Below are 72089 nucleotides of genomic sequence, written 5' to 3' on the forward strand. Positions count from 1 at the left end.
GGTTTAAGTAGTTCTAAGTTCTAGGGGACTGATGACTTCAGAAATTAAGTCCCATAGTGCTCAGAGCCATTTTGAAGGGAAGCAGCACCAAGAAGTAAAGCAATTTATTACAGATATCCATACAGTAATTAGCAATATATGACATACGTAAACATAAAAGCGTAAATTTTTGTGCAATGACAGAGTCGGCATGTGCAGTGCGTATTTGGCATCCTAAACTAAAAACCTATAAATTTGTGAGTGTGATAATTTGAACCTAAATCGAACAAGAAGTTTTCATATCAAAGACATAATAAATAAACTAATTTCTTGTGTACTTGTTAATGCTTGAAAGTAATACTTTGTACGCTAATAAAACGTTGATATATCAAGGCACTGTATCAGATTTAAATAATGAGAGCCTGTACTTCAAATGAGCTGATTAAACGATATAAATGAGTTTACAAAAAGAAAGTTTCTCTGGGAATATGTTCCCCTTTCTTTCAGTCTGATGTGCACAATTTTCACTTCACACTAACTCAACGTAGCACTTGTGCTGTGACGAGCTGGTTGCTGTGTTACCCACCTACACAGCCCTTTTCTTTTTTGTTTTAAATAAAACGAAAATAAATTACGCACCACGGAGGAGTTATGAAAATTGATCATAAATTTATATTGATACAGGTATCGACGGAAAATGCAAAATTGTGAATTTCGGCGGTCGGCTGATGAATATATGACGCTGCAGTGCAATTTCACTGCGCAGATGGCAAGGATAGTAAACAGGGAGCATGTCGATACGAGCGCATAAAGTCCTTGCGAATTTCATTCCGTGTACTCATTTTGGCAGTAGTTATACCTCACAGACAGGCGCGTCAACAATACATGCAAATGTGAATATTTGAGAGGGGCTGATTGGAGTAAACGGCGAATCGCTTGACGTCTGAGTAGGAGCGATGCCACAATTAGACGATGTTGGCAGGAAGTGGTGAAACATGAACGAACACAGCGTCAAGAAGAAAGCGGTCGACCTACAGAGACGACAGAACGTGAGGACGGAGCAATCGTCAGAGAGTTACTGGCCGGCCGGGGTGGCCGAACGGTTCTAGGCGCTTCAGTCTGGAACCGCGCGACCGCTACTGTCGCAGGTTCGAATCCTGCCTCGGGCATGGATGTTTGTGATGTCCTTAGGTTAGTTAGGTTTAAGTAGTTCTAAGTTCTAGGGGACAGATGACCTCCGAAGTTAAGTCCCATAGTGCTCAGAGCCATTTGAACCATTAGAGAGTTACTAACAGTCCTGGAGTCACCATTCTACGATGTGCAACTGGTGTAGTGACCACAAGGAGCATTAATAGGCAGCTCACAGAAAGGTGGCTGAGCTCACGACTGATATTGACCTCTGTACACCATCTAGCACATTTGCAGTGTCGGTGGTGGGATAACAACGTTATTGTCGCCTGCCATACTGTCCGACAACCGGGAGTGATGGTTTGGGGTGGCATTTAATTTCACAGCACCACCACTCTGGTTATCGTCCGTGGCACCCTTACAGCAGTGCGAAACGTCGACGATATTCTACGCACCATTTTGTTTCCCTTCATGGCAAGCCATCCAGGGCATACATTTCAGCACCTATAATGCCCGCCCACACACGGCGGGAGTTTCTACTGGTGGTGTTTGTCCTTGACAAACCCCACCTTGGCTAGAAACGTCACCGGATCTCTTCAGAAATGAGCTCATTCGGAGCATTATGGGCAGGACCCTCCAACCAACCTGGAAGTTCGATGATCTAACTTGCCAGTTGGACGGAATTTGGCACGATATCCCTCAGGAAGACATCTATCAGCTCTATCACTCAATGCCAAGCCGAGTAACTGCTAGCAAAAGGGCCAGAGCTGGACCACCGCGTTATGGACTTGTTCAATTTGTGAAGCTCTTTCTCTTGAATAAATCATCCAATTTTTCTGACATTGTAATCAAAATTTTTGGTAATTTGTGGTAAGGTCTTATGGGACCAAACTGTTGAGGCCATCGGTCCCTAAGCCTACACACTACTTAACCTAACTTAAACTAACTTACGCTGAGGACGACACACACCCATGCCCGAGAAAGGACTCGAACCACCGACGGAGGGAGCCGCGCGAACCGTGACAAGACGCCTGAGACTGCGCGGCTACCCCGCGCGGCACATTGCAATCATTTGTTTGTCTGCACGGGTACATCAAATCTACCGAACTCCGTTCCCATTCGGATAATTCTTTCGTGGTGTGCCGTTCTTTTTTTTTATGAAGTGCATAGTCTCTCCCTGATTCATAGCAAAGTTACCTGGTATGGCCTTAACTGACGTAGTCTACACATCTCTTATTTCTACCTCCTTAATCACAGCAGTGTTCAGACTGATCGTCTCTGAATTCATTGAGTCCAGCTCTGCTTTAATTTCCGTCTGGTATTTAACCACAAAGCCTACACTGGTGGGTCATTGATTTTAGTGCATACACTCTCTCTTTTGTCCTATTATTGCACCCCGTCTGACAGCGTCCATCATGTCTCCCAACTCCTTCTCCACGACAGTAATTCGGTTCGCCAAATTCTTCTTACATAGCCAACTTGTGAGCAAATCCCTTCTAAAGTATTATAGGATTTTACCTTCTGATCATAGTGAACCTTTCTAAACTCCACATAATTATTGTTAATTCCCTCATTTTAACATTTAATTTCATCTAACCCTTTAATTGGACTGTGCATTTACACAAAGTTACCTTCCAGACCTTTATTCTGACCTTGTATTCCCTCTATTTTTTGCATAATACGTAACAAATGTAAAACCGAGAGTGCTTGGCCTCCTCAGTTGATAGAGCACTTACCCGAGTCCTGAGTTCGTTTCTCGGTCCGGTACACAGTTTTAATTTGGTAGGAAGCTTCATATGAGCGCACACTCCGCTACTGAGTGAAATTCTCATCCTGGTATAACAAATGTACCCACAAACATACTGTTCCCAAAATTTCATCTCCTCTCCCCCCGAATTTACTTTCTTCTCCTATAGATCTACTAGGACTCTCCATATCACTACTTACTTGATCGGACCCACACTCAAAAGGCAATTATTTGATTCCATCAGCCATGGCAACAAGTTGCAACGATGAAAATAGTACAATAGCGAACGCTATTGGTCTGCAACGGCCGTGCTGCTGCTGGTGGTGTGGAGACGATTGCTGCGTAAATCGCGTGGTCGGTGTGGTGGCGCGATGGAAGCCAGGTCATCGTCACATGGACTGCTGCTGTGTGTCGGCGCCGCCCACTGCAGAGGGACTCTCATGATGTGGACTGCTCTGCACTCGGCCACTGAGAAGGCGGCGACCGCGTGGCTGCTACTGCGGCGCACTTGGGCACGCGTGTACTGCGATGCTTTGCCGTGAAGACCTCTCTGCTGGTTACCGGCAATGGACGTGCGTTCTCAACGAAACCAACTAATTCGTACCCCAAATTCCTCAGTAGCGGTTTACTTCTAGTCAAATTTAGCCTTCTGGGCTAGCTGGCTAGCAAACTAAATCCCAGAACCAAATCCAAAAATGCGTCGAGAACTGCTTCCACTGTCTGTGCTGGGAATAATGAGAAGTCTTCGCCTAGTTACTATACGCTTTTAAAATAATAAAATAGCTAATTTATTAATTAGACAGGCAAATAAATACTGCGTTAAACATGGTTGTAATCAATAATAAATAACGTACCCGAACTGCTATGCTTTATAGTTAAATTACTACAAGTTTATTGGCTACAAAATTCAATCAGTTCGTAGGCTGGTGAAAGCAACTACCCATTTTAATGATTTGAAAATAGCTCTAGTCCCAAAAAGTGTCGTCAGAAAACGTATTATACACTGAAAAGCCAAAGAAACTGGTACACCTGCCTAATATCGTATAGGGCCCCCGCGAGTACGCACAAGTGGCGCAATACGACGTGGCATCGACTCGACTAATGTCTGAAATAGAGCTGGAGGGAACTGTTACCATTAATCCTGTAGGGCTGTTCATAAATACGTAAGAGTACGAGGGGATGGCGATTCCTTCTCAACTCGTTGCAAGATACCCCATATATGTTCAACAATGTTCATGTCTGGCGAGTTTGGTGGCCAGCGGAAGTGTTTAAACTTAGAATGTTCCTGGAGCCGCTCTGTAGCAATTCCGAACGTGTGGGTTGTCGCATTATCCTGCTGGAATTACCCAAGTCAGTCAGGAAACGAGACTCGTCCGACCAGGCAACATGTTTCCAGGACAATGTCGGTGTTGACGGGACCAGGTGAGGCGTAAAGCTTTGTATCCGACTGTCATAAGGGGTACACGAGTGGACCTTCGGCTCCTAAAACCCATATCGATGATGTTTCGTTGAATGGTTCGCACGCTGACACTTGTTGATGGCCCAGCACTGAAAACTGCAGTTTGCAGAAGGGCTGCAAATCTGTCACGTTGAACGATTCTTTTCAGTCGACATTGGCCCCTTTCATGCAGGATATTTTTTGGGCAGCAGCGATATCGGAGATTTGATGTTTTACCGGATTCCTGATATTCACCGTACACTCTCGAAATAGTCGTACGGGAGAATCCCTACTTCACCGCTACCTCGGAGATGCTGTGTCCCATCGCTCGTGAGTCGACTGTAACACCACGTTCAAACTCACTTAAATCTTGATAACCTGTTATTGTAGCAGCAGTAACCGATCTAACAACTGCGCTAGACACTTGTTGTCTTATATGGACGTTGCCGACCGCAGCGCCGTGTTCTACCTGTTTACATATCTCTGTACTTGAAAAAATGGTTCAAATGGCTCTGAACACTATGGGACTTAACTTCTGAGGTCATCAATCCCCTAGAACTTAGAACTATTTAAACCTACCCAACCTAAGGACATCACACACATCCATGCCCGAGGGAGGATTCGAACCTGCAACCGTAGCGGTCGCAGACTGTAGCACCTAGAACCGCTCGGCCACCCTGGCCGGCTCTGTATTTGAATGCGCGTGCCTATACCAGTTATGTTGGCGCTTCAGTGTATAAAACAGCAAATAAAATAGCTGTAAAACACAGACAGCGTTCATAGCTAATTTTAGCAAACGCTTAACTCAACACACAGTTGATGAAGTGAAGTGTCGGTTAGTAGCAGAAAATTTCAAAGTCTCTCACTGGGAAACTGATTTAAAGTCCAGACTCAGTACACGAATTCAGCGTAGAAATCAGTTTCACACGCAGAAAAACAAGTTCTGAACTACTGGTAGAAATAAATCAGAGTCTTAGCTCACGAAGAAAAATTTGAAGTTCTAACGAACCTGTTTGAAATATTTTTAAGTGGCGGAACTGACAAAGCGATAAGACTTCTGTCACCGAAAACGTGTGCGCTGGATCACCTCTCAGACCACTGGCTATTCAAACTCGTACCACACTGCTTGAACCTGCAAGATGGCCGCCGCCTTTATAAAGCCTCGGACATTTCCCCTACGGAAAGACCCTGCATCTACGAAACTTAATGACTTTGCACTTTCACCAGACTCATTCAGAACTTTTTATGCATAAATGATATCCAAAATCAGATTGAGCCATTACCTGGGCGCTAAAGTTCAAGTCAAAACTGATACCTTACGTTTAATTTTATGGGCCGACCGTTGTGACCGTGCTGTTCTAGGCGCTTCAGTCTGGAACCGCGTGACCGCTACGGTCGCAGGCTCGAATCCTGCCTCGGGCATGGATGTGTGTGATGTCCTTAGGTTAGTTAGGTTTAATTAGCTCTAAGTTCTAGGCGACTGATGACCTCAGAAGTTAAGTCGCATAGTGCTCAGAGCCATTTAATTTTATGTCCAGTAGCTCACCCAAATTTTTGGTTAAGCAAATAAAAAACAGTTGCATGCTAAAATTCAGTTCATAGTCTCAGTGCCCTTAGTTATTAAAATAAATATGGGTGTGTCACCAGTCTATTATTAGATTTTCCTTCCTCTTTGCATTGAAGTAATCAGAATGATTACAGCTATAATAGTTTTTATGTTACGGACGAAATCATGCAAATTTATAAACAAGTAATTCAAAAACAAAATACAAAATATGAATCTTACGAACCAAATGGTAGATGTGGTGTGTTATAACGTCCACCAATTCATACTGCCCTGCTGATTGTGTAAATGTCTTGCATCAGGTTTTATATTGATATTTTGTTAAAGTTCAGTTAAAAAGTGCCTCGCAGCTCAATTAATTATGTTGCAAAACATGTGAGTTGTTCAGCCGATTTGCATCTCTGAGTCTTACAATTTGAGTGCTCTTGTGTGTCAAATACATTACAAAAGTGAGTAAACATTTTCTGAATTTGAGTTAAAAAAATAATTTGGGTGCTTTATATTCTTATTCATATTACTTATAAATTATATCTGAGTACTGGCAGAATCGTGTTGCTCACCTCTAATGTGACATATCGTCCTTCACTTATATAACAGTTTGCCCTCTAGGTGCGTAAACGCGACCAATATAAAATACACAATTGGATACTCTAGCGGTGGATCTAACTTCACTTGGGCTATTTTGAATCCGACAGGTACACGTGTCACGGCTGCTCAGCCGCCGATGGTCATCCAAGAGGCACATCGATCCGTCGCGCCGGCAGCCGACAGCGTGGGCGGCCTCTGTGTCGCAGAGTGCGCGAATACTGAGTGCCGCTTACGAACTGTTATAGCCGTGAGCGACCGGTGAGCCATGCACGGCAGAGAATGGAGACACGAAGCCACCAGGCGGGGGAGCCGCTGGTGGCATCGCTAACAACGAACAAACCGGACAGACAAACAAGTAGGGGACAACTTACACTACCGACCAGGACACAACACGAGGCAAGCAAGCAAGAACTGAGGTGATAAACACAGCGAGACGCCAACACCGCAGAAACGCTTCAAACGACGACAGTGTGTGTCTCAACACACGGAACTGGAACACAGTACGGTCGAGATGCACACTCAAGTGACGGGGAGTACCAGACTGCTGGGGTAGCGCCGTGCAGCGGCCTAAATACATGACCGCGGGAAACGCGATTGCCCACGGACTTCACGCGGTACGGAAAGTGGCGCACTCGCACTGCGCGGCTCGCGGCCCAGGCGCGCACCGGAGCACAGAGACCCCTTGTGGGTATCCAGGTCCATACCCTCTGGCGCGCATTCAACTTCCCAAACTTCCGACACCAGACGAACTAAAACACATCGTCCATGCTCAAATATAGTCGATTACGTCACATCCAGTCACGAACGGTTTGCGGGAAGAACGATTGTCGGTAAGCCACTGTGTACCTTCACGGTCGTTTCGCGAGATACACATAGGAGGAACCAATATATTTGTTAATTCGTCTATGAACGTACGCTCTGGAATCTATACCAGACAACCACACTGCGATGTGCACAGCCGAAAACACATGCAACACCCTCAACACTTCGTTCAGTGTCACCAGCGTATAATACGAGTATGTGCAGGCTGAGGGTTTGATGTGTTACATTCGTACTTCATGGTCATCAGCGATCAAATGGCACTCAGAAGGCTTGTCTGTGTGCCTTATATGTTGACTCTGGAGGCAGTAAGTATGCTGAGTTTAGGGGTGAAAAGTGTTTGCAATATTCATTTTAGGGTACAGCCATGCTCTGCCGAAAGATACGTACTCCTACTGAACAGCTTCAACCATTCGAAGGCAGTCGAATTGTGGACCTGCGGAAAGCTGGATGGACGTATCGATGGACTGCTACCCCTATTGGGCACTATGTATCGGTGAAGTGTGGTTGCTTTCAGCTGTGGTCTGTGGAGTACGTACTCCAGGTTCTGGCCATCTCGCCGCGCGGGATTAGCCGAGCGGTCTGAGGCGCTGCAGTCATGGACTGTGCGGCTGATCCCGGCGGAGGTTCGAGTCCTCCCTCGGGCACGGGTGTGTGGGTTTGTTCTTAGTATAATTTAGGTTAAGTAGTGTGTAAGCTGAGGGACTGATGACCTTAGCAGTTAAGTCCCACGAGATTTCACACACAGTTATGGCCATCCGCATAGTCCAGAAGCACGTCAATATCGACACATCGTGTGAACAGCAGTGGCCGATGAAACATCATCCAGGGAAAAAATCCAGGCACATGTTGCACCTGCGTTTGGTCCCTTAGGAACTGACACACACTTGAACATTTTGTTGCACCTGCTGTGCCACCATGGACCATTGGGAACCGTCTGCTCATAGCAGGACTGAGATCAGGAGTGCTGCCACTGTCTAGGCTACGACTGATACCAAGCACGCTTACTCTGGTGACGTGAAAGAGTCGACTGGAGAGTGTAATGGCGCTCTGTTGTCCTCAGTGAGGAGAGTAAGTTCTGTCTGGATGGACGAACACACGTATGACGTGGACCCTGCTAGCAACCTGTTCCAGAGTGCATTCGTCCACTACAGACAGATCCTACCTCAGGCCTCATGGTGTGGGGGTCCATCAGGTACAGCTCGCGGTTACATTTGATATTTCTGCATGGTAAAGTAAGCAGTGCCCGCTACATTGTACAGGTTGTTATTCCCGTGCTACTGCGATTTCTTCTACACGAACGTGCTGCCCTTTCTCAGCAGGCCAACACACGTACACATGCGGCCACTGCTACACAACATGCCCTTCGTGGCGTACAACCATTGTCGTGGCGAGTAAAATCTCCGGATCTTTCACCAATTGAACACGTATGGGACATGGTGAAGCGGGAACTTATTCGTTCTCCAGAGCCTTCAAGAACCATCGCTGAATTGCAACAAAAGGTGCAAGACGCTTGGGAAAGTTTATTGCAGGCTGCCATTCGGCACGTTTGTGATCGTTTGCATGCGAGAATATCTGCCAGCATCGCCGCCATCCTTTACTGTGACATGTGTGTTTCATCACTCTGAGTTTCTTGTAAAATACTTCTGCAATGAGAGTGTTGCATTTTTTCTGGCAGTGTATACTCAAAAGTGAAGCTTCATTTACCTAGTGCCACTATGTTTTTAATAGGATCTTCCACCTTGTCAGTAAAGTACTGATGTAGCACCACAAAATTAATTAACGTACTAAATTTCAATTCGTGGCTTCCAGAGACTCTCATTAATACAGTTCGCAAAGTATAGTTTCATTCTGCAGTGTTTTAATAATTTATTTAATCTCGTGTTGTTGAACGTTTGCTGGTAAATTGTGGCATATTAATGTTTGTGTTCTTTCGCTTGATGTATCGTAACGGCAGTGGAGCAGCGTAGCTGTGTTACGTAACATCAAAAATGGTTCAAATGGCTCTGAGCACTGTGGGACTTAACATCTGAGGTCATCAGCCCCCTAGAACTTAGAACTACTTAAGCCTAACTAACCTAAGGACCTCACACACATCCATGCCCGAGACAGGATTCGAACCTGCGACTGTAGCGGTGGCGCGGTTCCAGACTGAAGCGCCTAGGACCACTCGGCCACTGCGGCCGGTGTAAAAACATCAGTTCTAATTTTATGATAAAGTGAAGGATAAATTTTTGTGTGATTCTGAGCTACAGTTACAATGTGAAATAATACACTGAGGTGACGAAAGCCATGGGATACCTCCTTATACCGTGTCGGATCTCCTTTTGCCCAGCGTACTGCAGCAACTCAATATGGCAAGCCGTTGGAAGTCCCGTGCAGAAATATGGTGCTATACTACCTCTATAACCGTCCGTAACTGCGAAAGTGTTGCTGGTGAAGGATTTTGGGCGCGAACTGACCTATCGATTATGTCCCATAATTGTGCGATGGGATTCATGTTGGGTGATCTGGGTGGCCAATTCATTCACTCGCATTGTCCAGAATCTTCTAACCAATCTCGAAAAACTGTGGCTCGCTCATATGGTGCATTGTCATTCACAAAAATGAAGTCCATGAATGGCTGCAAATGGTCTCCAAGTAGCCAAATACAATCATTTCCAGCCAATTATCGATTCAGTTGGATCACAGGGCCTAGTCCATTGTATTTACAGCTCACACCATTATGGAGTCACCACCAGCTTGCACAGAGCCTTGTTGACAGCTTGGGCCCACCGCTTCGTGGAGTCTGCTCCGCACTGTCGCGCCATTAGCAAAGGCACCCGCCTCTGTCATCTTCTGCTACGGTCCATTAACGTCAAATTTCGCCTCGCCCTCCTAACGGCTACGTTCGTAGCACGTCCCACATCGATTTCTGCCGTTATTTCATGCAATGTTGCTTGTCTGTTAGCACTGACAACTTACGCAGACGTCGCTGCTCTTGGTCGTTAATTGTAGGCTGTCGGCCACTGCGTTGTCCATGGTGAGAGGTAATGCCTGAAATTCGGTATTATCGACACTCTCTTGACACTGTGGATCTCGGAATATTGAATTCCGTAACGATATCCGAAATGGAATGTCCCTTGAGTCTAGCTCCAACTACTGTTCCGCGATCAGTCTGTTAGTTCCTGTCGTGCGTCCGTAATCATGTCGGACATCTTTTCACATGAATCACCTGAGTACAAATGACGGCTACGCTAAGGCACTGACCTGTCATATCTTGTGTACGCGATACTACAGCCATCTGTATATGTGTATATCGCTATCCGACGACTTTTGTCACCTCAATCTATATACAACAGCTACAGTAAGTATTTTGAGAAACATATTTTCTCCGCTAGGTTGTGTATCTTGTGCTTCCCTGCCTACCCAGGCCGTTTCTCTTCAATGTGCAGCGGCATTTGTCCATACAAACACATGCATTGGGACTCAGGGCATTGGCCGACACTGATAATGTTGTACTTCGTCCAAAAGTAGTTTAACATTGTGGTTTATTGTCAGAAAACTAAAAAAAAAATGAAATGATCGTATGGCATTGTTGGCCGGGAGGCCCCATGCGGGGAAGTTCGGCCGCCGTATTGCAAGTTCCTTATAGTTGACGCCACTTCGGCGACTTGCGAATCAATGAAGATGAAACGATGATGAACACACAACACCCAGTCATCACGAGGCAGAGAAAATCCCTGACCCCGCCAGGAATCGAACCCGGGACCCAGTGCGCAGGAAGCGAGAACGCTACCGCAAGACCACGGGCTGCGGACTGTCAGAAAACAATTTTCCTACGACAGTGTTACGTCGGATACCCTTGGTTTACATTACCTTTTTAGCGAGAGAAGTCTCAGGCAGATGTCGCTCGGGATTCTGGTTTGTCGAGACAAATTGTGAGTGTCTGGAATAAGAAGAAACGATTAACGGGGACCACAGATAATAAACAAAGAAAGGATAGGCCCGACAAAGTATGAGGATGTCAAAGGACGACCCGAAGAGGACTGAATATGACACAAACAGAGAGCTGCACGAATTCAACAATGCGGAAATATCGAACCGTACTGTAAAACGGATTTTCGGAGAGTCTAATCTTCATGGCCGGTGGCCAAGTAAAAAGCCATTAATACCAGCAAAATATAGGAAAACCCTACTCGAGTCTGCCAGAGCGCATAAAGACTGACCGCCTGAACAACGGTCGCATGTGCTCTGGAGCGATGAAAGTAAAGTTAATTCGTTTTCTTCCGATGGGATTCAATATGTTCGAAGACAGGTCAGTGCAAGAAATGATGTCCGTTACCAAGCACCCATTGTTAAGGATGGGGGGGGGGGAGACAACGTGGTGTGGGGATGCTTCTCTCGTTCAGGTGTCGGCTCTCTGTTGCCTATTGAAGGCATTGTGCATCGTTTCAAATATTGTGAAATCTTGAAAAGGCACATGTTGCCCCATACCAAAGATAAAATGGAATGAACTCGGAATCTCAGCACAACAGTTATCCTAAGCACACCTCTGCTCATATCACAGACTTTTTGAGAAGAATGCGAGTAAGGATGCTTAACTAGCCTAGCCAAAGCGCAGATCTCAGTCCGACTGAACGCCGTTTATTGCAGTCTATGGTTAAACAATGGCAGAAATCCCCCTGCATCGTTTGGGTGCCCTCATGGATTCCGTATCATCACGCTGTGCTGCTGTAATGAAGGTGAAAGGTTATGCAACAAAGTACAAATGGCTGTGAACACTGATTCGAGTTCCACAAATCTGTCAAGCCGTAACATGACTTTTGTCAAACTACAGTAATTAAAAAAAAGTGATATTTCCAGTTATGGAAAAAAATGTTCCTTGTTTTGTGTTATTAGCGCAATTAGGGCTGTTAATAAAGAGATTATAGGCGCTATAGTCTGGAACCGCGCAACCGCTACGGTCGCAGGTTCGAATCCTGCCTCGGGCATGGATGTGTGTGATGTCCTTAGGTTAGTTAGGTTTAAGTAGTTCTAAGTTCTAGGGGATTGATGACCTCAGAAATTAAGTTCCATCGTGCTCAGAGCCATTTGAACCATAATTAAGAGACGTAACAGTTATAAAGGTTTTTCACTGAATAATTTGTTTTTGTCATGAAAATGTGTTTGTCAAAGTACTTACTGTCGCTACTGTAGGAAAATATGAGGTAAACTAATCTAAGCCACCATATATGAATTTATTATGACTAATTTCTGTTCAGTAACTGGATACTTTTACTCCAAGGGAAGAATTGATCTGAGATCTCAGTGGCATTAAGCACATTACAGGAGTGAAAAAATACTGAAAATTCCGAACTGTTCGCATAGAGTAATGTACTGCAGGTCTCTATCCTTTCTTTTCAAGCTGATTAACTTATTAGTTCGAGACAGCGTGTGGCGACCGTTTTTATGCCATTTAATTTAAAATAATACAGTTTTGCCGATTTCCCATTTAATGCGCTGCTCTCTACCCATGTAAATGTAATAGCACCACAAGAACGTTACCCATTCCATTAAGGAAACAAAAGTAGTCGCTTACATTTGCAACTAAAATGAGAACGTTTGACGAAGCATAACAGTGTTAGTTACAGCGTGTCAAAAATAGGTAGGGATGTGGCACACTTTTGTAGAAAACCGTAAGCAGTGTTCAATTTGTTTTAGAGAAATAATCAAAATCTAGGAAAAATAGCTGAGATTTTCATTTTCGGATGGGATCGTCTTGAGCAAACAGAATTTTGTCTTCTTTTACAGAGAGATGTTTTACTGAAGCTACAGAGTCTTCAGTGTATTTTTTATTTTCTTCCTATCAAACAACAACATAAATGTTCTCTAGTGTTTGTACATTTTTATAAATTTGAGTTTTTACGAAATTGTCCACAAATATGGAAAGAGTCAAAATTTTTTTGTATATACATTGTTACCACATGGTGCGGTTTCATGGTTTTCTATGTTTTGAATTACAGTTGCTATTACTTGAAAGTTCGTCAGAAGTTTTGCACGTCGAAGTACTATGAACCTGTACCATCTAGAATGAACAGCGGCAGGTTTCGCAATCCAAAGCCTAATTTCCTCATATCTCTAAATAGGATGATGAGTATTTACGATATAGATTATTTCAATGCTGTTCAAATTAAAATTTGAGTACGTTATACGATTCCAAATATTATCGCGGTTTCCTAATATCTATTCCAATGATTACTAATAATAGTTCTATTGATAATGTCTGTATATACAGTGATTTCCAATTTTTAAATTCAATAATTCGTAACTCCTTTGAAGTAACAGTGAGCTGTGTCATACTGAACAGAATAGCCAAATTTTACTGGCTTTAGTATTTTGTTGCTCATAAATAAGAGTGATGGACAATTACACATTCGAGTCGCTATTAAATCACTGCACTGATCAATGAATCACCAAGCCCTTGTTACTTATTCACGTGCTAGGTATATGTATGTCAAATGTGTGACTGTTTATGTGAAGCTATAACATGAGTGTGAGTGATTTAATTAAGACCTGTTTCAACAGGTGTCGCATTCTCTGCACCTTTCCACGAGTTTCAAAAAATGGTTCAAATGCCTCTGAGCACTATGGGACTTAACATCTGAGGTCATCAGTCCACTAGTACTTAGAACTACTTAAACCTAACTAACCTAAGGACATCACACACATCCATGCCCGAGGCAGGATTCGAACCTGCGACCGTAGCGCGGTTCCGGACTGAAGCGCCTAGAACCGCTTGGTCACTCTGTCGAAATTTTAGCAACGACTTCATCTTTCTGGGACTCAGTAGTGAAGGAAGCAATTGAAATTCGGTTGGCGACGAATTTAATTGATAGAGATAGTGGCTTCAGCTTGGACAAACCACGGAATCCGGCAATTTCTGTAATTAAATCACAAAGACGTCGAGACGCTGCATCTCTCCGTGACACATCGATATCACCGCGTGGAACGACTGCTTAGCCATAGATTTAATTTCCATGCAGATATTACACCTCTTTGCCACCTACCAACGTCTCTGGCGCCTGTGTATCTTTGGCCGCATACGCAGTGGTTCAGTCCTCGGGTTTAAGAGGACGAAGCAAGTGCTGGAGCGTTACTCACCTCGGCTCACTCTGAAGATGGCTGGACGGTATCCAGCCGAAATATTAGAAGAAGAAGAAGCTGAATTTATGCGGCTGCTCGCCCGAAACTTTGCGGAACAAGATTTATATCGTTTTTCTAGAATGTGGCAATATTCAAGACCCCGGCCGGAGTGGCCGAGCGGTTCTAGGCGCTACAGTCTGAAACCGCGCGACCGCTACGTCGCAGGTTCGAATCCTGCATCGGGCGTGGATGTGTGTGATGTCCTTAGGTTAGTTAGGTTTAAATAGTTCTAAGTTCTAGGGGACTGATGACCTCAGAAGTTAAGTCCCATAGTGCTCATAGCCATTTGAACCATTTTTGAATATTGAAGACGAGGAATTTCCGTAGTTCAGTATCTCGTTTACAACAGCTCTGAAGTCACCAGACGGCAATATCTCTGTGCATATACCAGCAATGGATGCCTCTACCCGTACTAGTTCCTGCTAGTGCAATGCAGCCTTTCGCAGCATTGGCCGTGAAGCCCGTTGCCCTCTAGCAAATGGTTAAGAAACAAAAGCATAGCACTGCTGCGTAATCTGTGTGTGTTTCTATACTTTAGCTGCTGTGTACGGGCTCAACGCTCTAGAAACCAGCAACCCTTGTCACAGCAGTAGTGTACCAGCGGCCTAACTCGAAGGGGCTACATGAGCAAACCAGAGAGCTTCAAATGCATGCTGCCTATGCCAATAGGTGGCAGAGTAAGGGCAGCCAGAGGTCGGTGGCAACACGGACCTGTTTGCCTCTGTCGGCTAAATAATAGCAAATAGTTCCTCTAATGTTTCTACAGTGAAGAGCCAAAGAAACTGGTACACCTGCCTAATATCGTGTAGGGCCCCCGAGAGCACGCAGAAGTGCCGCAATAGGACGTGGCATGGAATCAATTAATGTCTGAAGTAGTTCTGGAGAGAACTGACACCATCAATTCTGCAGGGCTGTCCATAAATATGCAAGAGCTCGAGGGGGTGGAGATCTCTTCTGAACAGCACGTTGCAAGGCGTCCCAGATATTCTTTATAATGTTCATGTCTGGGGAGTTTGATGGCGAGCGGAAGTGTTTAAACTCAGAACGGTGTTCCTGGAGGCACTCTGTAGCAATTCTGAACGTGTAGGGTGTCGCATTGTCCTTCTGGAATTGTTCGCGTCCGTCGGAATGCAAAATGGGCGCGAACAGCTGCAGGTGATCGTTCAGGATGCTTACGTATGTGTCATCTGTCAGAGTCGTATCTAGACATATCAGGGGTCACGTATCACTCCCACTGCACAAGCCCCACATCATTACAGAGCGTCCACGAGCTTGAACAGTCCCCTGCTGACATGCAGGGTCCATGGATTCATGAGGCTGTCTCCATACTCGCACGGATCCATCCGCTCGGTACAATTTGGAACAGACTAGTTCGACCGGGAAACGTATTGACAGTCATCAACCGTCCAATGTCGGTGTTGACGGGCAAAGGCGAGGCGTAAAGCTTTGTGTAGTGCAGTCATGCCGGGTAGATGAGTGGGCCTTCGACTCCGAAAGCCCATGTCGATGATTTTTCATTGACTGGTTCGCACACTGACACTTTTTAATGGCCGAGCACTGAAATCTGCATCAATTTGTGGAAGGGTTCCACTTTCGTCACGTTAAACGATTGTCTTGAGTCGTCGTTGGTCCCATTCTTACAGGATATTTTTCCAGCCGCAGCGATGTCGGAGATTTGATGTTTTATGGGATTCCTGATATTCACCGCACACTCGTGAAACGATTGTATGGGAAAATCCCCACTTTATCGCTATCTCAGAGACACTGTGTCCAATCGCTCGTGCTCTGACTATGACACCACGTTCTATCTCACTTAAATCTTGATAACCTGCAATTGTAGCAGCAGTAGTCGATCTAACAACTGCGCCAGACGCTTGATGTCTCATAGGCGATGCCGACCGCAGCGCCGTATTCTGCCTGTTTACATAGCTTTTTATTTCAATATCTATGCCTATACCAGTTTCTTTGGAGCTTCAGTGTAGATGGCCTTGGTATTTAGGGTGGCGCAGTGCCGCTCCAAGACAACTTCCATAGAGCTCTGGGCCAGGCGTGGACTGCACCCACAGTTCTTTAGTCATGGTCTGAACTGGAGCTTTCGCTCCAACGGACGAGTATTTTGGTTTTGTACTTTTCAATAAAACTGTTTTGCGTTGTCCACCTGGGCTTCGTTCTCCTTGTGCTTCAACCACTGCAAGACTTAGCATTACCCGCCGTATCAAAATTATCAGAAACTTGAACAAGAGAAACATCAAACGGAAAGGAGACTGAAAACACCATCTGATCACTTACTTTTTTAAAAATTTAGATGATGAATATAGTATGTATTATGGTGATATCGTATGGTAGGACCACTTCTCCAAAGAAGATAGAAAAGGTGAAAGAAAACTGTTACCAATAAATGGCTGCTATACTACAGTGGAAGTTAAATGTATTCAGGGCTGATGTACAGAAGTTAAAAGTTCGAGCACAGGATAAACTTATGTCTGAGGCAGCTGTGCCTCTGTTGCTGAACAGTCACCGTGCTCAAGTTACTGATACTCCTGAAGCACTTGTTGTGCTTGTTCTCACTTCTTATACCGGGCTTTGGACGGGCTGTAGGACAATTCGATATGTTGTCTCGTGAGTCAGCCCTGCTGGCCCTCGTACTGGACGAGCGAGGCCGCGAGACGTGGGCTGAAACTTGCACCTTGCATGACTCAAACCACAACGACAGCGATATCTGGTCTTAACCACAAGACAAAAATCAACAATGATGTCTGCAAGACAGTTGTCCGCAGAGCTTGCAGGTGTCTCATATGCTGTAGCTAACACCTAACGGCGGTGCAGAGACCGTCTCGTGTATTTTGGGGTGAACCATATTAAGAGTGGCGCTTGTGTAAATTAGGTGAGCAACGATTTAGTTTTCAGAAACCTTCTTGCAGCAACTTCTTCTGGGTTAAGCATGGTGGGCATCAGTGACAGGATCATTGTGGAAAGGAAAAGGGCTGCTGCTGATTGGTTGCCGATTATGTGGGACGGGCTTACGGAGCTTCACATCTTCGTTAATGGTCAGAGGAATACTCTTAACACCACGAGGTACAGAGATGAAGTACTGAAACTACCTGTGCTACTTTTCAGACATGCAGTGATCTACGAGAGTTGGACCTTTAATAGTGGCAACTATTTATTTACAGCTCGTACAAAATAGGAACGTGTTTCAAAGTTTTACTGACCTTCAAAGTAGTCACCAGCATTGTGTATAACCCGTTGCCACCGATGTGGAAGTCGTAGGATACGCTTAGCAGTGCCAGTTGTGTTGACAGTTGGAATGGCGTTGTCTATTGCCCGACGAATTTGGAGCAGTTCTGAAGCGAAAGCCTTGAAGTGTTCCTTCAGTTAGAAATCTAGTTGAACTTGACGAGGGCTTAAGTCAGGGGAGTGCAGTAGGTGGTATAGCACCTAGCAGCCCCATCAATCAAACAAATCAGTAACAGCTTGCACTGTACGTGCTTGAGCATTGTCCTGCAAAAATGATGATCAAGTCCTGCAGAAAGTGTCATCACTTCTGTCTCTATGCTGTTCATTTTTGGAACACAACCTACGAAAAGCTTAGAAACAGAAGTGATGACACTTTCTGCAGGAGCTGACCATCATTTTGCATGACAGTGCTCAAGCAAGTACATTGTAAGCTGTTACTGATTTGTTTGACTGATGGGGCTGACTTAAGCTCTCGTGAGTTCAACTCGATTTCTAAAATGAAAGAAACACTTCACGGCATTCGCTTCTGAACTGTTGCAAATTCGTCGGGCAATAGACCGCGCCGCTCGAACTGTCAACAAAACTGGCGCTGCTAAGAGTATGCTACGACTTCCACGCCGGTGGCAACGGGTTATACACAATGCTGGTGACTACTTTGAAGGTCAGTAAACCTTTGAAACAGATATCTATTTTGTACGAGCTGTAAAGAGGTAGTTGCCACTATTAAAGTTCCAACCCTCGTAGATTTCTTCCTCACAGACGATAATGACATATGCATCGAAATACTCTGGTGACTGAATTTGCCGTAGGAGAAGATATCCACGGCACAGACTGTGCAGGGAGGTATCTGGATCCTAATTCCACAGAACATGTGTAGGATGCGTTGGTCAGTCTGCCACATGTCAGCCCTCTAGACCTTTGCACAGGTCTTTCTCGGGATCATAATATACTGTTAGTGGAGCTCTTGTGGTACCTCATAAAGGAAACATGGTACACTATGTGATCAAAAGTATCCGGACACCCCCAAAACATACGTTTTTCATATTAGGTGCATTGTGATGCCGCCTACTGCCAGGTACTCCATATCAGCGACCTCAGTAGTCTTTAGGCATCGTGAGAGAGCAGAATGGGGTGCTCCACAGAACTCACGGACTTCGAATGTGGTCAGGTGATTGGGTGGCACTCGTATCATATGTCTGTATGCGAGATTTTCACACTCCTAAACATCCCTAGGTCCACTGTTTCAGATGTGATAGCAAAGTGGAAACGTGAAGGGACACGTACAGCACAAAAGCGCACAGGCCGACCCCGTCTGTTGACTGACGGAGACCGCCGACAGTTGAAGAGGCTCGTAATGTTTAATAGGCAGACATCTATCCACACCATTACACAGGAATTCCAATCGGCATATGAACACACAGTGCACCGAATACTACCAACGGTGGGCCTCCGTAGCCGACGACCCATGTATGTGCCAACGGTAACACCACGATATCGATAACTACGACAGCAATAGGCACTTGACCGTCGGCACTGCATTTTGGCGTAATGGCAGAGCGTTGCATGTTCTGATGAATTCCAATACCTTTTTCATCATACCGATGGGAGAGCGCGAATCCGTCTTCTTCCAGGGGAACAGCTCCTTGACACCTGTACTGTGGGGACAGACAAGCTGGCGGCGGCTCCATGATGCTATGGGAAACATTCTAACGTGGTCATCAATGGGTGCAGTGGAGCTCGTGTATGGCATCATGACAGCCAAGGAGTATCGAACACCGGTTTCAAACCATGTACATCCCTTAATGACGATCAGGTTTCCTGACAGCAGTGGCATTTGTCAGCAAGATAAAGCTCCATGTCACAAAGCCAGGAGTGTGATAGAGTGGTTCGAGAAACAAAGTAGCGAATTGCAATAGATGTGTTTGCTCCCAACTCTAGAGATCTGAACCCGATAGAACATATCTGAGATGTGATTGAACGTGGCGTCAGAGCTCATCGCCCCCCTCCCCTCCTCCCGCGGAATTTATGGAAATTAGGTGACTTATGTGTGCAGATGTGGTGCCAGCTCCCTCCAGCGACCTACAAAAGCTTCATCGCTTCCATGCCACTACGCGTCGCCGCTGTTATCCATGCCAAAGGTAAGCTTGCTGGCTATTAAGAAGGTGGTCATAATATTCCGGGTGATCAGTGTGTGAACAGTGGCCAGGAACTCCACAGTCATATCTTTCACCGAAAGAAGACTGTACACATGATCCTCGTGACATGCAATTCGAATCTGGCAGCCTGCTACTAGAATGGACTACGGATTGCTGTACGGAGTACTTATTGCTGTGCTTCTGGCGACCTTTCGATAACTTACAGACTTCATGGTATTACTCTTCCACCATCAAGTTTTCTCGCTCACGCCAACGCTGATTGTTCGGGTTTTTATGTACTGTAGCTTGTTCCGTGGTCGTTTCAATAATAAAGGCTGTGCGCTTTGCTACTCAGGAATCATGCAAGCATGTACACAAGAAAAGCTCTTTTCGGTCTAAATACAGAACATCATATTTGTGATTGACAGTTGTTACGTCACTGAACTGGAATGCGAGACGACATTGCAAGTTGTATAGCGTAGTTTCTGTTTTATGTCGTTTGATAATAAAGAAGCGAGAGAGAGGGGGGGGGGGAGGAATATAGTAATCAGCCACTGCTGTTATCATTACTCCAAGTAATAATATGCTTATTTTAAATTAAAAAAGAAACAGCCTCACGCAGGAAAATAACTTATCTTTCAAGAGCGTCCTTAAAATGGTAACAAAAATAGCCATATTTTCACTATTCCCATCATCAGAGCAAAGTAACCAACATTTTGCCGTACTTCTCAGTTTGCACCAAGAGAACTAGTTCTGACTGAAAAAAACTACGCCATATCGCCCATATCTCACATCTGGTTCAAATGGCTCTGAGGACTATGGGACTCAACTTCTGAGGTCATCGGCCGGAGTGGCCGTGCGGTTCTAGGCGCTACAGTCTGGAGCCGAGCGACCGCTCCGGTTGCAGGTTCGAATCCTGCCTCGGGCATGGATGTGTGTGATGTCCTTAGGTTAGTTAGGTTTAATTAGTTCTAAGTTCTAGGCGACTGATGACCTCAGAAGTCAAGTCGCATAGTGCTCAGAGCCATTTTTCTGAGGTCATCAGTCCACTAGAACTTAGAACTACTTAAACGTAACTAACCCAAGGACATCACACACATCCATGCCCGAGGATGGATTCGAACCTGCGACCGTAGTGGTCTTGCGGTTCCAGACTGTAGCGCCAAGAACCGCTCGGCCACTCCAGCCGGCCTCACATCTGGCATATTTCATCAAAAAAATTATTGTAAGAGCTGGGAGCGTAAGTTAATTTTGCGTGTTATGGGTTAATTTGGTTTCCAGGAGTGATGATAAAATCGCAGCATTCAGTAACCGAGTAGTCGACGCATTTTGTCCAGTGCAAATCTGTTTAGTGTCGACTGTGTAAGCATAATTAGGAAATGTGAGAGTATTTACTTTACAGTCTATCTGAAAAAACTACGAAGTCTGCAAAGCATAAACACAAGTCATTTGGCACAGAACAGTGCTCAAAACCATGTAATCAGAATTTTTATGAAACCAAAGATATACTTTTAAAAAAGTAATAAAACCGGGAAATCCCTTCTATAACAGAAACAGTTAGTGGGTGATATGTTACCCTTAGTGTCCACACGTGATTTTTAGCAACATACTCTATGTGATCAAAAGTATCCGGACACCTGGCTCAAAATGACTTACAAGTTTTCGGCACCCTCTACCAATAATGCTGGAATTCAATATGGTGTAGGCCCACCCTTAGCCTTGATGACAGCTTCCACTCTCACCGCGCCACCGCTACGGTTGCAGGTTCGAATCCTGCCTCGGGCATGGATGTGTGTGATGTCCTTCGGTTGGTTAGGTTTAACTAGTTCTAAGTTCTAGGGGACTGATGACCTCAGATGTTAAATCCCATAGTGCTCAGAGCCATTTGAACCAATCGTCCAACATTTACGCTCCTTACTCCAAGCGAGCCGTCGTTTGGCATTTACCGGCGTGATGTGTGGCTTATGAACAGCCGTTCGACAATGAAATCCAAGTTTTCTCACCTCCCGCCTAACTGTCATAGTAGTTGCAGTGGATCCTGATGCAGTTTGGAATTCCTGTGTGATGGTCTGGTCAGTCAACAGACGAGGTCGGCCTGTACGCTTTTGTACTGTACGTGTCCCTTCACGTTTCCACTTCACTATCACATCGGAAACAGTGGACCTAGGGATGTTTAGGAGTGTGGAAATCTCTCGTACAGACGTATGACACAAGTGACACCCCGTCACCTGACCACGTTCGAAGTCCGTGAGTTCCGTGGAGCGCCCCATTCTGCTCTCTCACGATGTCTAGATACTACTGAGGTCGCTGATATGGAGTACCTGGCAGTTGGTAGCAGCACAATGCACTTGATATGAATAACGTATGCTTGTGGGGTGTTCGGATACTTTTGATCACATAGTGTATGTTGTCTTCAACGGGGAGTAAAATATAGATGTGTAAATGTTCATACAGATCTGTTACGTCCCGTTAAAGACAACATAGGTCATCGAGTTTCTAGTGCAAATGGTGTCCTCTGCGAATGTGGTAGCATTTAAACAGGATAAACTATTCGCTGGACGCCTTTCTTCTGGATAGGCAGAAAATGGAAAACGACATGCTATCGATGATTTGTGTCTCATCATAAGCACTAACAGTAATAATAATAATAATAATAGTAATAATAATAATAATAATAATAATAATAATAGTTATAATAATCATGATAATACAGTGTAGGCCTTACAGCAGTTACTGTTGTGTTGTTCTTTCGTTTAGTTCGTTTAATGTTGCTAAGTGAATAACGACGTGATTTATGGTCTACTGCGGGAATTCGGCACAACTCGTAGAACACATGCTCATGAGATAGTTAAGCATTATTATATTTATATCTCAGTTTTACTATCATTGACGTCTGGTACAAGGTATGCATATAGGGGCGGAATATGGATTTTTCTCGTACCTTCTTTTCACAAACTCTAGCCCCCACCTAATTATGTTAGGCATTAATGCAAGTAATTGAAAACCAAATTGAAATTATTGCTAACATATTGGCAATCGGTGTTATAATCTTACGAAACAGTGATAACAGTAATAATGTTTTGAACAGAACTTAGTTTCATAACCGATACAGTTGAATTCATTTGATTTTACCCACCAGAAGATTACATTTTACCCCCATAATTATCCCCAGGTTGGGAACCATGGACCTAGTTGGATGTGGGAAAGCACCTAAAATTCAGATACAGGCTGGGCTGTTCACCGGCTCTTGTGGTTAATCCGAGAGGCGGATTCAATCCGGGCCAGGCTCGTCTCCCTGAATCCCGAAATCGACGCATTAATGCGCTCGGCTTCCCAGTCTTTGAAAGAACATGTGTTGCTTTAGACTGTATGGTTAGGAAAGACCCTGATCAGGATGCGTCAAATAGGATCCATTTGTTTTTGGTGTGACCTCGTTTCTCTCGTGACAGGCGTTTCCCGCTGTTAGCTTCAATCGCTGCCGTTAACGGGAAGGCTGATTAATAGAAGTGGTTACTGCCTCCCAGTTTAGCATACAATGACTATGAGTTTATTCATAACGTGCACAGATGATATAAGCTGACTATTTTTTGACTACTGTGCTGATTCCATATTTTAATTCGTGTATCAGCGTTAGCACATGAACATTCTAATATGGCACGCTTCTGACGCTTACGAAAATGTTAATTTGATTACATGTCCGTGTTTGCTCTGATGTGTTTCCTCACTCGTTAAATGGAAAGAGAAGATACATGCGAACTCATACAAGTTACTGAATGAGAAATGATGCAGTGTAATCGGATGTGACAAAGGTGAAGTAGGAGAAACGTGTATGTAATTGTCGTCTTGCAGCTGTCTCGGTGTAAAAGGCTATCTGAGTGTCAGACGACTGTTTGCTTCGTATACAAATCTCTTCGTTATGAATACGTGGAAAATACGACCTGAGAGAGAAATGAAACTTTACATAAGTTTATCCTGCGCTGCACGAGAGATACCCTTCGGCTGTCAGAAATTAAAGATGAGTGACATTAGGGTGATTGTATCGTTTGACGTTCTTATACCATCTGTCTGATACAATATGCATGGGCCTCTGAGGTATGTATACAAAGCTTGCCGTTCCATATGCTAATTATCTGAACACCAATTTCCCGAAGCTGAATAAAGTTCTCAGATCAAATGGTAATCAGACCCAGTCCATGTGCACGAGATCGTAGCCATTCGCTCTTCGTTCCGAAAGTTCAGTATTTTTTCTTCTGTCATTACCGTTATCTCCAAAGTTGGATTTGTCTAGCTGTCTGAAACCACCCATCGTGTGGGCGTCAGAATTAGCAGAGCTAGACGCTTGTGATGTGTTTCACTGACTGTTGGCGCATATAAATTGCTCTTCGCTACAGTGAAGCCATCAACCACTCTGAAGCTGCGAGGGACAGCGGGAGGTATTAACGGCTGTAAGCTGTGCAAAGAGTTATGAAACTGTCCGAAACAAATACTCATGCGAAGCACAAAACATTGTAAGCAGCACGAACAGAGTTCTCCGTAGCTCATCCGTGCAGTCAAGTAGTTAAAATTGATGTAGAGCTATCCTAATGAGAAAACAGAGCGATTTTACGTCTACCGTAAACGTGTGATCAATAAATGGGTGCACTTGTTTTCTTCTCCAATATTGGCAGCGTATTAAGGCAATTAAGTATATTTCGCGGATCGCATTTTTGTTTACATAACACTGCGACATTTTACACAATACAAAGGGCACGTGCTGATTGCTTTATTACGAGAGGATAATTATAAACTTAGCAGTGCTGCATAGTCACTAAATTTAGCATACCGTAAAGGTTTGCAACTGTTTGAGATATTAATTTGTGACAACAGCGCCCTCCAGCTATTTATTCTTAAATATTGTAATTCAGGGCGAAATTCAACATATAGGTTTTTTGCAGTAGTGCCATTACTGAAGGTAGCTATAAATACGTGCATTACGCATTAGCTGGTCACAAAGCCATTTTGTTGTACGGTGGCAAAACGTACTTGTAGATTTCTAGGAAACGTTCTGCTATCGCCGATAACTCTGAAGAGATGAGTGACGGAAGGTAAGTTGATATAAATAAGTTACATGTGCAGAGCATTCCGTGGAAGAGTTAAATTTTACAAATCATTTCTCCAGCGATTGGAAAGCGAAAAATATTATTTCCGTAGACTGCAGGGACAGTAAACATACCTGCAGAAACAAATGTGACAAGTGAAGTGTAGAAAACAACCCTTATCAATGAAATCAGGGACATTTATCGATTGTTTGGTAAAAAAAGGCAGAGTTTCATTTGGCATTATAACTTTGTTTCTAAATATAACATACCATATTCACAATATTGCATGGAATTTGTCATGAATTTTTTTTTCTCGTACCACTGAATCTACAGGTAAGTGTCTAACAGTTTGAACTAATTACCTTTGTGATAGGATATTGTGTGAAATGTTAGTTTTGTGACCTATCTTCTTCTCATGCGGTTCCACTGAGCGGGTGCGTAAATGAGTGTGTAAAAATATTTTTACTTACTCTTATTTTGTTTCAAGGAGGATAAGCCTACCGTTATTTGGATTTTAAGAAACTTAGAAAGATAAAGCTCACCAAATTAGCAAACGTTGTCAGATGATTTTCTGTATATAGAGAAAACTAAACTTACAAAACATGGCAAATTTATAAAGAAGTTATAACTGTGTGACATACGAATTTCACTCTACTTTCTCTGTCTTAGGCTTCATGTCACAATACTGTCTTGACCTAGAGGTAACTTAGCGACAGTTAATATTCCGTATTTCGAATATCTCTTTGCACATAAAAGTTTTATTTCTGTTAAAATTAAGGGATAAAGGTTATAAAATTTCATACATGAGGAAATGAGGAGCCACACTACATATTTGTATAAGTTATGTCACATAAAGTTCTAAGTGCCAGTCCTGCTTTATGTTAACGCTGACAGTAAACTGCAGGTTCACTGAAGAGCGTATTGCACTCTTGCCTGCTCAGTGACTGAATTACAACGAGCACCAAACAAAATAATTAGGAAATCAGAAAAATTTATGTGTTTTTAAAATACACTGATCAGCCAGAACGGTATGCTATCGATATAAACCCGTCCCGGATATAGCAGTGTCACCTGGCGAGGAATGACTGCTAGTCAGACACACGCACGGTGCATATAGTATCAGTGAGCATGCTGTATAACTGTGTAGAATGGGGTATATGAGTTTGCCCAACGGCAGCCTCTGATGACCTGGAGGCTCGGCACGAGCATTTCGGAAAATGCACTTCTTCTCGGGTGTTCGAGGACTGCTGTGTCTTCAACACATGGCGAAACTAAGATGAAACCACGTCAGACGTCGTGAGGTTGGGGGGCCACCACTTTCTACGGATGTCGAAGGTCGTCATCTAACTTTAATGCTGTGCAGAGTTCAAGCGTGTCTGAACAGGGTGTAACGAACACTCCTGACGATGGGCCTCCACAGCCGATGACCCGTCATGAATCCCGATGCCATCTCTAGCATGCCGATGGAAGGGTACGAAACCGTCATCTTCCAGGGCAACAGCTCCCTGACACCTTTACTGAGGGACGGAGACAACCTGGAGGCGGCTCCATTATGCTCTGGGGAACATTCACGTGGGCATCCATAGGTCTAGTGGATATCGAGTAAGGCACCATGACCATGAGTGTCGTACACTGGTTACAGGCCATGTACAACCTTTCATGACGATTATATTTCCCGGCAGCAGTGGCATTTTTCAACAAGATTATGTTCTATGTCATAAGGCCAGGAGTGTGATGGAATAGCTCCAGAAAACTGTGGTCAGACCTGAACCCAATCGAACACATCTGGGAGGTGACTGAGCGTGGCGTCAGATCTCATCGCCTCCCTTCCCGCAATTTAGAGGATTAGATGACTTGTGTGTGCAGATGTGTTGCCGACTCCTCTAGCGACTTGCCAAGGCCGCATTGCTTCCATGCCACGACGCGTCGCCGCTGTTATCCGTGTCAGAGATGGACATACCGGCTATTAGGTAGCTCCTCATAGTGCTGAGGTCGATCAGTGGATAAGCTATCACTCAATCTGATAGCAAGCACAGCATTGTAATATTTTAAAAATATCGTATACTTTTCAGTTTGTTAATAGGAGTATTTGATCATCAAAATAAAATATGGTTCAAATGGCTCTGAACACTATGGGACTTAACTTCTGAGGTCATCAGTCTCCTAGAACTTAGAACTAGTTAAAACTAACTAACCTAAGGACATCACACACATCCATTCCCGAGGCAAGATTCGAACCTGCGACCGTAGCGGTCGCGCGGTTCCAGACTGTAGCGCCTAGAACCGCTCGGCCATCCCGGAAGGCAATAAAATATGACTATGTGAAACCTTGACTTGACTTCTGCAGGATCTGACGGAACTGAGGTGCTCGATCTCTTTGTAACACATCTATTTAAAGGGATTCAAGTCCGTGATATATGAGGGCCTCACTCTCGGTGTATCATTTATGCTGAAGATTATGTGAAAGTATAATATATGCCCAAATGAAAAGGAGACTATAGTTATGTGTAAAGTACTTCATGTAACAATATTGCAGTTCATGTGGAACAATACAATTAAACATAATTAGCACTGATATTGATACACCGATCTCTGCGCTTAGGAAGACAGTGAATGGCTTCAGTATAGAAAGTCCTGGGTTGCTGACGGATCCAGTTTTCCACGGTGTCCTGCGCTTTCTTGTCACAAGTAAACCTCTGACTTCTCAGAGATTGTTTTAAGGGGATGTAGATATGCGAGACAAATAGTGAGATATCCTGCCTGTAAGGAGGATGTTCCAGGACCTCCCATCGAAATTTCTGAATCAGCTCGAGGGTATCCTTGGCCACACATCCCGTCTCATAACGCTGACAACACCGGAATGTTATGCACTGTGTGAGACACTGCTCTCCGTACACCTCTTTCATCTTGTGATAAATTTGTGAAGTGCGCTCTCCTATTATGAGAAGAAATTGTATAACAGCATTTTCTACTGATGGGGGGGAGTCCATCATGCAACGAAATGTGGAAGCAACTGTACAAAAATGAGGTAATTGCTGTGAAGGCATTAACTCAGCTTGTGCAACTGGGAATACCAGCACACCATCTTTCGGTAAACACATGTACCTACTGGGCCTACATACGCCACTACAGCGAAGGTCTCCTTTTCCGTTGAGCATACCTTATAAGAAAAGAGGGAGAGTTAAATTTAAAATTCCGTTGACGACAACACCATTACAGACAGAACACAAGCTTGGACTGGGGAGAGAAAGGAAGGAAATCGGCCGTGTCCAGTAGTTTCCTTAAGCTGTTTAGGAATACCAAGGGCAGTTTATACTACATGGACTGCGGCGGCGAGGTGCGTTGCTCCTGCGAATAACGCTCCACTCACCTTGTGCTGGATCTCTTCTCACACGCACGCCTACTTGAAATTACGGAAATGCAGATCGTTGCAGGAAAAAGCTGTAGGAAATACAGCTGTACACCTCGTAACCACAAGTCGTACTCAAAATTATTTTCTCAGTCGAAGGTTAATAATAGTTAAATGAAAGTAGTTATGTGCGTAAAATGTCACTCTATTGCGGTAAGCTTGCATACAGCAGTTACTAATAAGCCTTACTCTAAGCTGTACAAAATCTCAAAAGTCCACACGCACACATCTTTAACCATAGCCAGTTTACGGTAATTATTAGTTATCTATCCCGGAAAGTTTACAAACGGTTTATTTCTTTTAGAATAGATACGTTGCTATAATTAGTCTTACGGTACGTAACAAAATGTTCACGTTCGCGAGTGAGCAAAACTCCAAGAGGAATTTAGCTATTTAAAACGTCGCCAAAAGTTCCGAATTTCACACCGTGCATGAAATCGAACTCTCTTCCACACTTAACGGCACTTCTCAAACATTTTGGTTTTGAAATATCACAAAAGTAATAATTTTCATAGCAGCATCTATCAATAGTTCTGCATACTGTGAGATTCAAGCCCTGACCCTACTCACCTCTCTACAAAACGCAGTTTCTGATTCCCAAAATATGTGCGAATATTCTAATTTCTGATTGGCAGAGAGTAATCACAGCCAATTGGAAAGTAGCATCAAACACTCTCAATCCGGCGCATATATACAGAACCAATCAAAATTTGTCACTGAATCAGAGCAGTAAATTAACAAAAATAAACTCTGAAAACTCACAAATGTAAAATTAACTTCCTCTTACGAAACTACTTTACCGAAATCATAATCTAATTTCTCCAATACAATAAACTGACGAAATAGCTTATAACAAATTTCCCAGTACGACACACACGTCATTCTCAAACGTTCCTCACGAGACCAGTTACTTCAACGTATGGTATAAGAGCTTTACATATAACACTGTTCCATATTCACACTTTGATTCACTCACATAACTAAGCACAGTTATAACAAAATTAATAAACAATTAGAAAATTAAACAAAAAGAACTCCTAAGAAAAATGACAGAATTTTGGCCGCAGCCCAAACAGTGTCCGCCAGCTAATGACCTCTACCAGATTGTTTAGAAACTACATACACTCAGAGGTCTGACGCCACCTGTCCTGCACGTGACTCAAACTGTACGCCTGTTCATCGCTCGTAAGCCGAATCTCAGTCTGCACGATATAAGGCGCTATGCCTCAGGATGGTCGGAAATCCCTTCAGATCCTCGAACGCCGTGCTCTCCACCTCCCATATCGCATCCGTCTCCAATCCCCCACGCTGATCCTATACGACCTAATTCCGTTCCCCCACCTCTTCCTTTTCCTCGAACGGGTACGGATCCTCTACACCTCCCATAAACTCGATACTCCTCACCTGCTTGTCTCCCCCATCCTCTCCCACCTGCGCCCACTACCGCGCCTGCATTCCCATGTCCCACCCGGTCTCCATCTCTCCACCCCCCTTACACTCTCGCAAGGTGGCTTCCGCCAGCTCCCCCTCCCTGATGGTGGCCTCCTAACCCTCCATCTACCCCTCCTATCAACTTTGATCCTCCCCTCCCACTTCCTGTGTTTTTTTCTTCGGGCACCCTCCCTCCCTTCTCTCTCCTTTTCCATTCCATCCCCCCCTCCTCCACCCCTCTTCCCACGGGATTCCCCTCCCCTTTCCTCCATTCCTTCCTCCCCCTATCTCCCCTGCCCTTGGCATCTCTGTTCTCCCCTCTCCCTCTCCCACCCCCCTCCTCCTCTCTTGGCAGGTCCCGGGACTCGTACACGCTCAGTGGACATTCGTGCGCTGGAGATCATCGCCATCAGTGTCTCGTGTGTGTGCCTTCGTTTTGTGTTTAGTGTTCTTTCGCCGTCACACCACCACTGTTCACCTGTGCCGTCACAGTCGTCCTTGTTATGTGCGCCATGTCAACAGGTTTTAGTGTTTTTTCTTGTCCAGCGTGAACGGCTTCGTGTATATTGTTTTCAGTGTCTACAGTTTTTTACCTGCCATTTGTCTTGTATCATCTGTACCTCCATTATGTTTTATATTGTATTACTCTCGGCTGAAGAGCAGCGTATTATGCTGCTGACAGCACACCTGTGTACAAGGTGTTGAAAATAACAATAAAGAAAAAAAAAGATGGTCGGATGAGATTTGAATCTTTGTTAGCCTAGATCCAAATTCAGTGTCTTAATCACTGCATCATCATAATACTCCGCAAGCCACCGTATAGTGAGTGGCGGAGGGTACCTTGCACCCAGAAGCATGGTAATTTTTTCTTTTGGTGGGAGGGAGGTGTTTGGGAGTTCTGTTGTGTTCAAGTATGACAGGGGCGGTCGAGTATTCGGCTCGCGAGCCATGCCCTGGCTCAAATGCCATAGCGCTCGGCCTGGAGCAGCACCTCCCCCCCCCCCCACCACCACCATCACACCATGATGTCTGAGTGGGAGGAGGGGGTAGAGGGGTAAACTGTGAACGGCATCGTATTTAGATGGCAATACTGCATATGACTTGGTTTCCTACTTCATATTTCTCTATAAAATTGATTACAAATGAACAAATTTTCAGAATTATTTAATTATTTTTGTATGTAAATTGAAGGTGGGGAGGTGATAACTGCTGTCAGGTGCATTGGGACATTATATAGAATTAATTAATTATTTTTGGCGCGCTGAAGACAATACATAATTTTTACCTGTTTCAAACTATCGGCATACAGACAGGTGCAGACAATTTTACAGATTTTCACACTCATGTTGCGACGTAATCGTGACTTATTTAGTTTCTTAATGGAAAAAAGTGTTTCACATACATATGTTGATCGACATATTGTAGAATTTTGGAACCTCATTATGGATTCATGGAAACTCTACCTGACAGAAACGATGTGAACGTACTAGACAATTTTAACATGAAAGGATTTGTCTTTAAAACAGGAACTATAGCGCAGATTGATGAGTTTCATCTGGACATGCACAGGGGTACTTTCAACTGAAACAGCAAACGGTCTTGAAAACAAGTGTAAAGTGATAGTGCACTCACAAAATTATGAAAACTTTTTTGGAAGGTGACTGTCAACAGCTGTTAAGTAACGAATAAAATGCATATTTGAACCATCAGCTGCTTTTATTTTAAACCCAAATACCTACCTGTTTTGGTCTTGGACCATCTTCACGGATAAGGGTTAAACTGGTTTAAGGCACTACATTACATCAGTCATTACTTAAATAATGTGTAATGTATGCCATAAATGTCAATACACGACACAGGATTTTTTGAACCAAACATACGAATACTAAACCCACACAGAGCAGTACTGAAGAATCCTGTGCCGTATACTGATATTTATGACGTGCATTACAAATTATTTACGTAATGACTAATTTCACGTGGTGGCTTAAACCGGTTTAATCCTTATCCGAGAAGATGGTCCAAGACTGAAACCGGTTGATATTCTGTTTAAAATAAAGGCAGCTGATGATTCAAATATGCACTTTATTCATTTTGAAAACTATTCTCATAATTCTTTCAAGGCCACACATCTCACATTTTCTTTGATGTCAGTGAGCTTCGGGATCTCAACTGTGTTTATCGGAATTTGTCCCTTCTACAGGTCTGCAATCCAGTCCGTGTGTTCTAATTTTCGTTCCTGCTATTGTTTCTCCTCCATAAATTCAACAATAGCAGGTTTTAAAATAGAAAATCCTGCCAGGCATGCCCCTTAACTACCATACTTTGCAGCAACATATAAATTCTCCATATTCTTCGTTCAGTTCCATCGAAAACTGTTGCAACAGCAATGGAATAATGATGCGACTTCAGAAATTTTACTGTTCGTACCATCAAGTTCTCCCCGTGCTCCGTGCCTGCAAATTTAGCTTGAAGTGCTTTTTGACGTACAGTACAGTGTATGCCGTACGTCGTTCATTGTATTTCTTTACTCTTTCATTGACAACTAAATCTTTAAATTCATTCTGCATAGTGTTGTAATGTCGTTTCATATCAAATTTGCCGTAGCCATCGATTATGCGTCTGCATAATAGATACTAAGAGTCCTTATTCCTCTATTATGTCATTTTCATTCATTTCTAAAGGCTTGTGACGGTAGTTCGCCTTACTGTCCGTTTTTGTGCTGACAGACACTTGACCTGTGAATGTCCTTCATGTCACGAACAAATAGCGAAGGGTAAACAGCGTTGACAACACGGTTCTGCTGAACTGCAGAGAGTTGTGCCAACCGAAAACTGCCACACCACAATATTAAATGACGTGTTGCGCAGTACCGGGCACTTCCAAGAAGGACCGAGCAAAGCCGAGACATGACCCATTCACCCGGCTCACTTGCATTTAGCCACACCGAGGCCAGTTCTGAAGCATTAGATGTTCATTCAGATCAGTACTGCAAAATATAAGCATCTGAAATATTATAAACTGTTTCAACGTTTATGACTGGAACACAGGTTTCATCTGTTGAAACTTCTGATGCTATGATGGTAGCTAAGAGTGGTGGTGCCGGGTTGAGAGGTACGCAACAACTGTCATGGAACATTTATATTAATCACACAAATTGAAAGTGACAAATCAAGATCAAGAGGCTTCCCTCTTCCCCTCCCTAAACAGGTAACCACACAAAAAAACAGGTAGCTTCTAGCTACTTCAAAACACAGCTACTCAAAGAATATATGGAACAGAATACCATATACAATAAACTATGAAATTTAATTCACACATTAGCCAGTTGCCAGTGCCACAATTGAAATGGCCTAAAAATGTCAGATCTATGGCGCTGTTTATATTTGCCTTTTTAAAACAATTACATAACTCCAATTATGATTTCCAATCCAGGTAAATCCTTCAAAAGAAAATCAACCTCAAACAGGAATCATCAGAGGTTTTAAGGGACGCAGTATAGTCAAAGTGGGGTAATTCAAAATGCCCATCACTCAAAACATTAGCAATTTTAACAGGCCTAGGAAAAAACGCAACTACTGCCATTCAAATGGCAGCGTAAGTAAACATTGAAGTTTTAAACATGGCTGAAGCAACTACTGTTGAAAATCTTCACGGTAAATGATAACAGCCAAATAGTTGCAGGATAAATATATACTGAAATACTTGACCACGGTTTCTGTTTATCTAAATACACCTGAACAGGAAAACACCTTCATTAGCAAAAAAACCTTAACACCATAACTAAAGAGGCGAAAACACTTATATCTTTAAGTAACCGTAAAATTACCAAAGTATTACAAGCACAAAACTTTTAGTTACTTACTAAAATCACATCCTGCAGTGAAGATACATAAAACAATCGTGCCAAAGGCGTCGTAAGTAGTTAAAATTAAAATATCATCTCCATTTGTACAACATAATTATGAAGAGAACGTCGATGCTAGCACGGCATATCATCAGTAGTTAGCCTGTGAACTGACGTGAAGAGGGTGTGGAAGCCCTAGGGCAGACAGTTTCACTGACAGAGGGCACTTGTGGTATGCGCGAGACACTCGCGCACATTGAAACCCAGGGATACATACTCATGTGCATCAGAATATCAAAAATTGTGCTAATTCAATCCCTCTGTCTTAATAAATAAAACATATCCGAACCGTTTAAGACACTTACATACAATAGAAAATATGAAACCAATTTGCCTGTGTCCTAGTGTCAAGCAGATGAAGCTTGCGCTAAGGAAAACATCTAACGAGAGAGGGCACTCGTGTTATGCGCGAGAATCTCGCGTAACTTAAAGAAACTACATACTAGCGAAAACGAACAAAATGTTGTAGTAAATTCAAAGCATCTGTCATCGTGAATAAAAAACATAACAGAATAATTTAAACCACACATACACATCGAAAACCGTTATGGTGCTAAGTTATTTGCTAATGAAGGTGTCTTCCTGTTCGGGTGTATTTTTGCTTCTGATGAAGGTATATTTAGATATACCGAAACCGTAGCCAAGGATTTCAATAAATCTTTATCCTGCAACTGTTTGGCTGTTATCATTTACCATGACTACTAGCCAGCAAAGAATAGAAAACATTCGTACAAATAAAGAACACAATCACTTTTAACTTGTCAATAGCGAAGTTTACAGGACGAGGGTAACCGAGTGCGCGTGTCTCCCATCAAGTTTGTAGCGAGCCAGAAACATAATACGCTGGGTCTCCGTTTCACATAAGCCAAACTGAGCCGACACCGAGCCAAGACAATATGCTGGCGACAGGTTTGGTTGGTAAGTGCATCTCGTCGGCAGGAGGTACGTTTTTTTCACGGGCCGCCGGTGTGGTGACAGACGATGTTTTCTTGCTAGTTACTCCATGTGGACCACACTCGGAGAGCCGTACCACTGATGCGGGCCCCGGGTCGCTCCATTAGTAGTTGCGGCATGCTTGTGTACCTCCCCGCGGCGAAAGCAGTACGCAACAAAGTCGGTTCGGCGGCATTCGGTAACGTGATGAAATTGAATCGTCACATCGTCACAGATACGACTGAATGCAGATGGAAGCGCTGTAGTGAAAAAAAATTGCGACGTATGTTGATGTTGACATAAATCGCAAGTACCTGTATTTAGCATATATAAAGTGCATGTTAGGTGACAGTTCACATCAAATGCTTTCTTTCTCAGCATAGTTGATCTGGAAAGAAAATGCTTAACAAAACAGTGTGGAACCGCGCGACCGCTACGGTCGCAGGTTCGAATCCTGCCTCGGGCATGGATGTGTGTGATGTCCTTAGGTTAGTTAGGTTTAAGTAGTTCTAAGTTCTAGTGGACTGATGACCTCCGATGTTTAGTCCCATTGTGCTCAGAGCCATTTGAACCATTAATCAACTTGAGCTGAAAGTTTTAGGACTAAATATAAGAAGCATTTTGGGAAGTATTAACGATATCCATTCCAAGTATATTGTTCTGTAGATGAATAAATAAATAAATCATGGTTCGAAGTAATTAAAAGTAAAAAAGGCACCAGCAGGCAATAAGCCTATTGATGAACAATACTCAAGAATTGGCAAACAAGTGCCGTTAATGGATGAATTACATTTCCTTAGGATTCTTCCCCTGAATCAGTCTGGCATCTGTTTTACTTATTATTCGTTTTATGTGGTCATTCCGCTTAGGGTCGCTCCGTATAGATTCTCCTAGATGTTTTACGGTGGTTGCTGTTTTCATCAACAGTGCAGTAATACAGTACTGGATTTCTTTTCTTATGTGTATGTAAATATGTCACAGTTATCTACCTTCAGGCAACACTTACATTCAGGATCAACTGCAAGTCCCTGGACCATTCATCAATCCTCTGTAGGTCATTCTGCAATTCGTTACTCTCTTGTGATGTTGCTACCTACTTATAGACAATCACATTATCTGCAAACAGGCTTGAAGAACTTCCAATTCATTCTGCTAGATCATTTATATACATTGTAAACAGTAAAGGTCCTGTCACACTTCCTTGGGGCACCCTCGAAATTACCTACATCTGTCGACTTTGTTCCGTTAAGAGCGACGTGTTGAGTTCCATTTCCAAGAAAGTATTGAAACCAGTCACAAATCTGGTCCAAGACTCGGTAAGGTCATACTTTTTTCACTAAACTGCTGTGCGGAACAGTGACAAAAGCCGTTCTGAAGTCGAGAAACACGGCTTCAGCCTGAACACTTATGTCTACAGCGCTATGAATCTTGTGAAGGAACTAAGCGAGCTGAGTTTCGCACGATTTCTGTTTTCGAAATACGTCTTGATTTTTATAGAGGAGTTTTTCGTTCTCCAAAAACGTCAGAATACACGAACCTAAGACATATCTCATAATTCCACAACAGATTGAGGTCAACAACAAGGGACTATAAGTACGTGCATCTGTCCTACGAACATTCCAGAAAACGGGAATGCCCTGCACTTTTTTCCAGTCGCTAGGTACGCTTCGTTGCACCAGCTACCAATGATAAACTTGTTCTAGAATTGGAGCATACTTTGTATTCTGTCGCATAATCGCTGTAGAATCTTACAGCTATCTCATCTGGTCACGGCGCCTTTCCACTAAAAAGCGTTTTTCTTTTCCGCAAAAATCCATCTCAGTATCTACAATATCGAAGTTCGAGCAATGATTGAAAGAAGGGACCGTATTACGATCTTCTGCGGTGAAACAATGTCGGCAGACCGAATTCATTATTTCGGACTTCCCTCTGTCATTTCCCTTTTCAATGCCATTACGGTCATTGAGTGGCTGAATAGACGATTTCTAAACGCTTACTGAGTTAATGTAACACCAGATCCTCTTAGGGCTGTTACTCAGATCGGTTGACAAAATTTTATTTTCGAAGTCATTGAAAGTTTCTCTCATTGTTCTCCTTACGCTGATTCTCCCTTCGTTTAGCTTTAGTTTATCAACTAGTTATTGACTTCTCTTGAATTCATGACAAAGCTCCCTTTGTTTTTGTAGTTTTTCAACATGGTCATTAAACCACGGCGGGTCTTTCACATACCTTAAGAGCGTGCTCTGATCATATTTGTCTAAGACGTAGCGAACGATGATTTTGATTTTTTTTTCATTTGTGCTTCACATCATCGTCCTCAGCACTCAATATTTGATCTCACTAATCAGATACTCTGCAGTTTGTGTCCTATCATACTTGCGAAGCAAAAATACTTTCCTACCTCTCTTCACATTCCTTGTAACACCCATATTCGTAGATGCTATCGCAGCCTGAAGATTGCTGAAAATCTCCTCTACGTTTACTGATTCGAGAAGTTCGGTTCTGTTTGTTGCTAGGGGATCTAAGACAGTACCTTCAAGAGTTCCTTCTCTAACTACCTGCTCGAAGTAATCATCGAACAAGACGTTTAGAATAATGTCAGATGAATCCCTGTCCTGACAGCAGCTACGGTAACATCACACATCACTCTCCCAATCTATATCTGGCAAGCTGAAGTCAACTTGTTTATAACGGCATTATCATATCCACGAAATTCTGCAAATTCTCCATGAAGCGCCCTGCCACTACAGCTCGTGCCGCAGGTGATCTTCGTAATCCATGATAAACTCGCTGGAAATTATTGAATTTTTCACTGCAATTATTACGCTGTCAACATTGGAGAATGACCTATCCTTACGATAAATATTCGAATCTGAATTTAGGATCTCGTTGCTATTCATTTCCGATTTCAACCTACTTTCCGTTGCTAATACTGTTCCACCTTCAGTGAGCGACTCTAATACTGGTACACTACTATAGATGCTCTTGCAGTTTACTAATATCATACTCAACTCACAGATTTACTTCTTCATGAATCTAATTCAGCAAGAATCTTCAACTCTATATTCCATATCCCCAATGTAAAATTCAATAAGGCTTGGAATTCTTCTCATTATTCACTGTTTAAGAGTATTTCATTCGATGAAATAGGAAACAGTGAATAACTTCTAGACAGCACTTTCTTATAATCTGTAAGCTTTGTTATAAAACAGTCTAGAATGGGATAAAGACCGCTTCTAAGCAGTACTCTTCAGGATCAAGTAGTCTGTTCTGTTCTTTTGGATTTTAATCCCCTGGGGAACCAAGGCTGAGTTGACCAGCTGTTGACATGATTTAGTTGCTCTGAAAGACAGTTCTGAAAGTAGGATCAGACCTCAGAAATTACCTAGTGTCTTCAGTTACTTCCACGACTTTTCTCAAACACAGCGCTGGTTTCTGAAGTCATATTTCCACTCTTAAAGAGCTGTGTTCCCCAATGGGTCTATCTTGTGGAGCATTATCCTTATTTTTGATGAGTTTAGGCCACTAGAAACCTACTACTTATGGTTTATCTGAGTGATAACCCCCTAACCTTATGTTGAATGGATGATACACAGGTTACATTAATTGTCACGTTAGGTTAACATAATTAAATTAACGGAACTATTTAAAAACACTTCATTTTTCCAAAATATAAGTATAAAACCTTACTGTGAAATACCACTTCAGGTGAAATGGACAACCAACACAATCTCAGTCACACCAAGTACTACAACTCCCTTCTTGCTATCTGTGAAACGAAACGTTTTTAAACTTCCACACACTCGAAACACACGCTCAGTGATCGGCCAGTGATGCTAGGACACAGCCAGCAAGTGTTGGTATGCCATTGGAAGAGATGACACAGAAAAACGGGAACATTTCCACAAACCAATAAAACTAAAAGTGATGAAAGAAAGAAATTGCATTCATAGTAATTGAAACCTTACAACTTTGCCATTTACGAAACATTGATGGCATTTATAATTTTTTTAAAATTGCGTCCTTTAGATGGCGTCCTTCTGTACGACTAAATTCCTGAAATCTGCTGTTGAGATTCCTCATTGACCGGTGCAACATCTCAGTTGGGATACTGTGAATAGCATCACGAATTCTCTGTTTTAACTCATCCAGGGTTATTGGTCGAGTCGTGTAGGCTTTGCTCTTGAGGTATAACCACAAGAAAAAATGACAAACCGGTAAATCTGGCGATCTAGGGGGCCAGGGAATGTGACCGAATCGTGAGATCACACTGTTGCCAAACAATTCGAGCACATGTGCCATTAACGGCCGTGCAGTGTGTGATGTCCCTCCGTCCTATTGAAACTAGGTTTCTTGAACGTTTCAAAAGTTGTTCAATGCAGGTGTACTGGAAGTTCGTAACATCTCCACGTAACGACCGGCATTGACAGTTATTGTGTTTCCCTGTTCATTTGCGAAAAAATACGGTCCGTTAACCCAATGTGATGAAACACGACACTTTACTAGCGTAACACCATGAACATCGTTAGGATTTGTGTTTACCCAGTAACGGTAGTTCTGTTTATTCACATAACCTGTGAGATGAAATGCCTCATCTGACATCCACAACTTGTTTAGAAATTCATCATCATTGTTTATTTTTATTATCATTTGTTGACAGAATCCTAATCGTAACCGGTAATCGTTGTCCTTCAATTGTTGCACCATCTGTAGTTTGTACGGATGAAAGTTTAAATCAAGATGAAGAATCCTGTGAACACTCTCCTGGGACATTCTAACCACTGCTGTTTGCTTACGAATTGAACGCCGTGGGCTTCGACGACACACTCGCGTACATCAGTGTTCGCTGGAGATCGCACACTCTTGAGGGCAGATCCAGTCTCTTCAAATTTATGAATCCAACATTTTATCTCGTGTTTCGACGGAACGGCATCATGACGTCCTAAGTTATTAAAAAGTCGAAACTCTCTCTGCGCCGCTACCAAAATATCACTGTTTCTATAAAACATTTTTATAGCTAACGTACACTGTTGTCCGTTCCACTTATCCTTGATTAGTGAAATGGAGGATAGTCTGCTCGCTAGCTGTCACGAACCCGCAGTGCTGCCACCTGCCCATGGCGGCCACTACTCATTTCAAACATTCCCATTATTCTGTGTCACCCTGTATATTAGGTGTATTATTGTTACATCACTATGAATGAAATTCTGAGACACTCTACAATATAAAGCATTAATAGCCTTCTATTTGTTGGTAACCACAATGTTGTTTAAACCAAGTTTCTTTTATTTCAAGTTTTAGTAATCTCGGACGTAGCAGTTCCGCTCTACAGATTTCGACAGTAGTCGATATAAGTTGTCGATGCTGAGTTAAGCTTCGACCGCAGCGGAGTGTGAGGTACGGAGAAAGCAGGAAGAATAACTTTGTCGCCACGTTGAGGAGGGACATAAGAGAGGAAATGTTATCCGTCTCCTATAAAATGATGCAACTTCAGGCACACGTGACGGCAGATAATCAGCAGATATGGTATAAAAACCACACGTAAGTATTAAGTTTATGTGAAAGCATATCATAGAGTTGTTAATGTTCAAACACACTTGTTACGCTATTTATTTTTCAGTTGACACACAACACGAGTTAGTGGCGCTACTATAGTGCTACACCTGTCAGATGACTTAAGTTAGCGGCAGCCGTAAACGAAAGACAATCGACACGAAGCGTACCGACATGTATGGATAAAAGGTTTGGAAGCGAAGCCCTACACAGTGTCGACAACTGAGAGACGTCGTTCCACTACTCACTGCTGCCGAACTTTACAATCTAAAAGTCACTGTAAGTCTTCAACAGCCAAATTTAATTTAATAGTTCATTACAACTAACATTTGCCATATTTTAACGCGAGCGACCTTAAAACTACTAAAAAAAAAAATAAAATTCCTGGCTCTGAAAGGGGCGTGGGGTTGGGTGGGTAGTACGGGTTAATACTCCCCCCACCCCCCAGTATCTATTCCCTTCTTGTACCACTACTAGTTATTATCTTTCTTGTTCTATTACCAAATAGAGCGAGGGAAAACGACTATCATATGCCTCCGTAATTTCTCTTATTTCATCAAGCGAAATATACGTTGGTGGCTGTAGAATCGTTCCACAGTCAGCTTCAAATGCCGGTTCTCTAAATTTTCTCAGTAGTTTTCCGCGAAAAGTAAGTTGTCTACCCTTCAGGTATTCCTATTTGAGTTCACGAAGCATCTTCGTAATGCCTGAGTGCTGATAGAATCTGCCAGTAACAAGTCTAGCGGCTCGCCTCTGAATTGCTTCGATGTCTCCTTCTAATCCAACCTGATGGGATCACAAACACTCGAGCAGTGTTCAAGAATAGGTCTTATTTGCGTTCTATGTGGAGTCTCCTTTATGGGTGTACCACGTTTTCCCAAAATTCTCCCAATAAACCGAAGTCGACGATTCACCTTTCCTACTACCATCCTTACGTGCTCGTTCCATTTCATATCTCTTTGCACCTAGCACGGTGCAGTTCTGGGAGACGGAAGTGTTAACAGTCACAATGATCTACAATTCCTTCGTTGTCTCGTCTGCAACTGCAGTGTCATGAACATTAATGTGACGCTTTCACCCTTACTAAGCGAATCCTTTACGAAGCCACTGTTCAGAGGATGTATTCCCGACCTATCGGACCTTTTGTCTTTCACTTTGAAATGTCCCCTTAGAAAAATTAATTAATTACTGTGCTGATAAACCTCTTACATTATTTGATTTTCAAACAGCTGAGCACAACTGAACGCACTCAGACATTTCGCTCTTTACCTATTCTGATGAACACTTAAACTGACACACAATATTTTTAGCGCAACGCTATCTGACTTTCAATAATCTCTACAAATAATGGCCCTGACTAACATTAACCTATACCTTTCACAAATCACTTACCTCACAAAAATCTTCGTTATTCGAACTACTGCAATACAGCGAGCGCCACTACAGCTAAATAAAAGATTCAAACTACTGAAGGCACTAACTATTGATAGGCATAGTTAGCAAATGAAAGATTTTGATAGAGAACAAACAATGTATTTACCTTAATAGTGTTAAAAAGTCATAATATATATAGCAGTTCATGACATCCAGTCTTACAAATTTACTGTCTCTGTCCAGATCATCCTCTCTCAAAACTCCGCCATCTCACTCCCCACATCCACCACTGCTGGCGGCTCACCTCCAACTGCGCAACGCTGCGCGCTGTTAACAGCCAACTACCCAACACTACAATAGCCAACAACAATGCAAACCAGCCACAGACTGCACACAGCACAGCCAGTGATTTTCATACAGAGCGCTACGTGGCGTTACCAATATAAAAACCTGTACAGACTACTTACATAGCCCCCATGCTTCCCACAAAAAAATTTACAAATTGTTTTGGGCAGTGGCTAATACAGATTTGAAAAAAAAAATTTCATAATTACAATAACAAAGAAATCAAATGCACACCTTTATTGATACAATGTTGATCAAAAGCTAAAATTTTCTCACAGTCCATAAAGACAGTCCTGATCGTTCATCACAGTAAAATAGCAGTGTTTTTCTCAAAGTCTGAGCAGTAAAAGAAAATGCACACGGAAGTATTGGATTTCCATGCAGTCTTGAAGAAGTAGTGTTGTCCTTCCAACAGAAAGACAGTGCTGACTCTCGACATACAGAAAGGTAATGGGCCACAACAGAGCAAACCCACCGCAGAGTCAGTCGAAGTTTTGAAGAATATTGGTAGGTAGTTCATCACCGAGTAGACCCACTATAGTCCTTGTAGAGATGGCTAGCAGCCATCCGTTGCGACTGTGCAGGTGCACAATCACCATCGAAGAGTCTTGTGGACAATATAGCAAGTCCATGAACCACCACTTGCGCCTATACTACGACCAACAGAAACATGTGCAGTGAAATGTAACTTACAAGTTACTTAATTTGATGAACTGTTGTCAATTACAATTTTATAACATAAGAATACAATAACAAAGGTACAAAATACATCATTAAAGAACATAACAGTACAGATAACATTTGTAGTAACACTGACTTTACAAAAGAATAGAAATAAACATATACATCAGTGTTACAGGAATTATGAAATAAGTAAATATATAAAATAATGAGAATAGTTTTGGAAACATTAATTTCACACATGAGCATTTAAACAGAACAGAATTAATAATGTCTAAACATCTTTATAAAGTAAATAACACAGTATTCGAAAAATTCTACAACATAAATCTAATTAGCCAAACACTTAAAGACAGGAAAAAGACAAATATACAAGGGTACATAAACACATAGCGGAATAACACAAAAGGAAAGACGGGATTCGTTTTCAGTGTGACATTTGGTACTGCAGTCCAATCCAAAACTTCGTTCTGTAGATCTTTCCTCTTATTTCAACATTTGTTTCCACCAAAAAAATCCTATCCAAACATGCTTTCTGTATTCTGTTCACATCCTCTTTCAAAATTCTTTTTTTGCCAAACCATTTTCTTATAGCTTCTCAATGCATTTCTTCCAATTCATCACAACTCGTTCTCACATATAGCCTACCCCATCTTAAGCTAACTTACATCTACTGAGCTCAGATGCTAAACTAAGGGACAAGGCAATGCAGCAGCACAAAACAATTACCACAAACAGCAATGACAAAAAAATGGAAATTGGTGAAGCAAGCAGCATTATAGAAATCAGCAAAGCAATTGCAATATTACAACTAATATAAGGCAATGTGCAGCAACAAGAAAAATAAATCAGTAGTAAAACTGGCTTAACAGAGTAATACAAAGTGAAATTCGGTAGCACTATGCCTGGCAAACAGCAGCAGCAAATGCAATAACTTATATCTAAACATGACAAAGCTCAAGCAGAAAAAATATTACCGTAAAAATGGCCATGTTTAATACCTATGTCACATCTTACCACTAGAGTGATGCATCACAAAATCGTACTCTGCAAGAAAGTTACCAAGTCGTTAAAAAAATTATTTATGCAATTCCTGTGAGGGGAAATGTCTATTTGTGTTCCTTTTTTTTTTTTTTTAAGAAAGTAGATCATAAAATTATTCTTCACTGGGTCTGTAGACAGAAAATAGTAATGTTAGTACATCTATTAAATTTTATTATAATCAATGTTGCAGTGCAGCTAGAAACTAGATATTAAACAAAATGAGCAATCTCTCAACTAAAAGGACAATAGATGTAAAAAGTTTCTCATCATTTCATTTCAGTAAATATCATAAATTAAGAACTCTACAGTGTAATCATGTTTTCAGGTTTGAGCGTGTCGTATTTGTGATGCTTTGTATAAAGAAATGTCAATAGCGAGGATAATGGCCTCCTTTTTTCTCCACCTGTGCCTCTGAAAGGCACACACTAATGGCTTTTTTCCAGGCAACTGTCGCGCAGCTGGGTGCCCACGACGCATTACGTGAAGGTGGTCACTTAACTTTCTTACTGAAATGTTTACGACACCAGTTTGCACTACAGTGACAATCTCATATAAAAATTTCGCAGGTCCAGAATTTGCGTTGCAAATCTGTAGAAACAAAATCCTATAAATATAACAGTGTCCAAAAAATTTTCGTCGGCATTGTAATACATTCACGCATTTACACACATTTCATAACTCTTAAAGTATGATTCTTGGTTTCCAACGTCCTTTTTCACAAGTCAGAGTCCCTAACCACTACTCATTATTCCTTACCTTATTACACATATACATATTCGTCGACACTTCTTCAATATTTCATCATAATAAATATGTAGCATAATCAAATTCCTCATATAGCATCAGCTTATTGATCATAAACATACCTCAACAGCAAAATACACATGGTCGTCGTAATAATAACATCATAACACCTCAGTCAAATCTCAAAAACATCGTAGCTTTCTGCATAATTTCAAAAGCTAAAAAAAATTCTCTGCTCATTTCAATAGTGTCATCTACCTCAAACGTACTTTAAAAATCGTGATGCCATATCAAATATATCATTCAAAGCTCTCATAATATCACAATGGTTCCAGAAAAATATGAACAGTTCACAAAGTACAGGCAAAATACAATTTTGTAAGTGTGAAGTTATCAAACTGTGTAATTGCGTAAACATCTGTCACTGACGTAGTAAAAAAATGTTTTTCTCTCTCAGTTAAATGATCAGATAGCTGTGTAATTATGTATTAGAGAAATATGGTACCGATGTGTAAAGTTGTATAAGCAAATACCATATTAGCTAGGGCTCCTTGTGCTTGCCACACACATGGTACACAAAGTAAGCGTGTACCCCCCCTGAGGATTAATGTAATTATACCCTCAGGTGTTACCGATTACAGCAATGGAATGAAATGTATCATGGGAAACTTTCTTTGTAATTCAAAAATCTTTAAAAATAAATGTTTTAAGTACAAAATTAATCACTCAAATACGTGTACTGCAGCGCTAAACTGTGCGTCTTGTAAGATAATTTTGCAAAGCGTCGTAGTTATCGTCCTCTCAAGCAAAGTTCTGCAGAAGTCAATGTATTTACCTTGTAATAAACAAAAGGGAAATGCTATGCATATAGATATTGTAGTTATTACGTACATTACCGTGATCAAGAAAGTACTGTAATTTAATGTATTGTTGTGCTACGGAAGAGGCGGTCTCATTGTAGCTATACCACAAAAGATACTACTAAAACATGTTTTAGTTTCCAAAATAATACATAAAAACTGTGCAGATAGAAAACAGATACACCGCAAAAGCAACAATGTAAATTGTGTCACACATTAGTAGCGTCGTGATATAATCGTGTAGCTGTCAAAGAAACCAAATACTAAGTCATCTTTAATATCACAGGAAGTACTTCAGATAAAGAAAGTCTTTTCAAGTAAACCAAAATGTTGCATCAAAATCTCATTAGCAGTATATGTTCTAAGTATGTAAGCCTTATAGTCAATACGTAATCGAGCAACTAACAAGCACGAATGTACACACACAATAACACTGTGTCGTCTGTTCACTATAACAATGCATTCGTAATTTCTGATTAAATAAGTTCTCTTGGTTCTTGACTGGATATTTAGCTTCAAACATTGTTGCATGTTAACAGAGCCTCAGTGTGACAAATTTTACTAGTAGCGTGAAGTGAAAAATGTTATGGCAAAGACTAAGTTAAATAGCAGATTATCTCTCAATAAACGGTTTTACATGTGAAATATGGTGTAAACCTTTACTCTTCCTAATATGCAGAGCTCCAGCTTCAGTGGAATTATTATGTGGTATATGGTACATCCGTAAAGAATGCTAAAATTTTTCTCAAGGTTAGCATCTATGTTATTTTTCTCTGAGCCTGCCCGCGCACGTGGCTGCCTGCGGTGTGAATCATTGTCTGTCTCTTTGTTGGCGCGCGTCGTTATTGGGATTTGGAGGTATAACTTCCACAAATTCACATTGTCGAGAGGGCCCTGCCCTGTTTGAATCTCGCCAGTTCTGACGAAATTCAGGTCTGTCGTTACGATTATATCGTCTGTCGTCATGTGGGTAGATTCCATAGTTTCTTTCTTGCCGGTCACGTGGTGGGGAATTTCTTCCTGAATTGTAACTGCGCGCTGAACTGTTGCGTCTGAAGTTATTCTGTCTCCCCTGATAATAATTGTTTTTGTTCCCACATTGTCTGTTTCTATGGTTATCTCTGTCATATTCATTACTACGGAAATGCGATCTTTCTCTGTAACTATTATTACTCTGCCAGTGGTTGTCATATGGTTGGTGTCTGTTTTGGTCACGATTTGCGTTGTAAGAATAGACTTGTCGTGTCCAGTTATTGTTTCTGTCGTCACGGAATTGTGACGGATGTGACCTGTAGTAATTTTTTTCCTGTTTTCGCATCCCGCTACTGTCTGTGTCAATTTCTAATTCTTGTAAGAGTCCTTGAAAAGCTTCAATGTCGACTTTGCAACGTCCTGCCAAAATAATATGTCGTAAATGTTCAGGTAATTTGATTAAGCAAATGCGGATGAGTTCTGAGGGGCTGTATGGGTTTGACAGGTACTGATTCTTGTGCAACATGTCTTCAAAATATTTCACAAGACTGGAAAATTCAGATTGTTCGAAATGTTTCATCATTATGATGCTATGCTTTACTCGGTCTTGTGTAGCTTGAGACCAATATGCTGAGAGGAAGGCATGATAAAATTCTCCTTCACTGTGACAATCGTGAATGACCGATCGCATTCTTTCAGCTGGTTCATTCTCTAAGTAGCCACACATAAATTCTAATCTGTGCTCTAATGAACAGTTGGGAGGAAAACAATGAGAGAATTGATGGAGCCACGCTTGTGGATGAATGTCGTTGCTACAATTCTTAAATGTGTTGAATTTACGTGTAGTAATGAACAGCTTATAGTCAAAATCATCGTGTCGGCGAGTAGCATATCGGTCATTGTTACGTCGTGTGGGCGGTTCCATCTCAAAATTCGGTGTACCTTGCCAATTTCATTCATAATTTCCGAAATGCCCTGTGTTATTATTTTGTGGCTTTTCTGTATTTCTAAGTTCCTCTTCCCGTGTTGGAGCACGAGTGTCCTCTGAAATATGTAATTTTTGTATAACTTGTGCCAATTGATCTTGTACTTCCCGGATTTCTCTTTTGTGTTGCGTATTAATTTGATTCTGATTTTGTTTGAATTTCTTAATTTGTTCATACTCTTCTGTGACAGTGATGGCTACAGGTCTTCTGTAATTCAGATCATCATCTACCTTTGCAGATAAGTTAGTGAACTGATTCGAAAGTTCGGCTACTTTCTCCTATAGTGTACTTATTTCCTCAGTGTGTTTTTCTGAACCAAGTTTCAGAGTGTCCATTTGTGTTGAAATCGTATCTACTGTGTCCCTTAAGTTTTCCTGAGATTTTGCAAGTAGCGTAACCGAATCGGTAGATGCAACTGAGTCAATTTTAGCCCACAAAGTCTCATGATTTTCATGAACTATTGTTTGCAGTTCTTTTAGGCTGCTTCGTGATTCTGTAATGCATTTTCATGCCGCGAAAAAATAGGTTGAAAATGCTCACAAATTTGTGTTTTTACGCCATTACAGACTTTTTGACATTTCGATTCAATGTTATGTAACTCAGTAGTTAAATCTTCACGTGTTTGTTCAAGTGTTGTGTCTAACTTTTGAAGCTTTTGCTGTGTTTGTCTCTGATTTTGTTCCATTGTGTCTAACTGCTGCTGTGTTTGTCTCTGGTGTTGTTCCATTGTGTCTAACGTTTGAAGATTTTGTTCCATTGTGTCTAACTTTTGAAGATTTTGTTCCATTTGTTGCATTAATTGTAATAACAATGCACTGGTGTCTGAAACATGTTCCTCAGTGCTATTTGGCAATGTATTTGAACCAGCAATATTCGCATTTTGAAAAGCAGAAACTGTGTCTTGACTTATTTGAGAAAACGGCGAGGACGCAAAACCTGAATCTACAGTATTTGCAAGATTGTGTCCTGTCATTTCGGATTCCTGAGGCAAGCTGTTGCCGACCGATCGATCGATAATGCTTTCCTGTTCACTAATTGTTTCACTGCCTACACCATTATTTGCAGCCCGCTCCATTTCCCTATGCACAATTACCAAATTACTACTTTGAACATTAGTTAATTCATTACACGGTGGCGCTAAAACACTGCTTTCGTCTTCACTGTCATTCTTCAGTTTACTTTCGAGCCTAGCATTACGTTTTTCACACGCCATTATTGTCACAATATTTCACACGACAACACAGAAATTCACAATTTGAAGAGCAAAATAAGAAAACACATTAACATAGCATTGAAAATAATATCTCGTTAATTGCAAGCGCAGCTGCGAAATACTTGGTGCAAATCTACATGCATGCCACAACTGTTTTACTGTACAACAATGGAAAACTACAACTACAAAGGAGATTCTCTCTACAATAACGCGCTAGCAATGAGCAAAAGATACACTAATTACACAAACTACAAGAAAAAATCAGAAGATTCCAGTGAGGTATCCTCAGCTAATGGTCGCCATATGAAACGTCCCCTTAGAAAAATTAATGAATGACTGTGCTGATAAACCTCTTACATTATTTGATTTTCAAACAGCTGAGCAGAACTGAACGCACTCAGACATTTCGCTCTTTACCTGTTCTGATGAACACTTAAACTGACACACAATATTTTTGCGCAACGCAATCTGCCTTTTAATAATCCCTACAAATAATGGCCCTGACTAACATTAACCTATACCTTTCACAAATCACTTACCTCACAAAAATCTTCGTTACTCGAACTACTGCAATACAGCGAGCGCCACTACTGCCAGCTAAATAAAAGATTCAAACTACTGAAGGCACTAGCTACTGATAGGCATAGTTAGCAAATGAAAGATTTTGATAGAGAACAAACGATGTATTTACCTTAATAGTGTTCAAAAGTCATAATATATATAGCAGTTCATGACATCCAGTCTTACAAATTTACTGTCTCTGTCCAGATCATCCTCTCTCAAAACTCCGCCATCTCACTCCCCACATCCACCACTGCTGGCGGCTCACCTCCAACTGCGCAACGCTGCGCGCTGTTAACAGCCAACTACCCAACACTACAATAGCCAACAACAATACAAACCAGCCACAGACTGCACACAGCACAGCCAGTGATTTTCATACAGAGCGCTACGTGGCGTTACCAATATAAAAACCCATACAGCATACTTACAACTTACTCAGTGCCATCGTGATAGTGGCAGCGATTCACAGCCCAAAGAGCCCCGAATCACATGATGGGAAACTGCTGGACCAGGACACGGAGGTGTTCCGTGACCTTCTATTACCCGAGGCACAATAGCAATCATCTATATCAAGTTTATTTGGACCATCGAGCAATCACGAGGAATACAACACCAAAAAAATTAGCTATTAATGCAACTGTCGAATGTAAATAAAATACAGCCTATAAAAATTGTTTTTATTTTCAATCCTATAATCTAATAACAGCACACACACTTGCAGTTGAATTTGAAGTTAAGTCAGCTGTATCACTTTTTTTTTAATTTTTACGTAACTGATAAATTGGCTATATAATTGGTAAAACGGTAGGACGTCAAATCTGGAAATCTGTAAAACTGGCCGTAAAATTGGTCATTTGGTAGGAGGCCAAATACGGAAATTCGAAGAACTGACTGTATACCTGATCGTTTGGTAGCGCACCAAAATCGCAAATTGGTAAACTGTCTGTAAAATTGATAAATTGGCAGGGTGCCAAACCTGGAAACTGGTAAAACTGGCTGTAAAACTGCGAATTTGGTAGGACGCCAAGTCCGAAAATTTGTAAACTGGCTATGTAATTATTCCGCAATTACGATACGCCGCTATTACGCAATAAAATACGCCATGTATACACTGCACATACACCATACATACACCTTACATACACCCCACATATACTGCACATATTTCGTACATAGGCCGTGATAAGACACTAGGACAATATAAAATACTGATATCATAACACAGTCCGTAAAGATGTTAGTCTAGTCGCACCAAATCCTGGAAACTGGTAAAAATGTCTGTGAAAACTTAGCGATTTGGTAGGATGCCAAATCGGAAACAACTAAAAACTGATAGAATAGACCGATATACAGATCAACCAGGAAAAAAAAATCAGCTTTGTAAATGTATCCATTCTTGCGGAAGTGCATTTACATTAAATATTCGAGTATTGTGCAGTAATTATTGTTGAACTGCTGACGTTCATAAGAGCTGTGACGTGAGATACTTTAGCAGTGCACTGTGTATGACATCATAGCATATTCTGCAAACAAAGGGTGCCAGATATTAACGTAAATCACTTTGACATTTCGGTCTGTTTGAATTCTGCAAAAAATGTTATCCCTCTAGACGAATTGTGTGTGACTGAAGCAAAAAATGGTAGGCCAGTTTACAATGATTATTGGCTTTTTATTTGGCATCCAAGCATTAAATATTTTTTGTAAGCACTCCACCATGTAATTCATTTACATTAAATATGTTTGCTGTGAATATGCTTTAACAATTGCGTATGTTAGAGTATTTGTTCAGCGTAATATCTCGATTAGACAGCAGAAATTTTTGCTGTCCCAATACAAGTGCGTTTCTACCGAGTCGGGGTTTGCCAGAAGTATTGACTAAGTACTTCTGCAAGACCCATCTTGTCAGGACGAACGTTCTGTTTGTTGCTGTGTGTAAACCAGCGCCTCTACCATTATCCAAGTGTTATATTAAGACATCAGGAGCAAGATCTTATTTCTGCTACAACACCGTCAAGTAATGCTATTTCGTAGGTCATAAGAAATGCACCACTGTATAAAATGCAAAGTATTATCTACCTGTCCATAGTTTTAATTATTTACGGAGGAAATCGAGACACTCTTATATCACATCTTTCAGTATATGACTGATCTATTTTTGTGTGTGTTGAGCAGTATTTACCCTACACATACGAAGAAGAAGATATGGTGCTGCTAAACTGCGATTGCACGGGAAATGACGTTAGCACGTCCATGTGTCGCCCTTATCAAGTGTGACCAGCCTCATATAGTAGCGAAATAGACCGAATTCCAAGCGTAAAGTTGGTGAAATTAGCTGTGTTACGTTAGGGTAACATATCTCCTTTTGAATAATTAAATGGTTGCGTTTAACATGATTAGGGACATTGCCTCCTCTATAACAAGCTCTAGAAAGAAAGACAAACTTTTACTACACAACAAAGAGTCGGTTCTGTAGACTGCCAGTACAACAACATTTTGAAGGGATGACCGGAAGAACATACGATCAGAAGTATTACCATCTAGGTCCATACCTAGACGTTTTTTCTACCAGTTCGAATAATCACCATCAGGAAAAAAAAGTTCAAATGTGTGTGAAAACTTACGGGACTTAACTGCTAAGGTCATCAGTCCCTAAGCTTACACACTAATTAACCTAAATTATCCTAAGGATAAACACACACACCCATGCCCGAGGGAGGACTCGAACCTCTGCCGAGACGAGCCGCATCAGGAAAAAAAGTATTATGCATTTTGACTATATTGCTACAATGAAAAGCCTTCTTGTGTTTTTCCCGCACGTACTATGATAACCTGACGTGGGACCTAAAGCAATTAAATACATCTGGGTTGAAGGCTGACTTGCGTAGAGGTACATACACGATGTGATCAAAAGTATCCGGACACCTGGCTGAAAATGCTTTACAAGTTGGTGGCGCCCTGCTTCGGTTTTGCTGGAATTCAATATTATCCTTGATGAGATCTTCCACTCTTGCAGGCATACGTTCAGTCAGGTGTTGGAAGGTTTCTTGGGGAATGGCAGTCCATTGTTCACGGAGTGTTGCACTGAGGAGAGGTATCGATGTCGGTCGGTGAAGCCTGGCACGAAGTCGGCGTTCCAAAACATCCCAAAGGTGTTTTATAGGATTCAGGACAGGACTCTGTGCAGGCCAGTCCATTACAGGGATGTTACTGTCGTGTAATTACACCGCCACAGGCCGTCCATTATGAACAAGTACTCGATCGTGTTGAAAGATGCGATCGCCATCCCCGAATTGCTCTTCAACAGTGAGAAGCAAGAAGGTGCTTAAAACATCAATATAGGCCTGTGCTGAGATAGTTGTGTTCACTGGGCATTCGCCCTACTCACACCCTGCCATCGGATCGCCACACTGTGTGCCGTGATTCCTCACTCCTCACAACGTTTTTCCATTGTTCAATCGTCCAATGTTTACACTCCTTATACCAAGCAAGGCGTCGTTTGGCATTTACCGGCGTGATGTGTGGCTTATGAGCAGCCGTTCGACCATGTAATGTAAGTTTTCTCACCTCCCACCAAACTGTCATAGTATTTGCAGTGGCTCCTGATGCAGTTTGAATTCCTGTGTGATGGTCTGGATAGATGTCTGCCTATTATACATTACGACCCTCTTCAACTGTCAGTCAACAGACGAGGTCGGCCTGTATGCTTTTGTGCTGTACGTGTCCCTTCACTTTTCCACTTCACTGTCACATCGGAAACAGTGGACCTAGGGATGTTTAGGAGTGTGGAAATCTCACGTACAAACGTATGACACAAGTGACGCCCAATGACCTGACCACGTTCGAAGGTCTTGAGTTCCGCGGAGTGTTCCATACTGCTCTCTCACGATGTCTAAAGACTGCTGAGGTCGCTGATATGAAGTACCTGGCAGTTGGTGGCAGACAATACACCTAATATGAAAAAGTATGTTTTTGGGGGTGTTCGGATACTTTTGATCACATAGTGTACAATCCAGGTAATCAGGATCGATAACTGGTTATAAACCGATGCACTGTACGGTTGTAGTTTTAATTATTTTGACGCAGCAATTGATTACACAAACCACCAACATCAATTTCGACGTTTGTTTCATAGACAATCTCTTGATGGAATTGTATGTTATTCTGTCGGATGACTAACTATTTTCGGTAAGCAAACTACATCTCAAATTCAGCATGTGATTTATATGCTATACAAGAGTGTCTGTTTTTAATGGAATCTTTGTTAATTTCTGGAACGAGTTGATGACTAGTTATTCGTCCCGGAACTTTTGTGAAGAACTTTAAGTTTACCTACGTGGAAATCGAGCCGCCAGTGACGTGACTGGGGTCGCGTACCTGCTATACAATCACCTTCTCACCTTCACGTGTCGTCTGGGCCCGTCAACACCGACATTGGACTGTCGATAACTGGAAATATGTTGTCTGATCGGACGAGTCTCGTTCCATAGAGCGGATGGACGTGTACGGGTATGGAGTCAACATCATCAATCCATGGACCCTGCATGTCAGTAGGGGACTGTTCAAGCTAGTCGAGGCTCTGTAATAGTGTCGGGCGTGTGCAGTTAGAGTGATATGGGGCCCCTGATACGTCTAGATATGACTCTGACAGGAGCCACGTACGTAAGCATCCTGCCTGATCACCCGCATCGATTCATGTCCATTGCGCGTTCCGACGGACATGCGCAATTCCAGCAGGACAATGCGACACACCACACAGCCAGAATTGCTACAGAGTGGCTCCAGGAACACTCATCTGAGTTTAAACACTTCCGCTGGCCACCAAACTCCCCAGACATTGTGGCGTTTACTGTGTCATTCAGTGATTTGGTATTTAACTAATTTGTAAATGGAAATGATAATCTTATTTTATTACATTGAGTAATTACTAAATAATTTTTCTCTCGGCTAAAGATTTGATCAAGTTGCTAAAGAACTCCAAGTTAACGTCGTGTTAAAGTGTTGTCTGTCAGTTGTGTAAGTGTCACTAAATCAAAGTTCATACAACAGATTCCTTACAACCACTGATTAAGATGAAAGCAGTTATCTTCAGCAAAATGATGATTAAAACCACCGAATATCAGCCGCACACAACACTGACGCACGTTACCTGAAACAATATTCTTCGCAACTCGTGCGTAATTAATTTCGGCTCCATACATCAGCTAGAAAAGTTTCTTATAAGGATCGTGCTATGAGCACTGTTTTTAAAGAACCAATCTGATTCGAATCATTTTCATTAAAATGAGTTCGGGACCACCGGTGCACATTTATTTTCACACATTTGTATTACATTCGGCATTTATTCTGCAGAGTTGCGTAATTTAAATTTGAATTTGCCGCTGAGATAATTGTTAAGATGGCGGCAGACAATTGATAGAGACTTTCTATTGTTAGAGCAAATAAGTAAATATTTAAAATGCTTATTAAACTCTATAAAATCTACTTTCGTATTGTGCACTATTTAGACTTCATCAAGCAAACATTTGATTTGTTTCTAAGGAAAACACAGACAAAAACGCGATACAAATCGCTATCATCAATGGCTGCACTGTTTGCAGCGGAAAGAAATAATTAACACAGATAATGCTTACTGAGAGAGGAATTAAAGTTACAAATAATTATTCACTCATATTTATAATAATAATGAACTCTATTTTCAAGTAATAATTAATAAATAATTACAGTTTCTTAACAGACCTCAGTTCGATATGCGTCCGCAACCTACAAAAGCCAACCAACAAAAGGTAAAAACAAAGGAAGACAAACGCAGATTATAAAAGGAATTTACAATTATCATTGTCTTTGTATGTTACACATCGATATGTCCAATTACATCATAGAATATTATATAAATAATTAATATTTATCATCGTTTTCACTGTTTTTTCATACGTCGAATAGATAATGTTTACAACTGTTAGAGGCATAATTTTCTCTCGTCGCACTGTAGCTAAAATTTATCTCGTGGATGTTACAACATGAACATTACTGAGCATATCTGGGACGCCTTGCAACGTGCTGTTCAGAAGTGATCTCCACTCCTCGTATTCCCGCGAATTGATGCACAGACCTGCTGGATTCATGGTGTCAGTTCTCTCCAGCACTGTTTCAGACATTAGTCGAGTGCATGCCAGCTCGTGCTGCGGCACTTGTGGGTGCTCGCGGGGACCCTACACGATATTAGGCAGGTATAGCAGTTTCTTTGGCTCTTCAGTGTATAACGTCCGCGTAGTGGCATAGGCACTGGTTTAACGCGGCAATAGGCAAAATGGTCGTTCTGACAAGTTGGGGCTTGCAAAAGTACTTACTCGATACTTTTGGGAGTCGCCGACTGAGCAGAAAAGCCCATGTGTGAGTGCGGCTGAGAGCTGCATAATCAAAATATTACGTCAAACAAATACTCTTACATACGCAACTGCTAACGTATATTCACAGCACCCAAATATTTAATGTAAATGCGTTTAAGAACCGCGGGACTGCTACGGTCGCAGGTTCGAATCCTGCCTCGGGCATGGATGTGTGTGATGTCCTTAGGTTAGTTAGGTTTAACTAGTTCTAAGTTCTAGGGGACTGATGACCAAAGATGTTAAGTCCCATAGTGCTCAGAGCCATTTGAACCAAATGCGTTTACACAGTGTCGATATTTGTGGAGAGCTTACAGAAAATGTCCAACAATTTACAGCTAGAGACGAAAGCAATTAATTATGATAAAATGGACTACGAATTTTAGGTTCAGTTCACATCGCTCGACTACAGGACTAGCATTATTTGTAGAACTCAGACGCAAAGTAATGTCAAAGTATCTTACTTTAATATTTATCACAATTTTCTTTTGTGGAATATGATACTTCGTCACACACACTGCAGTGACAAAGCATCTCACCTCAACATTTTTTATAACTCTGCTTCTCATTAGAGCCAATATGGGCGCCAGCAGTTCAGCAGTCACTAATGTGTAATACTCTAATATTTGCATGTCTGCCAATTCTCTTTCTGCTGGCAAATCTGCATTTTGGTCTGTTTCACCATTTTTATCAACTTCCGACTTGGCATCTTACCGAACTGCCAGGTTTTTTACAGCCAGTTTTGCCAATTCCCAGATTTGGCACCAGTCGAGTAACATGTCTATAGGCTATGCCATGACGTCATTATTTTATATTGTCGAAGCAAATTACGACAGCATATGTGCACTGTATGTACAGCATATTTGGGGTGTATATACAGCATATATGCAATGTATATGTGGCTTAGTTGTGACGTAAATGATGCATATGTGTGGCCTAATTGTGTAACTGCGGTGTATGTGGCGTAATTACTGTGTAATTGCGGTGTCTGTGTCATATGTACCACATCGCAACACCGATTTACCACTTATAAGCCAGTTTACCAACATCTAGATATGGCATCGTCTGAAACTGCCAATTTTACAACGACTTTTACCAATTTACATATTTGACTCACTACGAATTTACCGACTGTTCACCCAGTTTAGCAATTTCCTACCAATTAGAAAAGTCATACAGCTCATAGTTACAAGACACTGCTGCTGAAAATTCAACTGCAAGTGTGTGTGCTGTTATTGGTTGATGTTGTTGAAAATAAAAATAATTTTTCTGTAGAAGACGTTTTATTTACATTCGACAGTTACAATAATAGCTAATCATTGTCATGTAACATAGTATTCCTCCTGATTGCTTGACAGTCCAAATAAACGTATCACAGAATGTTTGTGCTGTGGCTGAGGCAATGGTAGGTTGTGGAACGCCTCTGTATCCTAATGCAGCAGTTCTGCCAGCATTGGACTAGGGGCTCTTTGGGCTGTGGACGGCTGCTATATCTTCAGACATAATATCTTCGGAATTATGTGTCATAAACTGATACATTTTTGTAGGTCCATTCAACGTCGGATACTGCCTGCGAAAAGTGTTGCGCATGGAGTTAGTAGCAACAAAGTAATAAATTTAAACCTCTTGCATGATGCGGCAGTTTTTCACGCATCTCAGTGTTTATGACGTCATATCTCCTCACCTATACGTACCATGATATAATTTTGCTTGTATATTCAGTGATATATTTGAACTGAATGTTGTCTGAAAAATGTGACATGAATGCAGATAGCAGCATAGACGTAATAAATTAAAACATCATGCCTCACGTGGCAGTTTTACAGCATGAACATCGAAAATGTAGTTAAGTGATAAACTTTTTTCCTTTCATCATTTTGTGGGGATTGTCAGCAAGAAAAAGTTTCGTAACTGTTCGACACTATGTGTAAAGTTTTTTGCAAATCTAAAAGTGCTCTCACTCTCAAATACTGGATGACTAAAGTATGTGTATCTTTACATTGTGGGCCACATTATTTTTTCATCCCCACCTCCACCCCTTTGATAGGCTGGTGGTTCATACTCCCATTACGAAAAGACACAGTTTGTGAGCACAAAGAAACTCTAATTTCTGAACACAAACTACTGCACGATTTACAAAACGGTAAACTTCAACAACCTCGATGAAACACTACAAATGTGCGGACATAACATATGTGTGAATATATGTACCACATCTAATAAACCATTGGACCGATTTCAACGAAACTTTGTATACATATCACTTGCTGTCTGGAAAAAATTTTCATGGGAACACGAACCACCAGCCTATCAAAGGGGTGGAGGTGGGGTGAAAAAATAATGTAGCCCACAATGTGAAGATACACATACTTTAGTCATCCAGTATTTGAGAATGAGAGCACTTAGAGATTTGCAAAAAACTTTATACATAATGTCGAATAGTTACGAAACTTTTTATCGCTGACACTCCCCACAAAATGATGAAAGGAAAAAAGTTTATCACTTACTACATTTTCGATGTTCATGCTGTAAAACTGCCACGTGAGGCATGACGTTTTAATTTATTACGTCTATGCTGTATTCATGTCACATTTTTCAGACAATATTCAAATATATCACTGAATATACGAGCAAAATTATATCATGGTCCGTATAGCTGAGGAGATATGACGTCATAAACACTGAGATGCGTGAAAAACTGCCGCATCATGCAAGACGTTTAAATTTATTACTTTGTTGCTACTAACTCCGTGCGCAACACTTTTCGCAGACAGTATCCGACGTTGAATGGACCTACAAAAATGTATCAGTTTATGACACATAGTTCCGAAAATATTACGTCGAATGCTCAGATGTATGAAAAACTGCTGCATCATCCATGACGTTTTAATATATTATTTCTTTATTACTAACTCTATTTCAACACCTTTATGAGACAATATCCTCATATGTAGCTAAGTACAGGACACACTTCAAGATATATGACGTCATAAACACTTAGATCCGCGGTAACTGTCGCACATGCACGACGTTTTAATTTATTATTCTTTTACTACTGACTCTATTCGTAACACATTTCTCAGTCAGTAGACCTACCTACCACTTGATGTACCTGCAAAATTTGTATTTGTACAGCAAATAGTTGAGAAGACATGACTTCATAAACATTGAGCTGCGTGAAGATGAAACTGTAGGGCGAAATTCGCTAGACATACAGGTGAACTATATCTACAAATACGTGCAAAATATGTTAAATATATGTGAGATATGTTTGATCTGTGTATGCTAGCAAAGCCATGCGTAAAAAGTTCGTCCTAGAACCCTGGAACGATTTCAACCAATTATGGAAAACATATTATTCACAATACGGAAAAAAATACTGTGGGATAAGAACCACCAGCCTCGTATTGGGAGCGTGATGAAGTGGGAAGTGAATGGAGGAAGAGAAGATGGACAAACAGCGAGGGAGCAGCAGGGGATGAACACAAATAGGGGGGGGGGGGGGAGGGAGGAGATGGACACAGGACGGAAAGGGGAGGAGATAAAACGTTGAGAGGGGGAGGAGCAGGCTGACAGAGAAAGGGGGAAGGAAATGGACAGAGGGAGGGGGAAGAGGCAGTGTGTTCATCTTCTCATCCTCCCTTCTCGCTCCACGTTATCACACCTGCCCCAACAGGAGGCTGGTGGTTCTTACCCCTATCGTATATCTTTTCAGATTGTAACTAATATGTGTACCAAATTTGATTGAAATCGTTCTTGGGGCCTAGGATGAGTTTTTACCCTTGACTTTGCCTGCTTAAGCACATGTCAAATATATTTCACACATATTTAATAAATTTCATGCGTATTTGTACATGTATTTCACTTGTATGCCTAGTGAATTTTGCGCAGCAGTTTAATTTTCACACAACTCAATGTTTACGACGTCATGTTTCCTGAACTAGTGCTGTACAGTGATATAATTTTGTTTTAAATCTTGTGGTATATGTGCCTACGGTCTACGAAATATGTTGTGAATAGAGTTAGCAGTAAATAAGTATATATTAAAACGTCTTGCATGATATGGCAGTTTTTCACTCATCTCGGTAATTGACGTCATATGTACTGAACTATGAGTCATAAACTGATACATTTTTATAGGTCCATTCCACGTCACATGTGAATAATTTCTGCGGAAAGTGCTGGGCATAGAGATAATAGCAACGAAGTAATAAATTTAAACATCTTGCATGATGCGCCAGTTTTTCATGCATCTCACTGTTTATGATGTCATATCCCCTCATATATCATACATAATTTTGCTCGTACATACGGTGATATATGTGAATACTGCCTGCAAAATGTGTCGTGAATATAGAGTATACTGAAGAAGTAATAAATTTAAATGTCACGTGTCATGTGGCATTCTTACAATACGAATAGCGAAAATGTAGTAAGTTATAAATTTTCTTCTTTTCACCATTTTGTGCAGGTTGTCAGCGAGAAAAAGTTTCGTAACGGTTCGAAATTACGTGTAAACTTTGTTGCATGTCTCTAAGCGCTCTCTTTCTCAAATACTGGATGACTCAGTATGTGTATTCTCGCGTCGTGGGCTTCACTGCTTTTTTGCCCCCACCCCTTTGATAGGTGGGTTGTTCATAATCCCACAGTGATTCTTTCCAGACAGTAAATGATATGTATTCCAATTTTGGTTGAAATGGGTCCAGTGGTTTATGAGGAGTTATGAAACATACATACATACATTTTTATAATTTGTATAGATGTAACTTGGAATTACATTAGTACACTAAACTTCTCCATGAGGTCGTTAATACCAACTGCCCTTTAATGCAAATGCACGAGAAGGCACGTGTTAGAATTATATCCCCCAGTCAGCCGTCCTGAAATCTGATAGTTACATCTCCCATTGTGCACTGAGCTCATTAATCCCACCCGTCCTCTAATGCAAATGCATGAGAAGGCACAAGTTGGAATTTAATCTCCTGATCTGCAGTCCTGAAGCCTGGTAAGTAGGACTCCCTTTGCGCACTTTACTATAAAACTTAGGACCAGTTTAAAGTAATATTTCATGTGAATTTAGCCGGCTTAGCATTCATTGGGAGTTAATAATCGGAATTGTATGTTCAAAAGTAAACAAGTAACTACGATAAAGTCTATTCTATATGGTGAAAGTACGTTCCCCCATAAACTCAGTTATCAAAATATAGATGATATGAATATCTTATAAATAGTGGGCTTCCCGCATGTTGACAACATTGTTTCGAACATGCTGCAGAAGTTTCTCTAGGAAGCCCTTAAGCATCATTCAAACAATCCTGATGTCTCGTCAGGCGATATCCATGTTTTTGGTGACCTGAAGAAAAGAAAAAGAAAAGAAAAGAGAAGAAAAAGAAAAGAAAAGACAAAGAGGGGCACACCTGGGTACAATCATAGTTCCATAGGCAATCGCAAAGATCTTTCCATGAAGGCACTGACCGTCTTGTCTCACAGTGGGATAAATGTATTAACAGTTACGGCAATTACTTTTGCAATAATAAACAGTTTCTAACTTTTCTCCATTTGTTCCTTTTCATTCAACTTCCCCTTGTATAATAGCCGAAGAACATGAAATGGGACCATTATTTGATAAAGCAGTGGGACAAGGTTTTGGCTTCCTCCCCACATTATTCAATGCACACAAGGAGCAATCTTTGAAGGAAACCAAGGGGATATTTAGAAAGAGTATTTGAGTCCAGGGAGGCGAAACGAAAACTTTGAGGTTTGTCAACTACATTGTAATGCTGTCAACGAGGAAAAAAAAATGCATTTGAAACGGTGTGGATAGTTTCTTGATAGGAGGCTGTAAGATGAACACTAATAGAAGTAAAATAACGGAAATTGACTGTAGTAGAATTGAGTGAGGTGATGTAGAGGGAAAAAGATTAGGGACAATAAAAGTAGTAGATAAGTTCTGTTATTTGTGCAGCAAAATAACTAACGAAGGCCAGAGTAGGGAGGATATAAGACGCCAACTGTCTATAGCAAGAAAAGCGTTTCTGAAAAGGAGGGAGTTGTTAACACTGAATATAGACTTGTGTTGGGAAGTCTAGTCTGAAGGTATTTGTCTGGAGTACAGCCTTGCATCGACAGCTTAGACAAGAAGAAAAGAGAAGCATTTGAGACGTGGTGCTACCCGAGAATGCGAAATTTGGATGTGTAGAACAGATAAGTAATTAGGAGGTACCGAACTAAAGTAGCCACAGGTAGTCATGTGGTCCACCACTACTGATGTAAGTCATGGCAGTGAAGTGGTGCATATGTGCCAATCTTTTATGTGGAATAAGTGCAGTAACATGATTCAACGTAGAGATGTGACAGAATGGCAGAAAAGGGCTATTGTATTAGGACTTATCAATGGCCACACTGTGGATTAAATTGATCGATTTGTTGCTATATCTATGTGGAATTGTGTTCCATTCACAATCATGCAATATTCTGTAAACTAGCTGTCGCAAAAAGATGTTAACCGACAGGGTCTGGAGATAAGCATGTAATGTTATCCCTGTGTAGGCGAGGTATTCGGCCACCTAGAATTGATACAAAGTGAGGTGAATTTTTTCGTGCAGCTGAATGCCAGCTGGCAGTTTCAGGGCTCAGACTGCACCACAACCGCTTCAGCAAAGTGACAGGTATGGCCCTGCCCAGGTGCAAAGGCAGTCATTGTGGCCGAAAATGGGAAAACCGCCAGTGCAGGGAATTTGGACAGTGGTTTCTTGCTTAGCTGAAGAACAGATGATGAACCAGTAATGGAAGAATGTCAGAGAGTCTGAAATATGGCTACACACAACTCTTAGAAATTCTATAATAAATCACAGTTGCATTATAAAGCAACTCTGAGCATATCGGTGATCTCAGGAAAATGAGGTCTATCTAGTGAAACAATAATATTTTCAATATCTTAAAAAACTGCAGAAGTTAGTAGTTTCAGTGTGATTAAATATTGTCACAATGAACCCTAAAATTAACAACTTTTAAATGCGTCATGTGTTTTCACCAGACAATGTCTCAGGTGATTGTATTGCACTATAGCTATCATAACTTAAAGCTTCATATCTGTATCTATTTTATTTATTAATTCATTACATTCTTATATCCTTTTCATAGTGCAAACGTTTGTCAGAACATCGTATCTTCCACAATAACACAGCAACTGAATTCATGCTTATGTAGTTATTTAAGAAACATGCTACTATTTTGCCGGTACTTTATTTAAATGTTAATTACAACTGTTCTAACAGATATAAATAACATTTTAAATAACTTTTAACGACTTTTGTTGTCATTTAATGTAAGCACACATGCACAAGAATGCTGGATTATTTATTTATGAACAAATTCTTATTTATATTTATATAAATGGTCCACGAGTGACAATGTTTATAACATTACTTTATTTAAATATTGTTATATTAGTTTAGTGTGGAAAGTGGTCAAGCTGAGTCCATAATGCCTGTAGAACATGTGAACTATGTACACTCTAAGGCAAAAAAGTAACACACCACCAAGGAATTATCGAAATGGGTCAGAAATCAGTAGATGTGACGTTCACGTACAGACAAAAAAATGATTACAGTTTCAGAAAAATTGGATGATTTATTTAAGAGAAAGAACTTCACAAATTGAGTAAATCAATAATGTAATGCTGCACCTCTGGCCCTCATGCAAGCAGACACTGACTGATAGAGTTTTTGGATGCCGTTCAGAGGGATATCGTGACAATTCCTTTCCAACTGGCGCGTTAGATCGTCAAAATCACGAGGTGGTTGGAGGGCTCTACCATAAAAGTACAAACGTACACAACTGGGCCGAGATCTGGTGACCTTGTTGGCCTACGAAGGGTTTGGCAGGTATGAAGGCAAGGAGTAGAATCCCTCACAATGTGCAGGTGAGAATTATCTTGCTTAAATGTAAGCCGAGGATGGCTTGCCATAAAGGGCAAGCAGACAAGGAATAGAATATCGTCGGCGTACTGCTGTGCTGCAAGGCTGCCGTGGATGACAACCAAAGTGGTTCCCCTCCGAAAAGAAATGACACTCGAAACCATCACTCCTGACTGTCCTGAAGTGTGACAGGTAATAGTCAGGTTGGTATCCCAACGCTGCCTGGGCACTCTCCAGGCACATCTTCTGCCTGGAATCTCATTGACTGATGTAGAATTGTCTTCAGTGTGGGGACCCACTTCAAATTGAGCCCTGATGGCCAGCAAGGACAGTTCTGGAGAAGCCCCAAATAGCAATGGAATGCCAACTTGACTGTCACCTTCCATATGGCATGAAAACCAGGAATGATAGTCTGGGCTGTCATTTCTTTTATTAAACTTCCTGGACAATTAAAACTGTGTGCCAAACCGAGACTCGAACTCGGGACCTTTGCCTTTCGCGGGCAAGTGCTCTACCAACTGAGCTACCCAAGCACCTACCCTACCATTTGGGAGGTATGAGACGAGGTACTGGCAGAAGTGAAGCTGTGAGGACGGGGCGTGAGTCGTGCTTGGGTAGCTCAGTTGGTAGAGCACTTGCCCGCGAAAGGCAAAGGTCCCTAGTTCGAGTCTCGGTCCGGCACACAGTTTTAATTTGCCAGGAAGTTTCATATCAGCGTACACTCCACTGCAGAGTGAAAATCTCATTCTGGAAACATCCCCCAGGCTGTGGGTAAGCCAGGTCTCCGCAATATCCTTTCTTTCAGGAGTGCTAGTTCTGCAAGGTTCGCAGGAGAGCTTCTGTAAAGTTTGGAAGGTAGGAGACGAGGTACTGGCAGAAGTGAAGCTGTGAGGACGGGGCTTGAGTCGTACTTGGGTAGCTCAGTTGGTAGAGGGACGAACCCGCAAACAACGTTCACCTAAGAGGCGCAAGAGGAGGCGCCGCACGGTCTCAGAACGAGACGGATCACCTCCCCCTGATGCTCCAGAGTCCGTCCGACCTGACGAGGCCACGGAGAACCTGCACGACGATACGAATGAAGACAACATGACGCCGACTGTGACTGTGTCGATGCCTACTTTACAGGCTCGCCCAGGTGCTCCTGAACCAATGGACTCCACCGTTGCGACTGCCGACGCGACGTCCTCCGCCCCTATGGCCAAAGTGGAACGTACGACGACCATCACAACGACAGCGCCTTCAATGGTGTGGAGTGAGGAAGTCGATGAGGACCCGGACCACACGCTGGGGACAGAGTTACCCCAGACGAAAGCATCGTTATGCCGCTGATAACGCCGTCAGGTGGCGTACGGCACGACACGCCGTTGCCTCGCCCCTCTTCATCCCCCGCTGGTGGAGTTCCCCTTCACGGTGGGGTACGGCTCCAAACCTACCGAATAGCGACTATCAACACTAACACCATTAGCTCACCCGTGAAACTTCAACTGCTGCGAGAGATGATATGGGCGTCGGACGTCGACATCGCACTACTAGAGGAAGTACACTTGGCCACACTTCCAGACGTCGCGGGATATAACACTTATCCTTCTCCTGGTGACCACCTGGGACGCGGCGTAGCCATGTACGCCCGAGAAGGCATTCCAGTGGCCGATATCACATACCTTCCATCTGCCAGAGGCATGGCCGTCACCGTCATGGGGACGCGTATTATCAACATTTACGCTCCGTCAGGCTCCACCCGCAGACGCGACAGGGCACTCTTCTATTCAGAAGAAATCGCTCCTTTGTTTCTTGGACGCTGCAACCATTACTTGCTTGGGGGTGATTTTAATTGTGTTTTGCACCCTAAAGATCAAGCCCCACTACAACACCTGTCATGAACTGCGTCTTGTCGTCCGAGATCTGTTGCTCCACGACACTTGGGAAGTTCGGCACGGCGACGCGCCTGGACATACTTACCAGACGAGTCACTCCGCGATCCGCCTTGATAGGATTTACGTCTCTCGGGAACTCACGCATGCCGTCCAAGGTGCTGAAATTTGGCCCTTGGCCTTTTCGGACCACTGTGCCTACATCTGCAACACTCTCTTCCCCAAGCAAGTGGTCTGGCGTAGTCGTGCACCGTGGAAGCTAAACACCTCCCATATTCATGATCCCGAATGTCTTCAACGTGTTACCGAGACATGGGCAACATGTGAACGTCGCTTATCTAAGTACTGCACGACCTTGACCTGGTGGCTGGAATGTGCCAAATCTGCCATTCGACTTACATTGATTCAGTATGGAAAGGAAGTTGCTACGTGACGCTGGCACACTACCGACTATTTCTACGCATTTCTCCAAGACCTGGACGCTCAACCGCCCACCCCGACACCCAGAGGGAACGCAGCAGGATTAAGGCACAAATTGTAACGTTGACACGCCGTAGACTGCAGGGGGCTATGGTGCGAACTCGATGTCAAGATTCGGCGGACCAAGAACATCCCACCATGCATCATATCGCCTCCGACAGGAAACATCGACGACAACGTCTCATCACCGAAATCAACACCTGTCGCGGCCAGCACGTCACTTGCCAGGCCGAAATCGTCGGTGCCTTTATCGACCACTACAGCATAATGTATCAGGAGGAGACTACCACCAACCACGCTGAGGAGTCTGTGTTACAACACGTAACTCGCACCCTCACCAGCGACGAAGCGGACGAGCTGATGGAGCCAATTACGTGTGACGAAGTCCACGATGCGATCAACAAAGGCGCTCTGAATAAGTCACCTGGTGTCGACGGATTGCCGATAGAATTTTATCGCGCTTTCCTCACACTAATGGCGTCACGGTGGACGACGATGTTTCATGAACTGATGACGATGGGGAACGCCGTACCGCCGTCCTTTGTCACGGGAATTATTATACCCATCCACAAACCGACACCAGGTGTGAAGACAGCCCATTACCGTCCCCTGACTCTGCTTAACGCAGACTATAAATTTTTTACATGCCTACTGGCAACGCGATGCCGCAAGGTCCTGCCTACCATTCTATCCCCGGAACAGACATCTCCGGGCGGCTCAGTTAATATACAAACGGCCACGGGAGAATGTCGCGATTTAATTGCACTGGCAGCGGCGTGCAGACTCCGCGCCGCTGTGGTTGCCATTGGTTTTGACAGCGCATTCGACAAAGTGCGGCATCTTTTTCTGTTCTCAGTGATGAACCGCATGGGTTTTCCACCAGCCTTTATCGACGTGATCCGGCGCCTGTACGGCACCGCCGAATCGCTGATTCAGGTTAATCGTCACTGGCTATCCGACGTTCCGTACGGCAAGGCTGCCCACTTTCGACCCTACTCTATGCCATAAGCCTGGAGCCACTCATCGGGAGTCTGACGAGCCACCTTTCTGGTCTCACTTTGCGACGGCACAGTTTTCGATGTCGTGCGTATGCGGACGACCTCCTCCTCTTGATCCGCTCACGGGATGAAACACACATGGTACTTGATTTGATATCAACGTACGGAACTGCAGCGGGCAGTAACATGAATGTGGCTAAATCCGCGGCGATGCCCATAGGACGCGGTCTCTCACACGATGACTTAACACGTCTCCCGTGTGTACAAAAACTACGGTACCTAGTTATCATTTTCACCTCCACCGTGCGCCGCTCCGCTGCCATCAATATTCGGCGTGCACTCCAAACTATCCGCACTACGGTGCGACAAAATCTTCTCCGACGACTCGATTCTTTACAACGTGTCCAATACCTCAATCAACATGTGGCGTCCAGAATGGTCCACATTGCACAGGTCCTCCCGCTGCCATCAACTATTGGACGCAGCCTCCAGGCTGCCTTCGGATACTTTCTTACTGTCGGTACGCTCTTTAAGGTCCGCTACGACACGCTCGCCCTTCCCCCGCGAGCGGGAGGCCTCGGCATTGTCAATGTGCGACTCCGAGCGACGTCCTTGTGCATGTCCACCATGCACAAGCAGTGGAACGGGGGCACCTCCCTTACACGCAGCTTGCTGGAAATTCTTGTGCCCGCGACGATAACACCACTAGTACCAGTCGGACACGTCAAGCACCATCTGACACGCATTTCTGATTTCATCGTCGACTTCAGTTATGCTCACACACACTTACCGACCACGCATTCTCCTCTACCTAAAGATTTTACACTCCACTGCTTCGTTCCATATCCAGCAACAATATCGAACTGGAACATCCGTCCAAGCGGTGACCCACGGTTTGGCGTCATATCCACCAGCCATTTCTTCCCTCCAACGTCCGGGCAACATGGTACCAAGTCGCAAATGAAAAATTCGCCACAAACCAACGTCTTCACGCCATCGGACTAACGGACTCTCCACTTTGTTCCATTTGCCACCTCATGGATGACGATGTCCATCAACTGACTTGTGCTGCCACCAGTGGCGTCTGGAAACTTGCCCGACAGTTCGTTGCCTGTTACCTCCGCGTTCCGCCGGACTCGATTGACCCCTGGACTTTTATCCATCCTGGGGATACTTATTTCCCCGCCACCAAAAGTCATGCGATTGTATGGGTCAAGGGATGGACGATCACCTACATGTATAATGCTGGCGACAAATCAAGCCTTGATATCTGGCAGTACCTACAAACCGCCCACCGTGAAGTCGAACACCGACCGCGCTACCGCGCCTTCTTCGCCAATTACCTACATGCGATCTTTACGTCACCCCTGCTCAGTTGGATGGTGCCACACGCCGACAGCACTCTCGCTCACCCTGCTGACATCTGAGACTCCCCGCGCTACTTTCTATATTGTAACCCACAGTGGAGTAGGCGCATGGACACGCGCCTCCTTTCTTTTATGCACTAAACCAGAACACACTGGTTTTTCCCCCACTCCACTGTATATTGCTTCACACCTCTTAGCTTACATCAGTATTATTATTCTTTCTTTCCTACACCTTGTTCATACAAAAAAAAAAACCTTGCTCGCCTTGTACGAGTGTAATGTCTTGTCTTATTTTCGCCGGAAGGATGGCAGTTCTGTTGTATTTAAGTTTGTATCAATAAAGATCATTTGTTCATTTACCCTGTCCTCGGTAAAAATAAAAAGTAAATAAAATAATAATAATAATAATAATAATAATAATAATACAATAAAATAAAAATAAATCAAAAAAACTACTTTGAGGGAGTGATTCAGGGACGGGAGGGGGGAGACATTGCGGCCAGGCCTCGGGTTCCGACCCCTGCCCGCCTTGTCTCCACCTACTCATAACTGAACACTCGTCGTGCACTCTGAACTTATAGTCGCGTGTTCGCATCCATCTGTAATTTTTTTACAAAAAAAAAAATAAATAAAAAAATAATAATAAAAGTTGGTAGAGCACTTGCCCGCGAAAGGCAAAGGTCCCGCGTTCGAGTCTCGTTCCGGCACACTGTTTTAATTTGCCAGGAAGTTTCATATCAGAGCACACTCCGCTGCAGAGTGAAAATCTCATTCTGGAGGCATTTATTTTATTATCAGGACCCCTTTTGTTGTCATCTGTGGCATCCTTACAGAACGGTGGTATGTTAACGATATTTTATCTCCACTTTGTTGCCCTTCATGGCAAGCCATCCTAGGCTTACGTTTTGGCAAGATAATAACCATCCGCACACGGCGAGAGCTTCTACTGCTTGTGTTCATGCTTGCCAAACCATACCTTGGCCATCAAGGTTGCCGAATCTGTCCCCAATTGAGAGCGCTTGAAGCATTATGGAAAGGACCCTCGAACCATCTGTGAATTTTCACGATCTAGTGCGGCAATTGGAAAGAATTTGGCACTACAGTCCTCAGGAGGACATACAGCAACTCTGTCAATCAATGTCAAGCCGAATAACTGCTTGCATAAGGGCCAGAGGTAGACCAACACGTTTTCGACTTACTCAGTTTGTGAAGGCCTTTCTCTTGAATAAATCATCCAGTTTTTCTGTAGTTGTAATCATACGTCCGTCTGTACATGTACATCACATGTGCCGATTTCCGTCCCATTCGGGTAATTCTTCTGCTGTGCGTCGTTTTTTTCCTTTTTTTATTTTTTTATTTTAGAGTTTATTTTGGTGGGGTTGGTCTTCAGCCAGTGAGATTTAGACAGTGGCGGGTCCCTTCTGGAGTAAGTGGACCCAGACAACTTTTAAGTGGGGTGCCCAAGGGACTGATGGGGTACATTACTTTGAGATATTGAAGAACACAGTTTTACGGGAGTTGTTCAAGTAGGTAGAGCTGCCAGTGGTTACATGTGGGCTGTGAACTGCTGCCTCAATATTTTGACCACTGAACGGAGAGTATGCAGAATGAAAACTCAAATAAAAATGGTTCAAATGGTTCTGAGCACTATGGGAGTTAACATCTGAGATCATCAGTCCCCTAGAACTTATAACTACTTTAACCTAACTGACCTAAGGTCAAAGCACACACATACATGCCCAAGGCAGGATTCGAACTTGCGACCGTAGCAGTCGCGCGGTTCCGGACTGAAGCGCCTAGGACTGCTCGGCCACCGCGGCCGGCCTCAACTAAAATTCATGCGCCAAATTTAGTGAGCATGCGCGAAGTCTGCCTTATTGAAAAGTAGTAAACAGCTGTGTTTGAAGCCAAAGGCGAATGGATATATTTTGAATATTTTATTAGTTGTGCGTTTTAGCTGTTGGGATTACGCACAAGGAAAAGTTGTTTTATGTACTGCAAAATTTAGAGACATACAGTGAGCAGTAGGAAGAGAAAAGACCACACAGAAAAGTAAGGGGCAGTTCCCATAAAGTGGGTGACAGCAGTAGAAAAATAAATTTCCTGACTTTCTTATTGTAAACAATAAAAGTCATTAAATTGAAAAAAATCTGTACGTAAAGGAAGCAAAGCTTCATCAACTCCTGGAGTTAACTTTTCTGTAGAGGTTCTCCTTTTCGTTTAAAAAATTAAGAATAACTTATTTCTCATTGTCTTCACTACTTCTTCACTGCTGTTTATATTACCTCTCATTCGATTCTGAGGAATATAATTGAAATATAAAATTGATTTGTTTCGTGTCTTATAGTTTTTATCATAGCTTCACAATGAAGTCTATATTTTTTTCGATATGCATCATAGTTACCATGATACTTAATTTCCAAGTACTCTGTAGTATAAAATTTTAACGTTTTGCAGTGAAAAAATGGTCGCTGGCCACATTACGTTTGGTTCATTTTAGGTGATACTAAATATAGCTAACATGTCTTAATTGTTTTTAAAGTTGAAAGGAAAGCCACATCTCACCACAGTGTGGAGAAAACAGGAGATAAAATATTTTATTTGAGCGCTCTGCCTAACCGCACCAAGTACAAGTAGCGTGCAGCTCACAAAGGGGATCGCGCAATCTCGTCATCACCGATTTCGTACAAATCTATGGTATATGCAATGCTTGGTCGGAAATGAAAGTGACAGAAGTGAGAGCTCCAGGTGGCCAGGTATTTAAAAGAAAATTGCAGTTTTGGCTTGACTAGGGCGAGGCGCGAATCGTTTATGGTAAACTAACATTCGGCCAGGAGAGCGGTGTGCTGACCACATACCCGTCCATATCCACATCCAGTGACGCCTGTGGGCTGAGGATGACACGGCAGCCTGTCGGTACCGTTGGGCTTTCGTGGTCTGTTCGGGCGGAGTTTTTTAGTTGGGATGCATTGGGTGGCACAGCGGAAAGTGTGCGGAACAGTTAGCTGAGGATAGCGGGCTCTCGTCTGTCTGTGGCAACTATTTTATGTTTTAAATTTTTACGTTACTTACACTGTAAAATAATTAGAAATAGTTTTTAATATATGGTATCTATTAATACGTTCATAAAAGGCATGAAAAGGAACGGCAAACAAAAACTTGGGATTGCATATAATTTTCCAGGAAGCGATCGTGGGCTGTACATGAGAACTTCGTATTTAATATTTTCATTATTTTACAGTTTATAATTTACATTTTCTGGGGTGATATTTATCGTATGAACAGGGAAAGCAGTAATATTCTCGGCATGTTGTTCACCTTATAAGCCGGCCGGTGTGGCCGTGCGGTTCTAGGCGCTTCAGTCTGGAACCGCGTGACCATTACGGTCGCAGGTTCGAATCCTGCCTCGCGCGTGGATGTGTGTGAGGTCCTTAGGTTAGTTAGGTTTAAGTAGTTCTAAGTTCTAGGGGACTGATGACCATAGATGTTAAGTCCCATAGCGCTCAGAGCCATTTGAACCATCACCTTATAAACCTAACATTTTTTTCAGTTAAATGGTTGTTTTAAAGTTTCTATAGAAAAACAAACTGACTTACATTTATAAAAGGTTCTCTCTCATCGCACAGATTGGCAGCAAACAACACTAAAGGTATCATCTCGCCAAAGATTGGCGAAGATAGCCGGTGATGTACAGTAGAATGTAATTTGGTGCAGTCTACTCGGAATGTGATTTCCTTTTTTCTCGATTACATAAGAGCACTTTTGAAGGATTCTGATCAAACTGTCTACCTGGCGATAAAAAGAGACATCGCAGGCTTGAACTAGCCTAGTGCATTTGGGGCGATCACTTTCATCTTGGAAAATCTCGTCGTGTAGTTATGGATTTGTATGTCCCCCCCCATGACTCAGCTAACAGCAGAAATTTGTTTTCCTGTACGTAGGGCTTCAGTAAATCAGCAAAAAACTTTTGTGTACGGCTGTTGTAAGTTTCTCAGATTTTGACGAAATAATGACGAGATACCTATATTTTGCCTTCGCCTTTCCTTTTTATCCCTTTTATGAAATATTGATAAATACAAGATATTGAGCATTATTTCCGCCTACTTTGAACGTAAGTAACACAAAAATTGAAAACGAGAAAAAGATGAAATAGTTTCCGCATACCGTCTCGAACCTCA

The sequence above is a fragment of the Schistocerca piceifrons genome, chromosome X (assembly GCF_021461385.2).
Source record: "Schistocerca piceifrons isolate TAMUIC-IGC-003096 chromosome X, iqSchPice1.1, whole genome shotgun sequence".
Taxonomy (NCBI): Eukaryota; Metazoa; Arthropoda; class Insecta; order Orthoptera; family Acrididae; genus Schistocerca; species Schistocerca piceifrons.